The sequence below is a fragment of the Stenella coeruleoalba genome, assembly GCF_951394435.1.
Source record: "Stenella coeruleoalba genome assembly, chromosome: 19".
Classification (NCBI taxonomy): domain Eukaryota; kingdom Metazoa; phylum Chordata; class Mammalia; order Artiodactyla; family Delphinidae; genus Stenella; species Stenella coeruleoalba.
This window is the reverse complement of record NC_137165.1, coordinates 10,300,051-10,360,998: the sequence shown is the minus strand read 5'-3', so window position 1 is coordinate 10,360,998 and position 60,948 is coordinate 10,300,051. Positions and strand designations below refer to the sequence as shown.

Here is a 60,948-nt window from a genome sequence, read left to right as displayed (position 1 = left end):
CTGCTGCTGTCCAAACACTCTGGGTTGGTCTCTCCATACTATCTCCGCTTGGTGAGCTCCTACACATCCTTCAAGGCCCAGTTCGAATGCCCTCTCAGCCCTCCCATTTTGTGCTCCCATGGCACCAGTATTCATTGTTTTCAATAGTAATTAGTTACATGCCCTTCTGTCCTGAAGAACATGGGTTCCCCCAGGGACGACTTGCTCACCTCTGAGCAGAGACACGTGAGCATAGGGCCTGGCACAAAGCGAAGGGCATTGAACCTCGCCAGCATTATATTATGTTTCCACCTTCTTCCTACACCTTGAGAGGCTTCCCTGAGGACAGGCACTAGGTCTGATTATTCTCTCTGGCCCTCATACCACCCAGCACAGGACATGGCAAAGTAGGCCCTCAAGTTTGCTAGAATGAAGTTGCCTCCTTTGGAGTATGTAACTCACTTCTTTTCCCTGTAGACTACTTGGCTTCTTTTTTCAGTCGACACGTATTTATCAGGCATTTTCTGTTGTGCCCAGGACCGTGCTGGGTGCCCGGGTTGCGGAGCATAGTTGAGGAGGTGCCCTGTCCCAGCGGCGGAGAGCAGACAATAACAGAAGAGTGATTTATGGTACCATCTCTGAAGCACCTTCATGTTTATCAAACTCTTTTATTTTACAGATGAGGAAACTGAGGCTCAGGGAGGGGAGGGGTTCACATAGGAAGCTGTTGGCAGACTGAGTCTGGCATTTGGATCTCCTAACAGCCCCACTCGGACGTGCTGGGACAAGTGCATTGTGCGAAGCGGTAGGTTTATCAAGTTCACTGCATCACAGCTGAACACGGCCGTCCCGAAGCCTTAGCAAAATCGCTTATTGGATGAGTCAGTGAAACACAAACCAAGGAGTGACCACCTTGGTAGCAGAAGATGACTTGTACCCACAGAAGCATTTATGCACTTCTCAAAAGATCATTGACGATTTGCTCTTAGGTTTTTGAGCCGCTAAGCTTTGGATCGACCCTAATAAGAAAGAACCTAGCCTTTGCAAATGGACAAATCTGGGTTGAAGGTCCTTCCCGGGCTGTGCAGTGTTGATTCATGATGTAACCTCCCAGAGCCTCGATATTCTCACCTGTAAAATGGAGACAATAATCTTCCAGGTAAGTGAAGATGGGGTGAGATAAGGGCACCGGTTTCGAGCCCTAGTCCCCAGCAGCTGCTCCCTAATGGGATTTATCAGTTCTGTGGTGAGCAGCCAATTGTGTGCGTCCCCTCCCAATGCCAAGTCCAGCGACTCCTGTTGGTAGCTTGAAATCGGCCTCCGTGGGGATATTTACATCATGGAAATGAGCAAACACTACAAACCAGGAATCTTTCTGTCTCCCGAGAGCCTGTTGTTAAACGTTTACCAGACATCCCAGGGTATCATCATTATGGCTGAGAATAATCATAACTTGTTCACCCCGGGCAGACGCAATGCACGCCAGCTTGGCTCTTTTTACTGACGTGACCACTCATTTCAGTCAGCGCAGTCAAGTCCACCAAACGGTCGGTTGGCTTCCCCACCGCCGGCCCCCATTTCAGAGGTGGTGCTGTGGGAAGGCAACTGAGTCCAGGGGTCAACTGGACCCATTTCTTGATGCAGCCTGTCACACACCCTCAGAAACAGGAGGCTCCCCTCGCCTCCCTGAGCAGAAGCTGGGTCAGCAGTGCCAGGGCTCCCGGGGCTTGTGAGAGCTGTTTTCCTTGTGGGACGGCGTTGGTACACGTGAACTGGTTTCTCACCCAGGTCTGTCTCTGAGACTGGGTGGGAGTCAGGCTCCTTTAGCTTTTCTGGAGCTCCGGGCTGCTCAGGGCAGATACATCTGTGGGGACCCCCCCAACCCTAACCCCCTCCGCCCTGGGGCCTGATCCCTCCACCCCAGGACGGTCCGCCAGTGGGACTTACAGGAGCACAGGGGCAGCAAGAAGATTCTGGAAGGCCTCAGGAGTCAGCTTTCTTGGAAGAGGGATTGGTTGCCTGGTGACGGTGCCTGGGCCTCTCTCCGGTGGGCTGAGCAGAAAGGGGAAGTGTGGTCAGGCTGGCAGTCATGGCTCGGGTGGGTGGAAAGCCTGTGGGCGAGGAACCACTTCTCCCCAGCTGCGCTGGTCATGACTCAGAGCACTGCTGGTCCCTCAGCCGCTCACAGCTGGACCTCCTGCAACTTAGTAAGCACCTGGGCCTGAGTCAGTGTGAGTGACCACCTGGGCTTGGGCTGAGGGATTGTAGCCTAGGGCCTTGGTACGACCGCTGGGTGGGGCTGGAGAAACACTGGCCTTGAAGAGCCCACCCTGCTGGTGGCTGGCTGGGTGACCTGGGATCACTTCACCTCCTTGGGCCTCCATCTCCTTGTGTGTATGGTGGGGCCATGAAGAGGCCTACTTCTCAGGATGAAATGACATAATGACCGAGAGTGAGAGGTGTGTACTGCGAGAGGGCTGTTATCGTTCTCTGGATTCTGACGGCGAGTTGGGGTAACTGACCTGTGAGAGCACACTAATCGGTCTGTGCTGGAGGCGGGGTGGGAGTTGAGGCATTGACTATGTGAACTTTGGGCTACATCTTGGAACCCGTGGATGAACACCACCAGCCTTGGTGTCTTTGTCACTGTGTCTCTGGCATTCAGGGATTTATCTTTAAGGCATCTTGCCTTTCAGAGGCCTCAAGGTCAAGGTGTGTTGGGCTGGGGTCAGATCTCAATTGAGCAGTCTGTTCTTGACCCCTGGAAAAAATGACTGCGCAGGAGACCTGGGCTCGGCTTCGTCCTTTTCACTTCCACCTTCTCATGCATCAGTTGTCCCTACAGCCACTCCCTTTCCTGGTCCCTTTGCATGGGTGGACCTCTGAGGAAGCATCGAAAGTGGGGATTGTTGAGCCTGGAGAATTCAAAGCCTGGGAGCTTCTTTTTAATTTTTTTTTTTTTAGCATCTTTTTTTCCCTTTCTGAAAATGAGAAAACTGCCGAGCAATAGGGGAAACAATGACCCCAAATCCCACCACCTCACAATAATCACAGTAAAGAGTTTGCTGTCTTGCCTGCCAGTCTTTTTTCCCTCAGGTGTAGCTGTTTTGGAAAGTTATCTATGTTTTATTTTGATGTAAGTACATTCTAGACATAGACATACAGGCGTCGTCGCTGTCAGCAGGCACCAGCATCCCTGACCCCCTCCATCTACTTAACATGACACCAGCATTCCTGCCAAAGAGCCCCTAAGCGACCGGTTCAAGTTTCCCTCCGCATTCTTAGAGCCAAACAAATAAGAAAAAGTAAGCAACAGCAAGAGGCGATTTGGTTGGACCCAGGAAAGGACTCCTGGGTTGTAGAAATTCTGGGATAAACTTACTAAGAAGCCTGAATGATCTGCAGCTCTGGAAGGCTCACATCACCTAGAACATCTCAAAGATACTAGAATATCAACCTATTCGGGAGCAGGGAGCAGAAGCTCTTATAAAATGTGATACCTAAATTTTTGAAACTGTGTTTGCTTTATGCCTCACAGCAAGGCTGGGTGGCCGGGAAGGAAAGAAGGATCCTACTCTCACACACTAAACAATCAAAATTCGCTTTTCTGTGCTTTCTCCCAGCCGTCTCCAGCCACATCCTCCAGTAATGTTATAAGATGGAGGGAAGCCCATTTTCAAATGTATTACTATTTTCTTTCCAAAAAAATTTTAGAAATTCAATGTAGGGACTTCCCTGGTGGCGCAGTGGTTAAGAATCCGCCTGCCAATGCAGGGGACACAGGTTCGAGCCCTGGTCTGGGAAGATCCCACATGCCATGGAGCAACTGAGCCTGTGCACCACAAGTACTGAGCCTGCGCTCTAGAGCCTGCTCACCACAACTACTGAGCCCGTGTGCCACAACTACTGAAGCCCACGAGCCTAGCGCCCGTGCTCCACAGCAAGAGAAGCCACTGCAGTGAGAAGCCCACGCACTGCAACAAAGAGTAGCCCCTGCTCACCGCAACTAGAGAAAGCCCGCACACAGCAATGAAGACCCAAGGCAGACAAAAATTAAATAAATAAATTTATAAAAATCAATGTATAGGGCTTCCCTGGTGGCGCAGTGGTTAAGAATCCGCCTACCAATGCAGGGGACATGGGTTTGATCCCTGGTCCTGGAAGATCCCACATGCCACGGAGCACCTAAGCCCGTGTGCCACAACTACTGAGCCTGCGCTCTAGAGCCCGTGCTCCACAACAAGAGAAGCCACCGTAATGAGAAGCCCGTGCACTGCATCGAACAGTAGCCCCTGCTCTCCGCAATTAGAGAAAGCCTGCGCACAGCAACGAAGACCCAACGCAGCCAAAAATAAATTAATTAAATAAATAAATTTTTTTTTAAAAGAAATCAATGTATAGTACCACTGGCCCTGTGGGAGGGTCCGTTTCACTACAGCTTTGCCAGGATAGGATTTTGTGATTATCTTTCATTTTTTGCTAGCAAATAGATGTAGTTTCTAACTGTGGCCAGGGGAGCAATAAACTATGATGGGTGAATGTGTCAATAGTTCAGTGTGAAACAGAGTGAAGCCCTGTAATGAAATAAACCAGATGACAAGATTAATCTGAGAGCTGGTGTGATAAGCTGTCATACTGAAGGCCGCCTGTGCAAAAAAGGATGTTTGGCTTGCCTTCTCCTTCTTAGTTCTCTAGGCCTTATATTTAGCCTTTCACAGAGATGGAAGGATAGAGAGAGGGAGAAGAGAGGCTGAACTCCTTTTACTACACTGCCCTGCCCTTCCGCAGCCACAGTTGGATTTTAAGTGGCCATCAACTGACCACATGGCCATTTCTGGTGCTGACAACAGTGAAGTGGCCAGGGGGGAACTTGGCCTCACTGAGCCTGGGAACAAGAGGCGAATTCGGGCAAGCACTGCTCAAGCTGACGTGCAAGTGTAGCCTCAGTATTACCTACAATCTCCCAGACACTTGAGATCTAGGTGGAGAGCCGCTCAAACCCTCATTCCGTGCCCTGCGAAGTCCAAAGCCCTCCTACAGATTTCTGTGGGCTCCCCAGGAGGCCTCCACTTTCACATGGCCAGCCCGGCTCCGAGCCCCTGTGGGTGAGCCTCTGTTCCATACTGCACTGACCCAGGGATGAAACTCAGTTATTCCCTCACTCCCCACATCACCAAAACAAAACTGTGTACCAACGCATTGGCAGATGCAGCAGACTTTACTAAAGATTGGAGGGGGGCCATAGGGGACGTTTCTAATGCAGCAATGCAAACCACTGCAAACTGACATAATCCAGCCCTGTTAAAATGCCATTGACCCGGGCTTCCCTGGTGGCGCAGTGGTTGAGAGTCCGCCTGCCGATGCAGGGGACACGGGTTCGTGCCCCGGTCCGGGAAGATCCCACATGCCGCGGAGCGGCTGGGCCCGTGAGCCATGGCCGCTGACCCTGCACGTCCGGAGCCTGTGTTCCGCAACGGGAGAGGCTGCAACAGTGAGAGGCCCGCGTACTGCAAAAAAAAAAAAAAAATGCCATTGGCCCTTTGGCCACTCCATTCCTGATCATCTTCCACCAGATGCTTCTCCCACTTTCCAACCATCCAACTGGCTCCCCTTCCTCTCCTCCTCCCATTTTCCCCCAGAACTCCAGACCCCCACCTGCCCCAGTACCCAGAGGAATTCAACAGTCTCCATCCAGTTCCTACCAGCAAACTTCATTCCCTGCCCAGCCAGCTAAGTGCTTGAAAGGCAGCTCATTCTATTTTTTATTTTTTGATGATGTATAATTATCAATAAAGTGCCTAGGTCTTAAATGTACCGTTCGGTACATCTGACAATTTCATAACAAGATGTAAACATTTCCATCCCCTTGTGCCCTTTCCAACCAGATCCTTTCTGCCCCCATTGAAACCACTATTCTGATTTCTATCACAGTAGTTTAGTCTGTTCTTGAACTTCATACACAGAGACTCATACAGGTTGTACTCTTTCAAATGTGGCTTCTTTCACTTACTGTGATGTTGTCAGGATTCATCTATGCTGCTGTGTGTATCAGGAATTCATTTTTTTAAATTTCTGGGTAGCATTTCATTGTATGACTATACCAGCTTATTTATCCATTCTGCTGTGGAATTCCATTCTGTTTTTACACAGTGTTACAATGTTTGAGCTGACACCAGTAAGTATAGTAATGCCCAGATGGTAACCCTAAGAATTTGAGCGTGAGCAGGAGGGTTGAGTGGGAGATTTTCAACTGGGGGGAAAAATTAGAAAGGGGGGGAAGCTGAAATTAATTTTAATAATACATTTTGCTTAACCCACTATATCCAAAATATTATCATTTCAACATGTAATTGAGATAAGCATTTATTAATGAGATTTTAAAAATAATTTTATTTATTTTTTGATACAGCAGGTTCTTTATCAGTAAGATCTTTTATGTTCTTCTTTCTGTACCAAATATTTGAAATCCAGTGTGTATTTCTTTTATTTATTTATTTATTTTTATTATTATTTTTTTAATTTTTCTAAATTTAAAAAAAAAATTTTTATTTTCTTTATTTTTTTTATTGTTTTTTACCAGTGTGTATTTCACACTTATAGCACATCCCGGCCTCGACTAGCCATCTAGCCAGTGCTCAGTGGAATAGCCTCACAGGGCCAGTGGCTGCTGTCTTGGACAGTGCAGGCCTCGGGCAGAGGGATTTGTGTCCAAGTCCACGAAGCCCTTAATGGCAGGGAGTGAGGAGCTGGATTCATATTCAGGTCTCCCCATCTTCCTGCTAAGCTGTTTACAAGTCTGCCTCTTCCCACAGAGACTTCTTCCATCTCCAACTTTCTGAAATTCTAATTCACCCCCAACACATGCATTCTACCCACACCTTTTGGGACTCATGGCTATTTCAGATCATTTCTTTTTCATGAGAAAAACTCGAGTTTTTTAATACACAGGGCATGACCATTTTGAAATAAATTGAGGGGTTTACACTCAGGACTTTTTCTCATGAAATGGGCTAGTATAGGTGAGAAAATGTTAGTTGGAGTGCATTGCGTGTCCTAAAGACATTTTGCGAAACATGTTTTTGTTTTTTGGGGTTTTTTTTCTTTTTGGCTGTGTTGGGTCTTCGTTGCTGTGCGCAGGCTTTCTCTAGTTGTGGCGAGTGGGGGCTACTCTTCGTGGCAGTGCTCAGGCTTCTCATTGCGGTGGCTTCTCTTGTTGCGGAGAACAGGCCCTAGGCACACGGGCTTCAGTAGCTATGGCATGCAGCCTCAGTAGTTGTGGCACGTGGGCTCAGTAGTTGTGGTGCACGGGATTAGTTGCTCACAGCATGTGGGATCTTCCTGGTCAGGGATTGAACTCATGTGCCCTGCATTGGCAGGCGGATTCTTAACCACTGCGCCACCAGGGAAGCCCTTAAATGCGTTTTATTTATGTGAATATATGTGTAGCTGTCACGCTGTAAATTCTACATCTTAGAGGAAACTGGTTAAAGGAAAAAAAAAAAAAGCAGATTCCTGAATAAACCCAAAGTCTCCAGAATTCCCTGTGATGGACAGTGAATGTGATTTCTGTCACTGAGTCCCCGGAAATGCCTTTTGGGGAAGTGAGAGTCAGAGCAGGGGCGATGGTTTGCTTTTAGCCTGCTCTCCTACCCTGACACTACCCAGAATCGAGTGCCTTAGGCCACTGGAGTACAAGCAGAGACAAGAAAGAAGCTGCCACTCCACCCTGCAACGTCTGCCTGGCCTCTGCTTCCCAGCCAGCTGCTTGACGCCCACGGCCAAAGGCAGGAGGAGAGCAGGGAGCCTGCCCAAGGTCGCGTGTCCAGGTGAGGTGCTTTAGAATCAGGATGCCCAGTACTTGAATTTCAGACCCTGGATCCAAACCGCCTACTGCTCTGCATCATTAGAGGGGAAGTCTGCCAACGGTGGAGGAAAGAGGGGAAGAGGCCGGGGCATCAGTCATTCAGTCGTATAGAAGAGAGGCTGAACTCCTTTTCTCAGAGACGTATGGTGCGCCTACCGTGCTCCAGGTGATGTTCTAGGCACTAGAAAGAGTGGAAAAGGAAGCAGCCAGGCCCTTGCTCTCCTGGAGCTCACAGGCCAGTGTGGGAGACAGACAATGAACATCAAATAAGCCAACAGACAGCTGTTACAGTAAGAGTAGGCAGGCTCAGATGGAGGAAAAATGCATTTAGCATACTGATCATAACATATTGCGGGGAGGCAGGGATGTCTGCCCCTCCCCCAACCCGGCACCCCGCCTGTTGACTCTTCCTAATTCAGAGAGAATGGGAGCTTTCGGTATGAGCTCTCAGCTTCCTGCCCCCAACCCAGTCTGGTTCCCCTGAGCAGCACAGCCCTCTCTCCACCCTTGTTCCCTTTTAAAAGTGGATTCTTCCATCTGGGCCCCTGAAGGTAGCTCCTGCTCTCTCTTCTATCCCTGTATCTCATTTTGTCCTCTTTCCTGACACCATCACAGTATATAAACATGCTGACTCTGCATTTTAAACAAACAAGCTCACTTTCCTCCCTTCTTGAAATTCAGGCTTCCCTTTCCTTCTGGGCTTTCATCAGGCTGACGAGAGCTCCCTTTAAGCTGTTATCAGAGGAGGGAATGAGATGCAGAGTCTGTCCTGAGGACAGGATGATTGAAGAGAAAGCGGGGGGAGAGAGTGCAGGACACTAGCTCTGGAGCGGGGAGCATCTGTGAAGCAGGGAGGGGCCCGACAAGCAGGGAGGACTATGGCCAGACAACAGGGTCTTCCTGGGTCTTGTTAGTCCGGCAGGAACTTCATTCCTATGTCATATTCGGTTATGACTATCCTCTAAGGACTCTGGATAGGATTCTAGGATGCCCCTGCTCCTGCCAGCGCCCTGGGGAAATCCTGAGGCTCCACTGAAGTCATTCATACCCTAGTAAAAATCAGTTCCTCTTCCTCAGTGTCTGGCACACCCAGGCAAATGGGAAGTGGGGAGAGGAGGTAGTGTGGAACTTTGCTCTGAAGAGAGTGATTTAATGATGGAATTCCATCATCACTGTGACAAGCAAACAGGAGAGGTCTTTGGGTTCAAGGAGGTTTTTTTTTTTAATTTATTTATTTTATTTTTGGCTGCGTTGGGTCTTCATTTCTACCTGCGGGCTCTCCTCTGGTTGCGGCGAGCGGGGGCTACTCTTTGTTGTGGTGCATGGGCTTCTCATTGCGGTGGCTTCTCTTCTTGTGGAGCACGGGCTCTAGGCGCGTGGGCTTCAGTAGTTGTGGCATGCAGCCTCAGTAGTTGTGGCTCGCGGGCTGTAGAGCTCAGGCTCAGTAGTTGTGGCGCAGGGGCTTAGTTGCTCCGTGGCATGTGGGATCTTCCCAGACCAGGGATCGAACCCATGTCCCCTGCAGATTCTTAACCACTGCACCAACAGGGAAGCCCAAGGAGTCTTTTTCAGTGCTTTCATTCTACTCGACTGCTGTTGCTACTGCCTATGAATGTTGCAGGGAACAAGCCTCCAGCTTCCTCACCTGCCCCAGCTGGGGGCTTTGCAGGCTGGCTGGATGCTGTGTTCCTCCCCGAGGTCTGAGAACCAGTTGGAGTGTTTGCTAACAATGCTGATTCCCGAGTCCCACAACAGACCTACAAATCAGAACTGGGAGTAGATAGAGTAGGGACATAGGACTCTGGTACCTGCATTTTAATACATTTCCCAAAGGTCTGGCTTGGTGGTCACAATTTAGGGCCCTGGGTTTGGCTTCTGATTTTTCCACTTGCTAGATCTGCAACCTTAGGCGAGTTAATTGAGCTCTTCTAAGTTTCTATTCTCTTATCTGTAAAATGGGATTATAATTATGACCTGCCTTATAGAGTGGTTGAACTCATGGTAAAGTAGCACATAATGTACGTTACTTTTCTAAAATGCATTTTCATATTGAGGTTCTTATGATTTGGAACAAGTCACAGCTAAAAGCTGAGGTCTTGCCAATATTGGAATTTCTTGACCGAGGGTTCTGCTTTCAGTTCCGTTATGGTAAAATGGGAGTGATAAGAACACCCCCCAACACCAGGTTATAATAAGGATTAAATGATAACATGTATGTCACTGGTTCTCAACATTGGCCTCCCATTAGAATCATCTGGAGAACTTGACTAAAACAAACAAACAAAATCCCAATGGCCAGGCCGCAGGTTGGGAACTTCCGATATTCCTCAAGTTCTTGCCCCAGCCTTGGGGCCACACTGGATCCTACCCTCTTCTGGTCTATACTGTACCATGGGCCCCCACTCTGGCTCACAGGGCCCTGTCTTATCTCTGAGTCCAAGTCTACCCTTGAGAACCTTCATATGACCTCAGACTTTTTTTGGGGGGGGCGGTGTGGCCAGAGCTGGTCCAGCCCTGAACCATAGGTCAGCAGGTCCCAGGCCATGGGAGGGTGAGGACCTGAGTCCACAGTACAGGTGAGGTGTCCTGGCTGCCGGGAGGAGGTCAGGGAGCTTCAGGGCCTGACCTCAGTCTTGTCAACTGGGGGAGCATCTGGTGGACACCATAAATGGAAGAAGGAAGAGTAAGAGAACTATGGGAGCTGCTTTTAGTTATTAGCGATCGAGGGCCTTGGTGTGTCAGACCCCAGGGCAAGAGCTTGAGGAATATCTGAAGTTCCCAACCTGTGGCCTGGCCACTGGGGTTTTGTTTGTTTGTTTTAGTAAAGTTCTCCAGATGATTCTAATGGGAGGCCAATGTTGAGAACCAGTGATAACTTAAGGATTAAGTTATCACTTAATCCTTATTATAACCTGGTACTGCGGGTGTTCTTATTACCCCCATTTTACAGATAAAAAGAGAGAATTCAGAGAGATTAAGCAATTTGCTAATTGGCAAATTGCTAAAAGGCAACAGAGCTAGTTGCTAAAAGGCAACACAGCTAGTCTAAGACTAGATTTAACTAGTCTAGTTAACTAGACTAGTCTAAGTCTAGATTGACTAATCTAAGATTGTAGCTCAGCTCTGTCTGATGCCAAAGTTTGTGCTCTTTTTACTCTGCCAGGCTGACACCAAGCTGATAAATGTTTCTTTTCATAAGAGACCCCTGTCTGTCCCCAGCCTTGTTGCAGGTCTCCACTGCTTCTTCACTGGGTCAGCAACAACGGGCGCTCTGTGGTGGACTTCTGGTCAAAGATGGCAGAATTATCACTGACCTTTTTTCCTTCTGGAGACATCAGTAGAAGCAAAAAAAATGAAATTTTAAAATGTATAAACCCATGGAACAACTTTAACTAGAATCTTATTGCCGTATGAGGATGAAGTGGTTCATGTGGTGTCCCACTCACCCCAAGATGTCCACATCCCAATTCCTGCAACCTGTGAATATGTCAGATTACATAGCAAAAGGGAACTAAGGTTGTAGGTGCAATTGAGGTTGCTAATCAGCTGACCTGGAGATGGGGTGATGAGCCTGGGTTATCCAGGTGAGCCTAATGTAATCACAAGAGTTCTTGTAAGTGGGAGAAGGAGGCAAGGGGAGGTCACATGTGGCCAGGGGAGAACTGTTAGAGAGATGCAATATTGCTGACTTTGAATATGGAGGAAGGGGCCATAAGCCAAGGAACACAAGTGGCCTCCAGGAGCTGAAAAGAGCAAGGAAACGGCTTCTCTAGTGGAGCCTCCAGGAGGGACCCAACCCTGCCCATAGTTTGGTTTTAGCCCAGTGGCCTCATGCTGGCCTTCTGTCCTCCAGAGCTGTAAGATAATACTTTTGTGTTGTTTTAAGCCACTGCATCTGTGGTAATTTGTTGGAGCAGCCATAGCAAACAAATACACTTTGTTTCTAATGACCACTGCTGCCTGGGCTCCCGCCTCCCCCAGTGACATTTCAGTCCAATTCCAAAACTTTTAAGTTACTTTTGATTACTAAGCAGACTCATTTCAGTTTTAAAAATTTAGTCATGCTCATTTAAAATCTTCCGTCTTGGGACTTCCCGATGGTCCAGCGGTTAAGACTCCACGCTCCCAATGCAGGGGGCCCAGGTTCGATCCCTGGTCAGGGAACTAGATCCCACATGCTGCAGCTAAGTGCCCACGTGCCATAACTAGGACCCGGTGCAGCCAAATAAATAAAAACGAAAACTTCCCTCTTATCCTTGACTCAAATCTCCCCCCTTTGCCCAAGGAGGGGAGTAGAGAGAGGAGTGAGGGCTGTCTCAGCTCCTTAGCTTCCCCGCATCTACTTCTCTGGTATGAGATTGAGGAGGAAAGACAGGGACAGACAGTTTTCCCCAGGAAGTCTCCCCTCACTGGACCATTGCTGCCGATCAAGTTTGTGGTGTTGGGTGGAGACTCAACCACTGGCCCTTGAGAGGTCCCTTGTGGTCCCTTGAGAGACTCAGCTGCATCTTTGGGCTGGCTGCCAGCATCCTCTCATGCAAACACCTCTTTGCCCCATGCTTCAGTAGCGCTCAGGAGGTCTGCACCCCACAACCTTATCTACTCCAGGCCTGGCAACACAGGTGGGATTCAGCTTCCATACCTTTACAGGACCTGAACTTGACCATGCAGCTGTGACACACTCCCCACTGGCTGTACTCCCTGCCATCTCTCCCCAGAGCTCTTGTCCCCTCTCTGGGGACACCCTGGCTATTAAACTAGCCTGGTAGTCCAGAGAACATCTAACTGGGAACGGGATGTGGTTCTCGTGGGCCCCCTCTCTCAGCTGCATTCTTCCAAGAAGACAAGCTCTTCTTGGTTCTGTTGAAAAGGCCTCTGTCAGCAGTCCATGGGGAAGAGTGCTATTTCTCTGATCGTAGATTGTGGGGAACTTGGGTGTTTCATTCTCAGCTGTGGGCCCTGATCATTCATTCTAGGGAATCCCTTGGGCCCTCACCCCACCATATCACTACCACATCAGTGCTCCTTTCAAAGTAAGGTATCTTGACCCCCATTTGGCCTTTCCTTGATGATTTGGAGGCATCATGACTAACATCAACAGAGGAAGGCCCTGTGACACAGAGAGAAAGCGTTCCGCCCTCCCTCCTACCTGGGGCAGGTCATTTCACCTCTGTCTCAGGCCCCTGTCTAGAAAAGCCTATGGTGGTGAGGATGAAATGAGGTGAGCAACGAGAAAGCTCTTGCAGAATGCTTGGCGCACCGAACACTTGCGAAACACCTGATGGCAATTCAAATCCATTCGATTTGTAAGCAGAAAACTGCAGAATGCTTACCATTCTGCATAGTTCTGAAAAGTGACCCATTGTTTCACTTTCTGACACCATCCTACTTCCTCTTTCTTCCCCAAGAATCTGATGAGAATAACATTTCTTTGAACTTGAAATATGAACAATGGGAAGCTACGCTATATGGTTAACTGGCCCTTTTTTCAATGTTATCAAAGTAAATGCAAAAGTTAAAAAAATCAAGGAATTCAGAGGGTTTATAGTGAAAAGTCACAGCTGCCTGGTCTCCCGCTTCCCTCCTCCCGTCCAGTCATACTCTTCAGATGCACAGCTTTTAACTCTATGTCTGGTTTCTATAGCTCTAAAGAGTATGTTTATGTTTCTTGTTGGAGAAATCCTTCAAGAGTAAAAGAAAAAGATGAAGAGATAGAAAATATGAGGGAGTAAAAGAAAAAGATGAAGAGATAGAAAATATGAGGGGAAAATTAGACAAAGAACGAGGAGACATTTAAATAAGAGAAAAGAGAATGAGTGTCCATCAACAGATGAATGGATAAAGATGATGTGATATATATACACAATGGAATATTACTCAGCCATAAAAAGGAATGAAATATCACCATTTGCAGCAACATGAATGGACCTAGAGATTATCATACTGAGTGAAGGAAGTCATACAGAGAAAGACAAATATTATATGATATCACTTATATGCAGAATCTAAAAAAAAATACAAATGAACTTATTTACAAAACAGAAACAAACTCACAGACATAGAAAACAAACTTATGGCTACCAAAGGGGAAGGAGGAGAGGGATAAATTAGAAGTATGGGATTAACAGATGCATACTACTATATATAAAGTATATATAAAGTATATATAAAGTATATATATACTATATATAAACAACAAGGATTTACTGTATAGCACAGGGACCTATATTCAACATCTTCTAATAGCCTATAATGGAAAAGAATATGAAAAAGAATGTATGTATATATATATATATATATATATATATATATATATATATAAAAAACTGAATCACTTTGCTGTATACCTGAAACTAACACAGTATTGTAAATCAACTATAGTTCAATAAAAATAAATAAATAAGATAAGGAGAAAACGGAGGGAAGAAATTTCTGTCCATCTCTCTATCCATCCATCCATCCATCCATCCATCATTCCATGTATCTATGTATCTTTTTTTTTTGTGGTACGCGGGCCTCTCACTGCTGTGGCCTCTCCCGTTGCAGAGCACAGGCTCCGGACGCGCAGGCCCAGCAGCCATGGCTCACGGGCCCAGCCGCTCCACGGCACGTGGGATCTTCCCGGACCGGGGCACGAACCTGTGTCCCCTGCATTGGCAGGCGGACTCTCACCCACTGCGCCACCAGGGAAGCCCTCTATGTATCTATTTATCTAACTGGTTCCCTAGAGCTAAAGAAGGTGAGATTCCAATTTAGGTTTGAAGAACAAAGAGGCTGCCTTCTGATATGTGGCATCTTCTTAAGTCCAGTGCCGTTTAACCACACTGGGCTCTGCACAATCAAATTTCACAGGCCCGTGCTGAGAGCCAAGGTTCCATTCTCCATGGTCTTCCTTTTTCCCTTTGGTCTTCTTCCTCTCTTCCTTTCTTTTGTGCACCCTGAGAAGGTGATCTACAAGAAAACATCTGCTGAGTGCATGCTTTGTGGGGTAGATGACACTTCACTCCCTTAAGAGTGAATCCCCAGCACGTCTACCAACATCAATAAATGACAAAAACATAATGTTGAACAAAAAAGTAAGCTGCTGAATCATGTTTATAGAAGAGTACTAGTTACATGTGATTGGTGTGCCACATATAACTTTCTGAATAGCCAAAGAACATTATATTGATCAAACCAAACCTTCACAAAAGAAATGATGTTTGCAACTAAAAATCCAAATCGTTATATAGCAACTTAATAAATGAAAACACTATGCCAGGAATACAAACACATGTTTAAATAGTAAGCCAAGTCATCAGGTCTTTGTAGTAATAATGGCTCTAGCAGCAGCCTAATGTGGCCCCTGTTCCTTGGCCCCCTGCCTGGATCCCCACTGATGTTAATAATAGCTCAAAAGCATGAATCAGAAACGGCAGTACATGAACATGCATGGGTGAGTTTCCATTGGCTAAATGGTGACACAGGAAGGTGATTCTCATTTAACCAGGACACGTCTGGATATCTCCCAGGCCTCAAGAATCTTTTTTTTTTTTTTTGTCTGTGTTGGGTCTTCGTTGCTATGCGCGGGCTTCCTCTAGTTGCGGCGAGTGGGGGGCTGCTCTTTGTTGCGGTGCGCGGGCTTCTCATTGCAGTGGCTTCTCCTGTTGCGGGACACGGGCTCTAGGTGCCTGGGCTTCAGTAGTTGTGGCTCGTGGGCTCAGTAGTTGTGGCTCGCGGTCTCTAGAGCGCAGGCTCAGTAGTTGTGGCACACGAGCTTAGTTGTTCCGCGGCACGTGGGATCTTCCCGGACCAGGGCTCGAACCCACGTCCCCTGCATTGGCAGGCGGATTCTTAACCACTGCACCACCAGGGAAACCCCAAGAATCATTTTTATTTTAACATCCACATGAACTAGCAAAGTGTCCATTCCACAGATGAGCGGAGCCCAGCCCCGCCCCCAGCTCTCCCTGAATTCCTGGAGGTCCCTCCTAGGAGTCCATCCTGCAGCCTGCTCCCCACCGTCACTCGGAGCCTGGCAGCTGCTGTTCTACTTGCCCGTGTGTCACCCCTGGCTTGAAAAACCACTGCACATATGTCATTTCTCCCCAGGTTCTGTTCATACAAGCTTCTGTTGTCCAATTTTATTGAAGATTTGATGGGAAAAGACAATTACAGCACAGCATTTTACAGGCAACAATTGAAGACTGAATATTAGATGTAACTTTCCTACAAACGCATGGGTCATTTTCCACCAAGGGGACTTTCTACTGATGCTCCAACTTTCTGCTCTCTTCTTTTTTTTTCCCTAGCTTTATTGAGATGTAATTGACACATAACATTGCATAACTTAAAGGTGTACTACCTGTTGATTTGATACACTTACATGCTGTATAATGATTACCCCCATAGTGTTAGCTAACACCTCCAATTGACACATAACATTGCATAACTTGAAGGCGTACTACCTGTTGATTTGATACACTTACATATTGTATAATGATTACCCCCATAGTGTTATAGCCAACACCTCCATCACATCACACAATTACTCTTTCTTTCTTGTGGGGAGAACATTTAAGACCTACTCTCTTCGTGACCTCTCCCTCTGCTCTGACCCTCTTCCCAGTCTCTCCTCCTCTCTAGTCAGTCAGGCTTTAGCCCCCAAGTTCCTGTTACTAATTCAGTTTGCTTTGCATCTTTACCTTCTCCCTCTGACCGTACCTCACTCAAAGAGACCCATCAAGGTTATTTTTCTAACCCCCACCTCAAAAAACAAAAAAGCTCTCAAAATCCTATCTCCCCTGTTATGAATTAAGTCTATGTTGCCCCTTCAATATAAAAACAACTGCAGAGAGTTATTGCTTTAAATGGCATTTCCCTTCCTGCTGCATGTTTAACAGTATAAGAAAGAACAGTGAATATGTCTACAGTTTCTAGAGTAACTAATAAGTACATGTCTTACCTCTAATCTTTGTAAATTCCCTGCAAGGTAGTAGACAATATCACTCCCATATTTCAGATGAGGACACTGAAGCTTGGAGAAGGTTAAGTCACTTGCCTGAGGTCTCCCAGCTGCTAATCAGCAGGGTTTGACTGTGAACCAGCGCCTGCCTGGCCCCTAAGCAGATGCAGCTGCACAACATGGTAGATAACTGCCCCCACCACCCCAGGAAGCCTTTCACTCATGCCTCACTCCTCTCTCTCCATTCTTCTCAGGATCCCATGGCAATGGATTGGTGGAGGGACAATTTCTGGATCATCTTGGCTGTGGCCATCATCGTTGTCTGCGTGGGCCTGAGCGTCTTCCTGTTCTGTGTCTGTAGGTGTCTGTTTAGACAAGGTAATGACCATCTCATTTGGGCAGGTGGAGGTAGGGGAGGGGAGAGGTGGTTATCAGCGTATTAGGGCTTCTTCAGGGCAAAAGATTAGCTCTGGGCCTGCATAGGCTGAACTCTGGATTTAGCATCATGCATTCTGGGTTTGAGTCCTAGCCCTGCCACTAATTTGTGTCTCTGGGCCTCAGTTTCCCCCTCTGCATAGTGAAGGGAGGGAGGTTACCTAATCTCCAAGAACTCTTCCAGCTCCATCGGTTTGGGTGAAAGCAGAATCTGTTTCAGGGCACACTGTGCACTAATGCTATCTCTCTTCGGTGTGGCTGCCAATCACAGCATCCTACCTCTGGGACTTGAAAGGGAGTACAAGTCCATGGAATGTCAAAAACTGTCTTGATTCCAACCACGTCAAGTTGTATACATGTTGCATACATGAAATGCGTACAGCTTTTTGTATGGCAATCATTCCCCAATAAAGGGGTCTAAAAAATGTCTTGAGGCATGAAAAATGGACTCATTCCATGATCAACACGTTTGACCACTATGATTGCCTACTCTAAGACCACACTCTGAATTTTCTGGTATTACATCTGCCTCGGATAGAGGTTCTTAGCATTCTTGGACATAAATAAGCAGCTTATTGGAGGATAAATGTAACTTTAGATGATCTACAAGTGGGTTTCTACTTTACCATTCATCTCCAGAAACATGAAACCCTGGATTCAATGGTGTGTTTTCTTGAGATCCTATCCCTTTACGTAATGACCTAGGCCTGGAGTATACCTGGGGATGGTAAATACACTGAGAGGTACAGCCATCTTGCCCTGGGGCAACCTGGGCAGGCACCCCTCCATGATCAAGGCACTGTCCTCCCATTGCATCTGGGCACAGCCTCAGAATCCTGCGGAACCAGTGCTGCAAGGTCAGGGCTGTTCAAGAAGTGAAAACTTTTTGTCATTCTTCTCAATCTCTTTTTAGAGATAAGAAAATTAAGGTTCAGAGACAGGCAGAACCTTGGTTGAGGTCTCCTAGGAATTGGTAGCAGAGTTGGAACCAGAACGCAGGTTCACTGGGCTGCCTGTTCAATGTCCTTTCCCCTCCACCCCTTGATGGTAATCAGTCTTTTTTAATACAAAAAGTGTATTCTAGCCCCTATTGTTCTCTATACATTTTTTAAACATTTCATTTTTAGATATGGACAAAAATATGATCCTGAACAAAATCTTTACCTATTCTCTTTTAACTTGACCCACTCCTATTAACAAGCAGGTTATAATTAATAATAACTTACATGTCCAGCATATCACAGTTTACAAACTGCTTTTCCCATTCTTTATCTCATTTCCTCCCAACCATACTTTTGGCTATTCACTCGACCAGTATTTCTGAATGCCAGCTATGCGCTAGGTAGATATAGTACTAGGCAATGAGGAAACAGGCACAGCCCACAATGGATAGTACCTAGACTCTGTGGTCAGACGGCCTGGGTAAAATTCTGGCTCTAGGACTTCCCTGGTGGTCCAGTGGTTAAGAATCCACCTGCCATTTGCAGGGGACACAGGTTTGATCCCTGTTCCGGGAAGATCCCACATGCTGTGGGCAACTAAGCCCGCGAGCCACAACTACTGAGCCCGCATGCTGCAACTACTGAAGCCTGCGCGCCTAGAGCCTGCGCTCCGCCAAAAGAGAAGCCACCACGAAGAGAAGCCCACGCACTACAACAAAGAGTAGCTCCCCCTTGTCGCAACTAGAGAAAGCCCGCATGCAGCAACGAAGACCCAGCGCAGCCAAAATAAAATAAAATAAAACAAAATGTAACTACATCTATAAAAAAAAATTCTGGCTCTATCACTTATGAGCTCTGTGTCCCTAAGTCTGTTTCCTCTGGATGGTTCTTCTCCCACATGTCCTGAACCTGCCGGGTCTCTGATCTCTTCTAAACTCTAAAAACCACAACTTTTGATAATTCTTCCTAAATGAATATGCTTATTTGTTTCCTTAGGCAAGAAACTCGAAATTGCCAAGCCCTTGAAACAAAAGCAGAGAGATGAAGAAACGATGTATGAGTAAGTGGGGGGGAACACTTCTGCTTTTTAATTTCAAGAACCACCTGTTCACTTCCATTCTTGCGCCCGCGCTAAGAATGTGTGCCTTAAATTCCAGGGAAATATCGTGTCTGCCAACTCTCCCCACTGTAAGGGGAGAGACCTCAGGGCTTTGGGGGTGCAGGGCACCACCTGGCTCTCTCTGCTCTCCAAGTCCTCCCAAGTCTCGTCTAGTTTGATAGAGGTCACAGGTCCGGCGCTGTGTTCTGGCTAATTCAGTCTCCTGAGGCCAAACTGATACAGAAAGACCCAGGGCCCCTGGCAAACACAGCAGGCATTCACCATCAGTCACATTGTTAGCATAAACTATCTGGCTAGCCCAAGGCCCCTTAATACAAAGACACTCTTATCAGGCAGGATATTCCAAGGGTTTAGAGATTATCTCCCAGAAGCTGGTCAAGGGCCAGTCCTTTCTTTAAAACATAGGCATAGGGAATTCGATGGCGGTCCAGTGGTTGGGACTCTGCGCTTTCACTGCCGAGGGCCTGGATTCAATCTCTGGTCAGGGAACTAAGATCCTGCAAGCCACATGGTGTGGCCAAAAAAAATTTTAAGTAAAAATTAAAATAAATAAATAATGTTTCTTAAAAATACAAATAAATTAAAAAACAAAAATATAAAGTCATTCTAAAGTGACTTTCGTTGGGGCTCAAGGGATTCAGCAAATAACAGATCTCTTCCCCTCCAATTCTGATCCCCTTGAGGAGTCAGACAAATGTATCCTGCAGTTAGGTAACCAAAGTATTGCCTTTATTGAGGATAAAACTGACATTGCAGAATGTGGCTCTTCTCCATGGCCAAGATTGCTTCCTAATTCAAAACCAGGCAAACTTTCCTGCATGGTACATAGGCAGCCCTGGACAGCCTCAGGTCTCCCCTACAGGGCAGGGCCCTTTCTCTGAATGGCAAAGACTCAAGCAGAATATATACTTTAGGCAGTCAGGCCGGCTCTAGAGGAGAAAGTGGGAGAAGCTAGATTTTTCCCCAAGTCAGGTAAATGTCCCTCCTCTCCCAGGAAGAGCCACAGAGGGGCTGAGTGAGGTCACTGATGGAGTGAGGTCACTGATGGCACTCTAGCCACATGTCCCCTTCTCCACTCACCCCAGCAACGCTTCTGCATTCCAGGGGACTTAAGCACATACAGGAGGCCAAAACTCAGCTCAGAAGAATCTAGTACCAGTTTGGAAATCAGAGTACACAGAGGGGATGGGGGGTCTGGGTAAGGAAACTTTCTTGGAATCTATCTTTTTATTAAAACTTCTTACTGAAGTATAATATAAACAGAAAAGTACACATGGTAAGGGTACAACTCAGTGAATTTCCACAAACTGAACAGAGCCGGTAGGTGACACCCAGATCAAGAAACAAAATTACGAGCTCCTCAGCCCCATATATTCCCTTTCAGCCATTAAACCCCAAGGATAACCACTACCTGAAATAGTATAGGCTCGTTTTTCCTTGTTTTTTATGCTTCATATACATGGAATTAGACAGTATGTGTTATTGGTGTTTAGCTGCTTCTGCTCAGCCTTTTTTTGTGAGATTCATTGTGTGTAGTCGCAGATTGTTCCTTTTTTTTTTTTTTTTTTTTTTTGTGGTACGCAGGCCTCTCACTGCTGTGGCCTCTCCCGTCGCGGAGCACAGGCTCCGGACGCGCAGGCTCAGCGGCCATGGCTCACGGGCCCAGCCGTGCCACTGCATGTGGGATCTTCCCGGACCGGGGCACGAACCCGTGTCCCCTGCATCGGCAGGCGGACTCTCAACCACTGCGCCACCAGGGAAGCCCTAGATTGTTCATTCTTATTGCCATAGAGTATTCCACTGTGGGAGTGAACCATGATGAATTTATCCATTCTACTGCTGATGGGCATTTGGGTAGCGTGCAGTTTGGGGCTGTTATGAATAACGCTGCGATGAACATTCTATAACGTATCTTTTGGTGATCAGCAGGATATATACCCAGTATTGCTGTCACATGGTATGTGTACATTTAACGTTAGGAGTACATTTTTTTTTCAAATCAAAATACACCTGGTGCTTACCTCCCCCTTCTAATCCAGCTCAGATGAACACAGGAAGATGAGCTCTAAGTTATAGTACTTCAACTCCCTTCCCTCAAATCCAGCTGGTCCCTGGGCTAAAGGAAATGGTTTCTTTAGAGTGCCAGTTACAAATGGGATACAAGACCTAGAAAGGGAAGGAAATGCTTCCAGTTTTCAGGGACCAAGATTTGAATGTTCAACTCTATCCACTTTCCTTGACGTTTTCTTTTAAATCAGTAGGCGTGATCAAAACCAAACACTGACTCCTCTTCTTCCTCTCTTCCAGGAATGTTACCAATCAATTCTCAGTTCAATTACCCCCTCTGCCACCCAGGGGTGTGCTTTCTCCAGAAGTTGCCTGTGAGTGTATTTTGCTGATAACAGTCTCATTCAGGGTAGAATAATAAATTTATCTTGATGTTTAGTCAGCTTGGGCTGCCCATAAAACAATAACATGGACAATGTGGCTTAAACAACAGTAATTTTCTCACAGTTCTGGAGGCTAGAAGTCCAAGATCAAGGTGCCAGCCAATCTGGCTTCTGGTGAGGACTCTTCCAGGCTTGCAGATGGCTGCCTTCTCCCTGTGTCCTCACATGGAGGGGAGAGAGCTCTCTGGTGTCTCTTCTTATAAGGACACTAATACTATTGGATCAGGGCCACACCCTTATGACCTTATTTAACCTTAATTACTTCCTTAGAGGCCCCATCTCTAAATACAACCACACTGGTGGTTAGAGCTTCACCATATGAATTTTGTGGGGACACACACATTCAGTCTATAACACTGGAATTTGCAGATGGCAGCAACCTGTTTGAAAGAGATGAACTAAGTTTTAAGGGGGCAGAATAAGTACCAATGCTTCCAGTATTCAATGTGTGAGTTCATATTCAAATTCCAGCCTGCAGCATGGGTATAAAGGAACACTGGGCCTCTCAGATGTCCTATCAGAAAAACTCTGCCTGGTTCCCTTGACTGGAGTGTTCTTCCTTAAGCTGTATACAGAGCTGGCTTTACCACACCTTTCAGGTGTCAGTTCAAATGTCACCACCTCAGAGAGGCCATTCCTGACCACCCTATATAAAGAAATCCTGCTAATTCTCCTTATGAGGCTTATGGCAATAATCCTAAATGGGCTTATTTAGTTATCCTTCATTTGTTCATTATCTATCTCCTCCATTATAATATAAACTCTAGGAAATAGGTGCCTTTCTTGTCTTGTTCACCACTGTTTACCCACCACTAAGAACAGTGCCTGGAGCTTAGTAGATAATGGATGAAAATGTTTTAACTGAATGGATAAATAATAATATTAGCTAACATTTATTGATCAGGCACTGTGTGTCAGGTCCCATGCTGGCACTTTATAGGTACTATCTCATTTAATCCTCTCAACACCTCTATGAGGCAGGTACATTATTATGTCCCTCTGACAGAAGAGGACACTGAGACACAGAGAAGTTAAGTGACCTACTCATGGCCACACAGCTAGTGACTGCTGGACCCTGAAGATGAACTTGGATCTAACTGCAGAACTTTGTGTGAAATGAAATGGTGCTTGTTTTTCACGTTCTCTTAGGAAAAGATGAGATTGCGGTGAGGCAGTTCCAGGCCCCACCAAAGGTGGAGCTGAGCTGTTTCACTATCTTTTTCCTACCACTTTAGTCCATTTGCTATGTACCCATCCTCCACTAATTCCACCTTTTGAAAACACCACTGCCCACCTCCTTCTTAGCAGAGGGATTGTGGACATGAGCAATTATAGATAGTTAAGGAAAGCAGTGTAAGTCACTGTGAGGGATGTGCCCAAAAGGAAATACGGTTTGTATCACTTCTTTATGAGAATTAGTATCTATAAACACAACACTACTCATTTGGCTACTAGCTCTGGTCAGCTTCTTGTCTAAACTTGTTTCATGGTTCCTACTGCAGTGCAGTCAGGCAAAGAGACACAAAGAGTCAAGATGTCTGACCAATATTTGCCACTTACTCACTTGGGTGAGCCTGAGACTGTGTCATGTCTGGGCTTTAGTTTTCTCTGTAAAATGGGGATCTGGTCCACCAAGAAGTGGGAGGATCACCGAAACCCATGAAAATCATGCAGAGCCACTTGGTCAAAAATATATAAACACACAATAGCTTTGCATTTAATACCTTTTTGTGTATTCTAGCCCCACAGGAAACCCCAAGTCGGCCACCAGCTGCATACGCATCAGTACCTAAAGTTAGAAATAAGAAGACAATGGCCGTCCCAAGCTATATTGAGCCTGAAGATGACTATGATGATGTTGATAACCCTGCACATATGGAAAACCATCATCTTGAAACAACCGCTTCTTCTTTTTGACAAGCAGAAGAGGGTTCGTTCACACAGCTTATTTTAAACCGTCAAGAATGGTCGAACTTCAGTAGGTATCCGGGTCCGAAAGCCAGTGGTAATGGTACGAGCTCTGTAAGATAAGCACTTCCTGAATCGTAGATGAAGAAGCATCAGTGATCAGATAATCGCAGCCAGAGGAAAGACGCCCATGCTCAGCTCTGAGGAGTCAGTCCTTGAGCTTCTGCTGAGTGAGGTTCCAGGCGGGGGACCACTGGGTTCCGCCGTCCCCACCCGTGAGGAGACACTCAATTCCCGGCACTCTTCCCCTGTTTGTGTGGTTCTAAGTGATCTTAAAACTTGGTGTTTGATTGTACAGAGCCTCCCAGGCTCCTATCCCCAGCACAGCCCTCACCAAGCACATGTCTTGCCCCCCCACGCCCCATCTCCCACACTGAGCGGCTACGGGTGGTAGTTACAGCTAAGCGCTCTTGCGCGCAAGCCACCCGTCACGCCTTGTGTGTCCTTCAAGGGGGGAGTGTTTTTGTTCTTGTGGACCCTCACCACCTACACAATCCCAAACTCCAGGGCCTCTCTATGATGTCAGCCAAACTGACCACAGAGACCCAAGTTCCCAGCCAGGGTTTTTCCACTGCTTGCCAGCTGCACCATAACAATCAACAAAGAACAGAAGTCACCTTCCAGACCACAGGACAGAAGTTACCCATAGAGGTGTTCATTTTGTATATTGGGGGAGCTACAGGGAAAGTAGGTTTCCCCAGGAAAAATCATGGGGAACAGGAAAGAAAGGGGTGATTACGTGGCAGATTCAAGATGAGAGTTCAGGGGGCTGAATACCCTCCTCCGATATTTTCATTACTGTTTCCTCCCTTGTGTAGAGTTCAAGGCAAACAGCGTCAAGCCCCTCCCTGCCAGATCCCTGTCCCCAAGCGGCTGGGAGGCCGCAGCTGCAGCTAATGACATGCCTGGGGAGCTGGGCTGTTGTCCTGTTAAACAAGCGTCCTAAGGGGTCGCCAAGGCCCATGTCAGCTTTGGAGGCCCTGAACATCATCGGTCCCTTCAGGTTGATCTGCTAGAGCCCGAGGACTTGACACTTCTTTCTAACCAAACTCACAAGATGCTGACTTCTAAGCGACCCCTGGGAAATCCAGCTAACAGGCTTGCAGGGAGAGCACCATGAATGGTGAAAAGGTGACCCTTGGACTGAGCTCCTCCTCAAGAGATGGAAAGTATGTTCCTGAATATTTAAGCTTCCGCCCTCAACCACTGCAGGAGCAGTGGGGACGTGTCCTTCCTCCCCAGTTCTCTCTTTCTAGACTCCAAGGAAACTTCCAGCGTCTTATAATACCTCCTTTTAGGCCAGTGGTTCTCTAACTATGGCCTTAGGGAACTCTGGTATTCCGTGAACCAAAGAGAGGACTCGTTTCTTAAATTACAGAAAAAAAAAAAAAAAAGGCTAAAGGATAGAAGGGTTTCCCATGTATGCTTTCCCCTTGTAAATTGTCTGTAAACCATCCACATCTATGCCAAAAGTTAAAAGTAAATACCAGATACGTGTTAATTCCTTCTTGGTTTCTGGCCACCGCCATCACCTGGTTCTCCTCCTGCCTGACTGGCCTGTCTCCGCCTTATTTGCGAGCCTGCCTCCTCTGAAGCCTCTCTTCAATGCCACTCTTTCTCAGGGTCCTGTCCCCGTCCCCACCCTCATCTCGCTCCACACATTCATGAGTGACCTCACTGACACCCAGGGGCTCAGTTTCCCCTCTATTATGAAGACTTCTAGTCGCAGGCTCCAGCTGCGCTCTCTCCTCAGTTCCAGATCGAGTCGCCCCCAGGACATCTCCAGATGCCTCTCCCATAGGCCCCGCACGGTCAACATACGTTGAAAAGAACTGATTACCTATCCCCACTTCCAAACTTCTGGTGCTCTGCTATCTTCTTCATTGTTGAAGTCAGAAACTAGCATATGTCTGGAGTCCTTCTCTCCAGTGTTCCCCACTTTCTGTTGATTGTGTCTCTCAAGTAGCTCTCTGATCAGTCCATGTTCTCCTTGGATGTTCCTAGGTCATTGCCAGCATTTGCCAATGAACTTCAACAGCCTCCCAATTGGTCTCCTGCCCCTGGCGTCTCACCCTCCAATCCCCTTTCTACATGGCAGCCAGTGACTTTCTTAAGTGAACATCTGACCACTTCGTTCCCCTGCTTAAATCTCTTCTTTACACATTATCATCAGAAAAAGCCCAAACTCCTTAACTCTTGGGTTACCAGATTTGTCAGGCTCTGGTCACTGGTTATTTCCTGCTAACGCTCTCCTTTCCCACCACCTTGCAACTGCACTCCACCAGGTTTTTGCTCCATCCACTTAAAATGACTTTGTCCGTGGCCTCTCTTGCCCCTGTGACTATGCACAGTACTGTCCCTTTGGTCTGGAACATTCTTCCCCACCTTATGATCCTTCCCATCTCTGCTTAGAGCCTTACCTCACCACCCCGAATTTGGGTTTAGTGCCCTCTTAGAGGCTCCCTTCTCATAGCATTAGCTGTAGCTACCTGTTTACCTGTCTTTTCTCTCCACCAGACTGAAAGCAACATGAGGACAGGGGCTGTGTCTCTCTTTTCCCCACTGTTTCTCTGTTCCTAGCACAGTGCCCAGGAACATTGTAGATGCTCAATAAATATGCTGAAAGATGATCAACTGAATGAATGAATGAACTCCTCTGGGATCCCACTGCTCCCCCTGTACTTGGCCCTAAAGAAACACTTCTAGCTCTGCATTATAATTGCCTAGTTACTCTTCCATCCTCCTTTCTAATCTGGGGGTTCTTTGGGGTGGAAGCTATCTGGCTCACTGCTATATTCCCAGTGTCCATCTCAAACCCTGGTACATAGTAGGCACTTAATAAATATTTATTGAATGTTTATCATTAATGGAAAACCTACCAGGCTGACAAAAACAAATTATTTTTCTCTGGGTGTGTGTAACTTGGTTGCGATTTTTTACAGGGCCCCTGTAATAAAACCATGTTTTCTGCCAACAAAGTTGTTTCCAGTTTGGATGATATAATTAGATATATCAGGATTTCACAGGATCTTTCTTTTTTAATATTTATTTAGTTATTTATTTGGTTGCACCAGGTCTTAGTTGCATCACACAGGCTCCTTAGTTGCGGCTCCAGGGCTCCTTAGTTGTGGCTCACCGGCTCCTTAGTTGTGGCATGTTCTTAGTTGTGTCATGCATGTGGGATCTAGTTCCCTGACTAGGGATTGAACCCGTTTTTTTTTTTTTTTTAATAAATTTATTTATTTTTATTTTTGGCCACATTGGGTCTTTGTTGCTGTGCATGGGCTTTCTCTAGTTGCGGCGAGCAGGAGCTACTCTTCATCCCGGTGCGCAGGCTTCTAATTGTGGTGGCTTCTCTTGTTTCGGAGCATGGGCTCTAGGCACGTGGGCTTCAGTAGTTGTGGCACACGGGCTCAGTAGTTGTGGCTCGCAGGCTGTAGAGCATAGGCTCGGTAGTTACAGCACACGGGCTTAGTTGCTCCGTGGCATGTGGGATCTTCCCGAACCAGGGCTGCATTGGCAGGCGGATTCTTAACCACTGCGCCACCAGGGAAGACCCTGCCCAGGAGTTTTGGCTTTTGTTTAATGCCTTGCCATAATTATTAATAGCACCCCATTTCACTCTCAAAAGTGTCCTGGTTGGGGCTTCCCTGGTGGCGCAGTGGTTGGGAGTCCACCTGCCGATGCAGGGGACACGGGTTCGTGCCCGGTCCGGGAAGATCCCACATGCCGTGGAGCGGCTGGGCCCGTGAGCCATGGCCGCTGAGCCTGCGCGTCCAGAGCCTGTGCTCCACAACAGGAGAGGCCACAACAGTGAGAGGCCCGCGTACCGCAAAAAAAAAAAAAAAAAAAAAGGGTCCTGGCTTGGATGATAAATTATACGTTCACTCTACTTATTCATGATCAGGTCAGTGTCTGCCCTCAACAGAGTGAGTGTTAAAAAGACATCTTTCAAATGAATGTGCAACCCTCCCTAGGTCTCATTTTCTTCTATCAGAAAAATAGCTGAATTAGATGATTTCTAAGTTCTTTACTGCTTGCAGTCATTCAGATAAAGTCAGTAATCCAAAAGTCTAAAACCAGCAGATTTAGTTTATCTTCCCCTCGAAAGGACACGCCACATAGAATTACACCTTCAAACATATTCACACCTGGATCAACAACTCTAGAGACCATTACCTGCTGTGAGTCTGGCTATTGACACAAATAGATACAGCAGATCTTCTTCTCAGCTGAAGACACAGTACCCTCAGGTAGCCGCACTAGTAGCTGGATAATCTCCTAACAACAGACAAAAAACCAATTTCCATTTGCTCTTGTGATGTGCATTGCATCAACAGTATTATTACTGCTCAGACATGTCTCCTGAATTGTGCTTCAGTTTCTAACCTAGCCCATTCACCTTCTCTGTATGCTCTGTCATGGCCGTGTGGCAGAATGAAATCCCACCTAGGTTAACTCTTGGTTGCTGAAAACCTTCCACCATAAATAGACAGGTAGGTAGCAGCTGACTGTGGTCACAGTGCCTTTTACTAGAGTGGAGTGTACAATCACTACCTGCAAAACCATTGTAAGAAACAGCCAATTAATATTGTTGCATCTTGGTCCTTCAACTGTAAAAGTCAGTTTGTATATTTACCCACATCTCATTGCCAAAATTTAAGGCAGTTAAAGTATTAGATCAACTATGCTTGTACAATTTGAATATTCTACATCAAAAAGCACCCTGAATTGCTTAAAATAAACTCTCACAAAATGACCCATGAACTAACAGCTTTTGAATTATTACTTTTCTAATATTAGATGCCTCAGCATTTTTTTTTACAAATTGAGTGTCCGTGGAATATGGCTTAGGTTTTAACTAAAACTGCAGAAGGTAGTATTTAAGAAAATTGAAATTCCCCTGATGGTAAAAAAAAAAAAAAAGGTTTATTTGCATAACTTGTACACATCTACCTCCCATGAGGTGACAAACAAAAATAAATTTTCGATACTTTTAATGTTGGCGCTCTACAACACTAGTCTCAGTGGCCAAGAAAAGCTTCTTCCTCTAAGTACACTAAAAATAAAATTACCCTGAATCTCTCACTGTTGTTTAGAAAAAATATTCAATATTTCATATATCAAATCTCTATTGTATCATTAGCCTAGCTCAATAACAATTCTATAATTCTTTACAGTTTCATATTTGCCTGAAAACAAAAACAACAACTGTATACGGATTTTTTAAAAAGGTCAGCTTTAGCCACTTTGGAGAGCAATTTGGCAACATCTAGCAAAATTGAAATTGTGGACATCCTGTATGACCCAGCAACCCTACTTCAGAATACACACCCTAGAACGGTGGCTTTTGAACTTTTTGGTACCAGGTCTCCCTCATACTCTTAAAAATGACTGAGGGGGCTTCCCTGGTGGTGCAGTGGTTGAGAGTCCGCCTGCCGATGCAGGGGACACGGGATCGTGCCCCGGTCTGGGAAGATCCCACATGCCGCGGAGCGGCTGGGCCCGTGAGCCATGGCCGCTGGGCCTGTGTGTCCGGAGCCTGTGCTCCGCAACAGGAGAGGCCACAACAGTGAGAGGCCCGCGCAGAAATAAATAAATAAATAAATAAAATGACTGAGGACACCAAAGAGATTCCATTTATGCAGAAGATACCTATTGATATTTACCTTATTGGAAAGTAAAAGCGAGAAAGACTTCAGATACTTATAAATTCATTTAAAATAACAATTCTTTCATATTAATGTAAATAAAATTTAATTAAAATAATTACATTTTCCCAAACCAAAAAACAATTAGTGAGAAGAGTGGCACTGTGTTATGTTTTTTGTGAATCTCTTTAATGTCTGGCTGAATAAAAAATATCCAGATTCTCATATCTGATTCTTTAGTCAGTGTGTTGCAAATCAACATCATGTATCCTCTGGAAGGCTCCATGGTACATTCATGAGCCAGCAAGCATGAGTGAGGGCAAATAACATCTTAATATTATTTATAAAGATAGTTTCGCCTCTTGGGCTTCCCTGGTGGCGCAGTGGTTAAGAATCCACCTGCCAATGCCGGGAACACGGGTTTGAGCCCTGGCCCAGGAAGATCCCACATGCCGCGGAGCAACTAAGCCCGTGCGCCACAACTACTGAACCTGTGCTCTAGAGCCTGCGAGCTGCAACTACTGAAGCCCGTACACTTAGAGCCCGTGCTTCGCAGCAAGAGAAGCCACTGCAATGGGAAGCCCACGCACTGCAACGAAGAGTAGCCCCTGCTCACTGCAACTAGAGAAAGCCCGTATGCAGCAACGAAGACCCAACACAGCCAAAAATAAATTTAAGAAAAAAAAAAAGATAGTTTCGCTCTCATGGCTCAGACCACACTTTGAGAACCACTGCCCAAGAGAAACTCAAGAACATGTACAAAAATGTCCTTTCTAGTATTGTTTGTTGTAATATGAAAGTGGAACTTACATATCTGTCCATCTGCAGGGGACTACAAGGTCCATGGGGGCTGCACTATTGCTGCTTTACTCACCCCCATATTTCCAGTGACCCACATGGTGGGTGCTCAGTAAGTATTTGTGTAAGGAGTGAAGGAAGTGACAGAGATACTGAGGGAGAAAGTGCAAATATTATCTGTGCCCTCCTCAGTGAAAGCACTCAGTCCTAACCGTGGTACTTGCTTTAAAATTTAACTGTACTGTATTTCGTGGACATTTTTCACCGATGTGGACTTTTAGTTCACAGGGTAGGAATAGCCAAAAGCCATATGATTCTTGTAGGAGACTAGGAGGCTTTCTATTGTCTAAAAATAAAAGTGTATTTAAGGTGTTTTTATCTGTTAATAACCACGGGCTGCAAACTACTGCCACCTACTGGTGCATTAAGAAGTCCACACGTTATGGGCAAAATGACCTTTGCTGTTAAGAAAAAAATAACTGAATATTTTGCCCAGATTTTGTTTGGAGGTATTCTGTAATTCAGACAGAAAATTGAATTATTTACTTAAATATCTTTTTAGAAATGAGACAATTAATGTAGATCTCTTTGTTACCCCTGTAATTTGCATGTACATTGGAGGAATTTCTTAAGATAATTTAGATAAATTTGTTAACATTTCTCAGACCAAACAGCAAAATCAATGGTTAAAACAAATTAATAGATTATTGTCTTCACTTAAAGATATCTTCCTTTCTCTCCTTTTTTCTTGCTTTTACTTGGTCTCTGATTTACATAGTGAGAGATTCTTTTAAACTGCATGCAGAAAAAAAACAGCAGTCCATAGTAACGGCCCAATAAACGTTTGCTCATGATAAAGAAAACACAAACATCCATGGTCTTTTTTTCTTTTTAAAATAAATTTATTTATTTATTTTTGGCTGCGTTGGGTCTTCGTCACTGTGCAGGGGCTTTCTCTAGTTACGGCTAGTGGGGGCTACTCTTCCTTGTGCGCAGGCTTCTCATTGCGGTGGCTTCTCTTGTTGCAGAGCACGGGCTCTAGGCGTCCGGGCTTCAGTAGTTGTGGCTCATGGGCTCCAGAGTGCAGACTCAGTAGTTGTGGTGCATGGGCTTAGTTGCTCCATGGCATGTGGGATCTTCCCAGACCAGGGCTCGAACCCGTGTGCCCTGCACTGGCAGGCAGATTCTTAACCACCGTCCCACCAAGGAAGTCCCATGGCCTTTTTTCAATACCCGTTTTTGTTCACTTTCGTATCCTCAATGGCTAGCACATAAGGGATCTCAATAAATATTGTGGAAGGAAGGTGGGGAGGGAAGGAGAGAAGATGAAAGGGAGGAAGGAAGGTTGATTATGCTCAAAAAAAGAGATAGAAGGCTATAATCTCCAGAGTGTCTTCCATCTCTATGATTCTTGAACGTTAGTAACTATGTCAAAGAAGTCATGGTGAATTACGAAGATTTCAAAGGCAACCAAAAATCATTCTAATATAGGGATTCAGGGGTCCTTACCCTTCATCACCAACGAAACAGCCCTGCCCCAAAGATGATAACCAGGGAGTCCTAATTTTTCAAATACTCACTATCTAAATATTCACAGTTATGAATCTGGGTAGGGAAAATTCGTCAAAACAGGAAAATATTCACCCAACTTCCAGTTAGTCCCCTTGCAAACATCCCTCCTGACTTAATATCCATGTCTGTTCCCACCTATCTAGTTAACATCTTGTCCCTCAGGTGATGTAAACATTGTATAATAAAATTAAAATACTGTACAATGAAAATTTATTACAAAGTAAAATTACAAATCTTCCAACAAAAGAAGAAGCATTGGGCTTCCCTGGTGGCGCAGTGGTTGAGTCCGCCTGCCGATGCGGGGGACACGGGTTCGTGCCCTGGTCCTGGAGGATCCCACATGCCGCGGAGCGGCTGGGCCCGTGAACCATGGCCGCTGAGCATGCGCGTCCGGAGCCTGTGCGCCGCAACGGGAGAGGCCACAACAGTGAGAGGCCCGCACCGCAAAACCAAAACCAAAACAAAACAAACAAAAGAAGAAGTATTGCACAAAGTACATAAGAGTGATGGGGGAAATGACTTGAATCACAAGCAACACCACTGACGAATGAGAATATGGCAAAGAAAATTGATACAAAGAAAATTACATGATAGTGACAGATGCTTCACATTCTGGTTATCTATTGCTGCTTAACAAATCACGCCCAAATTCTGGCGTAAAACAACAACAACCTCTCATTCTCTCTCGCAGTTTCTATGGTCAGGAATTCATAAGGGGCTGGGCTGGGCTGGGTAGTTCCCGCTCCAGGTCTTTCATGCAGGTGCAGTGGGGTGGTGGCTCCCCCATCTCACACCCAGGTACCCTGCCCTGTTGAACCCCTAATAGGTCTCTGTTACCCTTAGGATAAAGCCAAGAAGCCTACATGTGGCTTTCCAGACACTCTGTGGCCCAGTCTTTCCAAGCTCATCTCATTCTCACCATCCACTCACTGGCCTCCAGCTTCTCAGACACTGCCACAGGGCCTTACAATAGATAGTTCCTGCTGCCTGTAATGCTCTCCCCTGCAGCCTCCCATAGTAGACATCTGCTACTTTGCCTGTCTTAAGAACTGCCTCATTTTTCTGGTAAAAACAAAAAGAAACCAAAAAACTGATTTTCTTTCCATCCCCCGATGGGTCTAGCAGTAACATGGCTCCCTTTCCCTATCCCAACGTGTAACCCAAGCTGATCCATCAAAGTACGTTATCTACTGGATACAGTGATTGATCCAGTGTTGGACATGTGATCCAAGAAGAACCTATCAGAGTCCTTTTTCTGTAATTTCTATAGATGCCCTTCTGCAATCCTGGGCACTGAAACCTATCTCCATGTGGGGGGAAATATCTATGAAGTTAACAGAGAGAAAAGTGAAATCAAGAAATAGAGAGAGAAAAGAGTCCTGATGACAGTGCTTAAATCCTTGAATTCTGGCCTTTGTGGAAGCCAGTCAACCCCCTAGACTTTCCTGCCACATATGGTTTTTTGTGTGTGTTTTTTTGTTTTTTCCTGTCACATATGTTTAAGTAGAGGTGGGTTTCTGTTACTTTCTTGTCCTTCATCTGCCTAACTCTTCAGGGAGAGCCTGATTCCAGGAAGCTTTTACAGACCTTCCTGTGTATGTCAAATCTTCTTTTATAAACACTTACAGCACTTTGTACTCTCCAGAATAGCACTCACTACAGTTAACATTTTATATTTATTCATGGAATTGTTTAAATATCTCCTCTTCATGACGTTAAGTTCCATGAGACAGCCTTGGGTTTGCTCAACATTCGTTGCATCACCAGCGTCTGGCAGAGAGCGAGCACGCCATACGTATTTGTAGAGCAAATGAATTACATAATGAATTCACACTGCTGACAGGCGCAGCATGTTAAACCCAGATGAGATCAGACAGTTTTTTGTTCTTTTTAAAAAATGACTAAAAAGCCAAAGCAAACCACCCTCAACGACTTTACATTTCACAACAAAAATGTAGCTACTGTTCTTCCCTCTCTCCTCCATTTTCATTCTTCTGGCTTAAGCAGATTTTGGTTCTTGAAACAAAACAAAAAAACAAAAACACCATTTTGTTCTTTTAAAAGTAATATAAGAAATACAAGAAAACATTCAGGGTTACAATTTTTTTCTGAAAAAAGAAGAGTAAATGAAGAGAGGACTACTCTTACCAGATTTTAAAACACATTTAAAAGCTCACAATAATTATAACAGTTTATTATCAAAGCAGAGAGAGAGAAACAGATAAGCAGACAGAAAGTACTTCAAATACATAACCAAGTACATGTGTGAATTTAGTTAATGATAAAAACAGCATTTAAAAATCAGTGAGGAGGGACCTCCTGGTGGCACGGTGGTTAAGAATCCGCCTTAGGGGACACAGGTTCGAGCCCTGGCCCGGGAAGATCCCACATGCCGCGGAGCAACTAAGCCCTTGTGCCACAACTACTGAGCCTGCGCTCTAGAGCCTGCGAGCCACAACTACTGAGCCTGTGTGCCTACAGCCCGTGCTCTGCAACAAGAGAAGCCACCGCAATGAGAAGCCAAAGCCACCTCAATGAGAAGCCCGTGCACCGCAAGGAAGAGTAGCTCCCGCTCCCAGCAACTAGAGAAAGCCCACAGCCAGCAACAAAGACACAGTGCAGCCAAAAATAGATAAAATTAAAATAAACAAAAATCAGTGAGGAAAAGTAGGATAATCCATTAAATTGGACTCAGAGAGGTTAGGTAATTTGCCCAAAGTCACACAGCCCATAAATGGTGGGTCAGCGATTTTGTCTGACTTTCTGAGTGTCTTGATGTTCTCACTTCAGAACTTGCCCTTTTAAACATTTCGCTATCCTTGTTCATCTCTGTACTACCAAGCCTTTGAGAGGGCACTGCAAACAGAAGGCATCAATGAATGAGACCACAAAAGCACGCAGGGAAAAAAAAAAAAATTAAAAATTAGAACAAAAGCGTGGTTATCTGACAGGGTCCCCCACCCAGGCCGACTGGCCAGAAGCCAGCCGTGGGCGAGTCTAGGACCCGCCGGAGGACTTGCGTCTCGGTGGTGGCCTCGCATACGTTACTTGGCGCCTGCAGGTGCACCAACCTGCGCGGCGCTGTACCCTCAGGACTCTGCTCGCGCGAGACCGAGAGAACGACGCCGAACCTGCGCAGGGAAGACCCTTGAGCGGGTGGGAGGAGGCTTGGGGGCGCGCCTGCGGATTGGCGGGCACAGCCGGGTCCGGCGTCGGGGCGGGGGACGGCCGCCTGGGGGAGCACGCCGGAAGTGGCCGGCCGCTGCGGGCACGATGTCCAGGGTGGTGGCGCCGCGCCCGAGGGAGGAGCTGGGGCTGAGCGCTGGCGGCCGTGCAGGGGGCCACGGTCGAGCGGGAGGCTAGGGGTGGCCTGGAGGTGAGACCCCGCTGCGATCGCAGAACTGGGGGCCCCAGCGCCTGGGTCCCTTGGGGAAGCCGGGTGGAGAACAGATCTTCGGAGGTGGGCGCTGACCCCTCATTTCTCCGAACGGGGAGAGGCTGCGGCCTCCGGGACTTAGGCGCCGGGTGCGCGCGGCCAGGCCTTCTATGCCCTTGGCCCTCTCCTGGTTCTCGGCGTACCCCGCCCATCTCCACACACACCACACACCCCTACCCCCAACCCCCCCGCGCCGCGTCCCCCTTTTCCAGTCTGTTCCAGTTCCCTCCTGTGAGTACTGCAAACCGCATCTCCCCCAGGCCCAGAATCAAACCCCGGGCATGAATTGACCCTGTTCCTTGCACAATGCCGTATCAGGCGCGTAGAACGCTCCAGGAGTAACTGACAGACCCTTTGGGAAGACTAGACTGAACCACAGGAATGAACTGTATGGTTCAGACATGTTGTAATACCTCATCTGAATGTTCGTACTGTTGGGAGTTCGGAGGAGGGAGGGATTTGGGCTGGTCTCTTCTTTGTAAACGTCTGCATATTCTTTTAGGGGTAGCTTCTAAAGTCATTTTCTTTGGGAAGCCTTCCAGGATTGCCACCTCCCTCCCTCCCTCTTTAAGCTTTTCATCTTTTTTTAGCTTGTTTGGCGTCTACTTCACAAACACTTACTACCTGGTTCCGTGTCTGTCTGTTTATCTAAGTCTTCCAGGCCCCTAGGCAGGGACTCCATCTTGTGTAGCATCAACTAATGCATGCACATGAATATGAATTAAAAGGATTGAAATAGTTAGAAGGTACTAACTAAGGTGAGCCTGGAACAGTGGGAGGAATTTGTGTAAGCCAGAGGTTGTAAAAGTATGGCCCCTGGGCCAGAGTAGACTGTAGACACTTTTTTTTTTTTTTTTTTTTGGCCGCTCCCTGCAGCTTCTGGGGATCTTAGTTCCCTAACCAGGGATTGAACCCCGCCACCGCAGTGAAAGCGCAGAGTCCTAACTAACCACTGGACTGCCAGGGAATTCCCTGTAGACACATTTTCCTGACTCATGCTGTTTGTTTTTACTTGAATTAGTGGCCATAAAAAATCATTCTGATTTAAATAAATTCTGATTTAAAATCAGAAAATTTCTTACACGTCCACTCACTCAAAAATCTGGATTTTCAGCATCTCTTGGACAATCAGAAGATATGGCCAAATAGGGCACACATGTCTGCATGGTGCAATTGGGAGGAACTGAGTAGCAGCTCCCTCCTTTAGACTCAGTACAAAATTTGCAGATTCCCAGTCCCCAGTAATCGTTGCCTCCCGGACACTGCAGCAAAGTATCAGTTGTCATTTATCACCTTGTTTGCTTCACCCATTCTGATTAACTGCCTGGCCTCTTGCTGCATTTGATATTGATGTAGATGAAGGAGAGTAGGAAGGACATCACAAGTAGGAGAGTCATGGGCAAAGGGACAGAATGGGAAGAAGCCTAGTATATGGGAATTTAGGGAGAATCCGAGAGCATAGGTTTGCTCTTTCGTGAATCATAGAATGGGGCTATTGTTATGGGTTGAATTTGTCCCCCAACAAGGATATGTTGAGGTCTTAGCCCCCAGTGCCTCAGAATGTGACCTTATTTAGAAATAGGGTCATTGCAGATGTAACTAGGTAAGATGAGGTCATACTGGAGTAGAATGGGCCCCTAATTCAATATGACTGGTGTCCTTATAAGAAGATGGCCAGGTGAAGAGGCAGAGACAGTGAGAATGCCATGTGAAGGTGGAGGCAGAGGCTGAAGTACTGCATCTACAAAGCAAGGAACACAAGGATTGCCAGATGTCACCAGAAGCTAGGAGAGAGGCATGGAACAGTTATCCCTAGGAGCCTGCAGAAGGAAGCCACCCAGCCAACACCTTCATTTCAGACTTCTAACCTCCAGAACTGTGAGAGAATAAATTCCTGTTGTTTTAAGTCACCCAGTTTGTGGTATTTTGTCATGGCAGCCCTAGGATATATTACAGTTCTGTGAGTCAAAAAGAAGCTATTATTTCCTTTAACGGGTGATAGAAAAGTCATGGTAGATTTTTTTTTTTTTTTTTGCGGTACGCTGGCCTCTCACTGTTGTGGCCTCTCCCATTGCGGAGCACAGGCTCCGGACGCGCAGGCTCAGCGGCCATGGCTCACGGGCCCAGCCGCTCTGAGGCATGTGGGATCTTCCCGGACCGGGGCATGAACCCGTGTCTCCTGCATCGGCAGGCGGACTCTCAACCACTGCACCACCAGGGAAGTCCCATGGTAGATTTTTGATCATTGGTGTCAGCGGTGCTTTAGAAAATTATTTCATCTGACAGTGTTATCAGCATTGATTGGAGCCAGAAAACGTTTAGAGATTTTACGAGAATCCAAGCATGGGGTGAGAAGGTTCTAGGTTATGATGGAGTTGGAACAGTTTTCAGAGTTAGTAGGTACGGATAGAAGGGATAGAGAGAGAGGAGTCCAAGATGACTTGCCTCCCAGAGCGGTGCTTCTCAGATTGTAGCAAGCTGAGAATCACCTGGAGCGTGAGCTGGGTAAGCACAGATTGCTGGGCCCCTCCCACGCAGACTGACTCAGTAGGTCTGGGTGGTGCTTGAGAATTTGCATTTCACCAGGCTCCTCGGTGAGGCTACTGTGGCCGGTGTGTGGATCACATTTTAGGTGGCAGTAACCAGAAAATGTAAGACTTATAAATGTATACACATCTAACAACAGAACTGCAAAGTATATGAAGCAAAAGTTGACAGAACTGAAAGGAGAAATAGATAATTCTACAATAGTATAGGCATACCTCAATTTATTGTGTTTTGCTTTATTGTGCTTCATGGATATTGCATTTTTTACAAATTGAAGGTTTGCGGCAAGCCTGCGTTGAGCATGTCTATCAGTGTCATTTTTCCAACACCACTTGCTCACTTCATGTTTGTGTCACATTTTGGCAATTCTTGCAATATTTCAAGCTATTTCATTATGATTATATTTGTTATGGTGACTGGTGATCTTTGATGTTACTGTTGAAAAAAGATAATGACTAACTAAAGACTCAGATGATGGTTAGAATTTTTTAGCAGTAAAGTATTTTAAATTAAAAACAAAACAAAACAAAACTACTGCATTTCTGGCTTAGAAAGCCCTAGAATACAAGCCCCATTAGGGGCTTCTTCACCAGAGTATCCCAGGGCCTAAAACAGTGCCTGGACACTATAGGCTCATGTTAAATATTTGTTCAATGAAAACTGATCATTTGGGCAGAAACAGATAGTAAGAAGGGAGAATACATTTAGAAGCAAAATGTTGAGTTCATTTTCATGCATTTGATCCTTCTTGACTGTCAATAAGACAGTGGACTGGAGATGCATTGTGAATATAGACTACAATGTAGGTGAGGAATAGGAGTTTTAAATTTATGGTTCATTCTGGACAAAGGTGATCACTGAAGCCAGAGGTGATATGGTCATTGAGATACTGAATATAAAAGGAGAGGACTAGAAGGAAGGAAAAGCTGAAAGGGTAAAGACAATAAAAAAAGTAGAGTGGGTGGAGTATCAAGCATTATGGAAGCCAAGGGAGAAAAGAATTTCAGGGATTAGTCAAGGGAAAGAGGGAAGAGAGTTAACCTACTATTCATTTATTCAATGATTTTTTTAAAAAAATAAACTTATTTATTTATTTACTTATGGCTGAGTTGGGTCTTTGTTGCTATGCGCAGGCTTTCGCTAGTTGCGGTGAGCAGGGGCTACTCTCTGTTGCGGTGCGCAGGCTTCTCATTGCGGTGGCTTCTCTTGTTGCGGAGCATGGGCTCTAGGCATGCGGGCTTCAGTAGTTGTGGCTCGTGGGCTCTAGAGCTCGGGCTCAGTAGTTGTGGCGCACAGGCTTAGTTGCTCCGCAGCATGTGGGATCTTCATGGACCAGGACTCGAACCCATGTCCCCTGCACTGGCAGGCGGATTCTTAACCACTGTGCCACCAGGAAAGCCCCTATTCAATGATTTTTAATTGAGCACCCACTATGGTCCAGGTACTGTTCCAACACTGTACAGAACAAAGACCCCCATCCCCACAGAGCTTACACTCTTGGGAGGCTTACACTGTAGAGGTGTGTGGCTTTATATACATTGGGGTGGGGTTTTTTTTGGGGGGGTTGTTTTTTGTTGTTGTTGTTTGTTTTTGCCGTGCCGCGTGGCTTTCGGATCTTAGCTCCCCAGCCCAGGCCACGGCAGTGGAAGTGCCGAGTGCTAACCACTGGACCACCAGGGAATTCCCGGGGTGGGTTTTTTAAAATGTGTACAATAACACTTTGGAATCAGTGGTATTTCTGCTTTACATTTGCAGAAATGATAGTTGGGGGAGATTAAGAAGCTGGGATTCTAATTTGGTTCTGCTTGCTTCCAAAGCCCTGTTGTGTTCAGAACTCTAAGCTGCCTCCGAGCTGTAATCGCCAGCTGTAATCGCCACTTTTCTGCTTTAGATACTATTTATATGCTGATGATTCCAAAATCTGTGTGTCCATTCTAGATTTTCCTCCTGGGTTCCTGACCCACTGATTCATTGGCTTCTCAGAAGTTTTCTCCTGGATGCCACACAGGTACGTCAAATATAACGTGTCTGAAGTGGAATTCACCACCTCCTCCCCCTCACCGCCACTCTTTCGGTCCCACTACCCGGCTTAGGCAGTTGTCCGAGCTAGAAACTTGGGTGTCATCCTTAATGCCTTCTGTTTTCCCTCACACCTTCCATTCAGGACAGCACCGATTCTCCCTGTTTTTGCTTCTTTAATATACTTTAAAATGTCTCCAGTCCCAGTAACTCACTGTCAGTGATGAGGCCCTCACTGTCTCCATCATAGATTCTGCTGTAGTCTCCTAAGCAATATCCCAGCTTTCAGCCTTGCACCCTTTAGTCTGTTCTCCATAAAGCTGTCAGAGCAGTCTTTTAAAAAGATAAAGCTAATTATGTCATTCTCCTGCTTTAACCCCTTCCGGGGTTCCCCACTGCCTTCAGGAGAAAGTCCAAGCTTCTTAGCCTGGGATACATGGCCCCCCGTGGTTTGACCACTGCTTCCCCAGCTTCATCGTTTACTGTCTGTATTCTGGGCTTCAGTCATACGGTGCATCCATGAACACATCGTAGCTTCTCTCACCTCCTGGCCTTTGCACATGCTTCAGCCTCAATCTGAAAAGCCCTTCCTTCTTCTTTTAGTCTAGTTATCTCAAATTGTCTTTCGGGCCTCACCTTAGAAGCTGCTTCCTTCAGGAAGTTTCCTTACCCATCCCACCCCCCTCAGGTTGTGCTCTTCTCATGAGGTCCCACGGCACCCACACTTACCCTTATTGTGTATTTAACACGTTTAATTGACACCACACACTAGTCAAGGGCAGGGACTCTGTCCTCATTATTATATTCTAACCACCTAGCGTGGTGCTTGGCCCATCATAGGGGCTCAGCTAAAGAGAAATAAATACTAGAGAATGGAAGAGACAAAATACAGTAAAGATGAGGAGTCATTGAAAAGAGAGAGGAACATGAGGTGATTTTTACCACATCGTCTCACATATTTTTAAAGCGAGGGGCAAGATTATCTACTGAGACCAAGGGAATGAAGGAAGTAGTAGAGATTTAAAAAGGAAAGGGAAGCTATGGAGTATCTGCTGCCAACTCCTTATTGGGTAGTTGCAGAACAGGAACTTCTGTTTCAGGAATTCAAGATGTTGCAGGATGTGGCTGTGAATGAATCGCAAAAGGATGCTGGGCCTCAGGTCCACACTCAGTGGAATCCCTGCATGGCAGATATACTAGAGGTCCAGACAGAGCTGGTCTCACCGAGTAGGGGCTCTGTCCTCTAACTTAGACTCTATACACCCCGAATTCTCTGAGTTTCGGTTGAAAAGCAAAAAACAAGAAAAGGTTTTAAAGAGCTCAGTGGAATTGGAGGATTAAGGATTCCCAATGGCTTTGACTCTTGGAGACAAGATAAGATGCTTCTGCTCTTTGTGGCGTCTAGCCTAATCTGTGGAGTTGACAACTCCTTGCCTCTCCCTGAGCTCGGTTCCTGTTAGAAACAAAGAGATGACAAAAAACTCAACTCATCTTCAGGTCTTTGGACCTAGTATCCCACCCTCCAAACCTACTCTTCCTTCTCTGACCCCTGTCTTCATAAACAGCACCATATCCCACCCATTGCCTAAGCCAGAAAACTGAAAGTCATTCTTGACTCCTTTCTTCCCCCACTTGCAGTTACCATGTTTCGTTGATTCAGGTTCTCCCATACTGGACAGTGCTCACCTTATTCCAGCACTGGCCACACTATCTTCTTGTCCATTTACACATATATCTCCCTTCATTGAACTGTAAGTTCCTTGAGGGCAGAGATGTTCACCTTTGTATTGCCAGTACCTAGTACAGTGTCTGGAATATGGTGGGTGCTTAGTTAACGTAAGTTAGGTGAACACATCAGTGAATGATATGAAATAACAATGCCCTTTTCCCAGAAGCTCTGAGTTCAGCTGGATTGGATTGTAGAGGAGGACTCATCTCTGATCAAGCCTATGTTTCAGATACTGTACCCTTCTTCAGACATCCTCTGAGGCAAAGAGTTCCTTAAATTATTCCCTATTCCTTTCACCTATGGAATTGGATGAAAATGTTGAGCAGAGAATGCCATTCATCTCTGCAGGGAATGCTGTGTGGGACTAAGGACTGGGTACTTTACCATACCTATGCTTGTGGTAAAGGTTGACCCTAATGACTCTTACAGAGAGGAGTCCTTTTAGCACTATTTCTAAACAAATTTTTGTTTCCTCTTTCTTAGCCCCCTTCCTATTCTTCTTGTATCATCTTCACTTTGTTCTAGATCTAAAATGAAATGATAATATGTATCTGTATTGGTCAGGATCCAGTCAGGAGACAAAAACTATACCAGTAGTTTAAACAAGGGACATTTAATATAAAGAATATTTAAAACCGGTAAAGGTAGCTAACTACTAAAAGGATCTAAAGAAAACACTAAGGAGTATGGAAATAGATAATGCAGGAAGCCGTCTTACCTCTAGGACTAAGGAGAAGTAAATAAGGAAGGAACCACAAATTTAGAAGAGGGCTCCCCCCCACCCCAAAGCAGAGATTCAGACTTTTTTGGATGGGGTGTGGTTGCCAAAGAAACACAGCCTGCTGGTGTAAAGAAATTTGTCAGAGGGCATGTCTGTCGGCACGGCCTGCCAAATGACAGAGAAATTCACTGAAGGGTGCAGGCAGGCTAGAGGTAATCCATAGGAAAGGCCCGCTGGGTAGTGGAAAAACTCACTGGAGGGTTGGGTAGGCCAGAGCTGGTTGGTCTACCCCATCAAGCCTCCCTTATGTTGATTTGGGGGCCCCACCAAAAGACAAAACAGCTCAAAAGTACCAAGAGAAACCCCTTTCTCTTTGTGTGGCTTACAGTGTTCCTCCAGCACCCTCTATTGACAAAGCCAGCCAACAAAAGGGAACTGTTTCCAGGGTCCAGCTCCAGTATCACAAGTAGGGCAAAGAGGACAATAAGGGCATGTATACTGTGATCCCATTTTTGTATCAGAAAAAAATTTATGCCCAGAAATAAGACTGGGAGAATATACAACAAAATATTGGGTATCTTTAGTTTCTTCTCTGTGCTCTTCTCTACTCTTGGTTTTTCCTATAATGAGCATGTAGTATTTTTATGATCAAAAATAGAAAAAGTGGGAACTCCCCTGGCAGTCCAGTGGTTGACTCTGCACTTCCAATGCAGGGGGCGCGGGTTGCAGGGGGCACAGGTTTGATCCCTGGTCGGAGAATTAGGATCCTGCATGCCACGAGGCACAGCCAGAAAAAAAAAGTGTTTCTCTGTTTTATTTTATTTTATTTTTGGCTGTGCTATGTGTGACATGTGGGATCTTAGTTCCCCGACCAGGGATCAAACCCGCACCCACCGCAGTGGAAGCGCAGAGTCTTAACCACTGCTAGAGTCTTAACCACGGGACCAGCAGGGAAGTCTGTTTCTCTGTAATTTTGAAATATTATTCCTTTAAAATTATGGGGGAAAACTGATCATGAAACATATTAAGGTTTGGATCTTCTTTTAAAATTATGTATTTCTACTTGAGATGCTATCTCTTGATCCCTGTCATGACAGACAAGCAAATTAGCACAATTTATACTTAACGCCCACTACCTCTCCTCCTCTATTCTACAAAAATAATTTCCAATTGTTTAATGTCAGTTCCATATTTAAATTTATTCAACACTCCTCATCCATTGTTTTACAATGTGCTCTGAGGTCCTGAGTGTTTATTCTCACTCACTTCTTCACTGGCTATATCTCATTGCCCAGCAGTTCTTTTCAAAAAGGGCTGCCTGTCATACTCCCTGAGTTTCTACCTACTTGAGAACATTTGCCTGTTTTAATATGAGGGAACAGCTTGCCAGGTAAAAAATGATCAAGTCACACTTTGTGTCTCTTCAGAACTTTACAGGCATTACTGTACTCTGGCATGAGTGTAACATGGAGGAGTATAAACTCAGCCTGAAATTCCCTCTTGCCCATCACTTGCTCCTCTGCCTCAGATCTTCATATGTTCATTTATTCCTGAAATTTAGTTACTTCACCAGGCTATGCCTTGGTGTGGACTGTTCTATATCAACTTTCTATGGACTACACTGTATCCTTCCAATAGATTCAAGTCTTTATTTCAGCCACATTTCCTTCTGTTATGTTTGAATGGTTTTTTTTTTCCTTCTGTTTGTTCTTTTCTCTTCTTTAGGAACACTAATTATATATATATTTGAATATCTTTCTGTAGCAACTTGTTTTCTCTATAATCATATTTATATCCACTGCATTCTGTGTCATCTCTCCAGGCCTCATCATGTCCCTGTATTGATTATTTTTCTTTTTTCTTTGATGAGTTTCATCTACGTAATGCATTTAGTTTTCCCTTCCACTTTTTTCCTTCAGCTCTGCCAGATTACTTCTCACTTCTTTTTATTCTTTTATAATCTACACTCTATTTTGAGCTCTTATATGTCTTCTTTGAGTTTTCATTTAAACAGTGGTTTTGTCTATAATTTCTTTGAGATAGTGGAGAGCTCTGCTGGATGCGTCCTATTAATTCTTTTGCTGTTCCTCTTGGGTGTTGCTCCTAATCCCTCTGTTACTCATGTTGCTTTCTTTCCTAAAGCAACAACCCCCTGTTTTCAAGCACACATCCCACAAAGTTACCTGAATGATTACTACTCAACAGTGCATGAAGCAGGTTCTCTATGAAAGAGGGAAGAGGCAGAGGGAATTGAGCAAGGGCACCTCAAAGCCTTCATACAGATCTGCTGCCACAAACACCTTCTTATCAAATCTACAGGCATTATCTCCCTTCAGCTTTTGGTTTCCAGGAGATCAACATGGCACAGAAAAAGCCCTGTAGATCACTGGACTTTCGTAGCACAGTCTGACAGTCACACTCATCTCCTTTCTTCATCTTGCTCCACGGCTGCCAGTGTTCCTCAGCCAGGTACCAGGTGGAAGACAACCTAAATGATCTGCCGGCACCGTTTCTTCTTTAGCATCTTCCCCTGCCACTCTGATATGTCAGACTAGATCTCTATGGGACAGTCCCTGCTTCTGTCACCTGCCTTCTCGCCATGGCTCTAGATCTCTTCACTCTAATTAGAAGATCACTGACCATGCCTTTCAGGATATGAGACTTTGGGAGACATCTGTATATGACCCTTTTTTTGAAGATGGAGTTTACCTCATTTGTCATTCTTTTAACTGTTTTCAGTGGGTTTTGAGAAATGCCTTTTCCATCTTTTAAACTGTTTCTAAATTTTGAACACTATATATCAAACAAACCCCCCAAAAAATCACTTTAAGAGAAAATTATGACAAAGCCAATTCTTTCGAGTATTTTATTTGAATGTTAAATAAATAAAATCCAGCCTAGATATGGAGGTTTGTGCTAAGGACATATTACTTAATGATAATTCTTGGGCATAAAGGGTAATGATTAATGATAATAGTAGTAATAGTAACAGCAGCTGACACTTACATAGTGCTTTCTATATGCCAAGCATGGTTCTAAATGTTTTACATATATTTAATTCTCATAACAACTCTATGAGGTAAATACTATTATTATCTCCATTTTAGAGATGAGGAAACAGGCACAGAGAGTTGCAGCAACTTGCCTAACGTCACACAGTCAGTAAGTGATGGAGATAGGATTCAAACCCGGGCATTTTGTCCGACAGTCAGTTAAGAATCCACACTCTTAATCTCTATGCTGTGTTTCCTCTTATTCATTGCAAAAAGATTACTGACTAGAGCATTCCAATCCCCTGGGCCAAGGTGAAATGGCTCTCTCAAGGAGCTCAGAAATGTGTTTTTGTGACTGGGCAAGGTCAGGGATTTGATGATATGAACACTCAAAAGCAATAAACTCATCTGTCTTCCAGTTACAGGAGGATACAAAATTGCCATACAAAGGAGGCAGTTCCACCAGAATACCAGAAAGAAAAATGCCAGGTCTGAGAAAGGGAGAATTGATTTCTATTAAAATGGCAGCCAAGCATTTTTATTCTGAGGCACAGTTTCATATTTGTTTAACTGTCATGATATATTGGGAGGAATGGTTAGTGGATCAGTTATCAATTTATCATATCTCAACTCCAAATCTACCCTTCTTTGCTTTGCTTAAGTTACTGGATCTGGACGATTTCTCCTTTGCCAGCTGGTACAACATTTAGATTTTGTCAATAGAGGATGCTGGAGGGAAATACAAGGCCATAGGAAAAGGAAGGAACTTCTTTTCCTGGTGCTGGTGTGCTATTTTATCTTATTTATTGGTGTGGCTGCCAGCAGATCAACTTGTGGGAGGCCTGGTGGCAATCACCCTAGTGAGTTGCTTCCTGTGAACCCATTCTGGCCTGGCCTCAGGGCCCAGCAGGTTCCTACCCCATCAAACAGGCCACTTCCAGCTCCAGACTGCCCACCTCCAGTGAATTCTTCCACCACCCTGCAGGCCACCCACACACACCAGCTCCAGCCTGCACCCTGGCAAGTTTCTTCTCCACCAATAGGGTGTGTGTTCCTGTGGTAGCCATAATCCCTCTGAAAAACGTCTGAATCTCAGCTCCAGAAGGGAAGAGTCTTCTTCCAAGTTCCTTGTTCCTCCCACTGAGACTTCCCAGTGTAGGAAAGAGGTGAAAATTTGTATTTTAGGAATTATAGAATGTTCTACTTATTATTTCAGATTCTGAGACCAAAAATAAGATGAAAGACTGGAAGACAAAGATGGAAATTTCTGAAGAAAAAGATTCAGCAAGGGCTGTATCAGAAAGACTCCAAAAACAGATCTCCCAGGAATGGGGGTTAGTTGAAACTGGTGATCCTGAGGACAGATTATTGAGGTATTGGGTAAGCCCCTTAGAGGATGCAGTGGGATATCCCCCTTCCCAAGAGAGAGGTATCAGGGAAGTGAATTTGATCCCCAAGAAAGCCATTGCAGGAGAGAGAGTCCATGGATGTAAGGAAAGAGAAAAAATACTTTCTGCAGGAGAAAAACCCCACAGATATGAAGTCTGTGGCCAGAGCTTCAAACAGAAGTCAGAAGTAACTCAACATCAGAAAACTGGTAATATAAAGAAAACCTATGAATGTAAGGAATGTGGAAAAACTTTCAATCGGAGCTCAAACCTGATTGTACATCAGAGAATTCATACAGGGAAGAAACCATATGTATGTAGTGAATGTGGAAAAGACTTTAATCAAAGTTCAAATCTTATTATACATCAGAGAATTCATACAGGAAAGAAACCTTATATATGTCATGAATGTGGAAAAGACTTCAATCAGAGCTCTAACCTGGCCCGACATAAGAGAATACATAACGACGAGAATCCCTATGAATGTAAAGACTGTGGAAAGGCCTTCAAGGGAAGCTCGAACCTTGTCCTGCACCAGAGAATTCACAGTGGAGGGAAGCCATATGTATGTAATGAGTGCGGGAAGGCCTTCAATCAAAGTTCAGATCTTATTATCCATCACAGAATTCACACTGGAGAGAAACCCTATGAATGTTATGAATGTGGACAAACCTTCAGTCAGAGTTCACACCTTGTCACACATCAGAGAATTCACACTGGAGAGAAACCCTTCAAGTGCAACACCTGTGAAAAGGCCTTCAGGCAGCGTTCACGCCTCACAGAACACCAGAGACTCCACAGTGGGGAGAGACCCCACGAATGTCACAAATGTGGGAAATCCTTCAGTGGGCGCACAGCCTTTCTTAAACATCAGAGACTACATACTGTAAAGGAACTTGAATGTGAAAAAGCCTGCACTTCTGACTTAGCTCTTATCCAACAACAGAGAATTCACAGGGGAGAAAAACCTTATGAATGTACTGAGTGTGGAAAAACTTTCCGGGGAAGTTCAGATCTAATTCGGCATTGGATAACTCACACTGGAGAGAAACCCTATGAATGTAATGAATGTGGGAAAGCCTTTAGCCAGAGGTCACACCTTGTTACACATCAGAAAATTCACACTGGAGAGAAACCCTATCAGTGCAATGAATGTGGGAAAGCCTTCCGGCAGCGTTCACTCCTTGTCCAGCATCACAGAATCCACAGTGGTGAGAAACCCTATGAATGTAAGGAATGCGGAAAAGCCTTCATCTGGCGCACGGCTTTTCTCAAACATCAAAGACTTCATACTGGAGAGAAACTTGTGGAAGGTGAGAAAACATTTAGCAAGGAAGAGTTGCTTAGAGAAGAGTGGAGAATTCGCCAAGAAGTGAAAGCTTATCAGTGCAATCAGTGTGGTAGAACTTTCCGAGGCAGCTCAGACCTCATCCAACATCAGGTAACTCATTCAGGAGAGAAACCCTATGAATGTAAAGAATGTGGGAAAACTTTCAATCAGAGCTCAGACCTTATGAGACATCACAGAATTCATAGTGGAGAAAAACCTTATATGTGCAATAAATGTGGGAAATCTTTCAGGGGCAGCTCAGATCTCATTAAACACCACCGTGTTCATACTGGAAAGAAACCCTATGAATGCCCTGAATGTGGGAAGGCCTTCAGTCAGAACTCACACCTTGTTAGTCACCAGAGAATTCACACTGGAGAGAAAACCTTTGAATGTAGCAACTGTGGGAAGGCCTTCAGTGGGCGCACAGCTTTTCTTAAACATCAGAAACTTCATACTGGAAAGGAGCTTGGGGAACACAAGAGAGTCCACAAACAGGACTTATTCTAATAGGTAACAGAGACCTAATGAACGTAGGAAAAGCCTGATGGAGACCACATCATATTGCACAATAGAAGGCTTTTATTGCTGAAAACTCTTTGAAGGTAGGAAAACATTAGAAGAGCCTACTGGATGGAAAACATATAAGTGTAATGTGGGAAAGCTCTTGGACATAATCACCTTTTTTCTGCCTCAGAGTTGACACTGGAGTATGGTCCCCAGGATAAAATTAATTGAGAATGTTTTAGGGGACTTCCATTGTTAATAAAATCATTAGAAATCACTTTGTCACCAACCCCCAAACTAAATTCTTCATGGAAGGAGCCATTTCAATCTCGACTACCTAGTCCAGTGACAAGTATAAATCTGTTTTAGGTACTTTAGAGTGATTAAATCTTTGTCTGGGATGAGTTCTTCCCGTTAGATATATATTTTATACATATTCCCCTTTTATCTCCTTATAAAAATATGCTTATGCATATGTGATAATACTAATTAGAATGATCCATTAATTCAGGGGTCTCCAACCTCCAGGCAATGGACGGGTACTGGGCTGAGGCCTGTAAGGAACCAGACTGCACAGCAGGAGGTGAGCATCGGGCGAGCAATCAAAGCTTCATCTGCTGCTCCCCATCACTCGCATTACCTCCTGAACCATCCTCCTCCCCCTCCACCCCTGATCCATGGATAAACTGTTTTCCACAAAACCGGTCCCTGGTGCCAAGAAGGTTGGGGACCACCGCATTAATTTAGAGGAAACAAAAAAATAATAGAAATGACTTGACAACAGGAGAGCTGAAGGCCAGGACACAAGAGCCAAGTGAGGTATTCCCCAGAAAAAGAATGGTGATGATTAGGAGTATCAGGAAATGAAAGAGCAAAGAAAGGACAGTGGGTGTTGGGAATAGGATTAGACTGAGCACCAGGGAAGAGCATTTAGGTGACCTGAGTTGCTGGGAATTAGAAGAAAGCAACAACTGTGAAAGGTCAGGTGATTAGAGGAGAGTAGTTTTATCTTGAACCAGAGCTTTGTAATTATTTGAGAACTGGAGAGCCTAAGTAGAACTCTGAAAGAGATCAGTGGGGGTTGCCTTCAAGATGGCAGAGAAGTAAGACGTGGAGATCACCTTCCTCCCCACAAATACATCAAAACTACATCTACATGTGGAACAACTCCTACAGAACATCTACTGAATGCTGGCAGAAGACCTCAGACTTCCCAAACGACGCCCTCAGGTGACCTGAACACAGGGGTGGGGCCAAATCCAAAGCTGAACCCCAGGAGTTGTGCGAACAAAGAATAGAAAGGGAAATCCCTCCCAGCAGCTTCAGGAGCAGCAGATTAAATCTCCACAATCAAATTGATGTACCCTGCATCTCTGGAATATCTGAATAGACAACAAATCATCCCAAAATTGAGGTGGTAGACTTTGGGAGCAACTGTAGACTTGGGGTTTGCTTTCTGCATCTAATTTGTTTCTGGTTTTATGTTAATCTTAGTTTAGTATTTAGAGCTTATTATTATTGGTACATTTGTTTATTGATTTGGTTGCCCTCTTCCTTTTTTATTTTACATATATATATATATTTTTTCCTTTTTCTCTTTTTGTGAGTGTGTATATGTGTGCTTCTTTGTGTGATTTTGTCTGTATAGCTTTGCTTTTGCCATTTGTCCTAGGGTCTTAGAGTTCTGACTGTCTGGGTTTTCTTATTTTGTTTTGTTTCTTTTGTATAGTTTTTAGCACTTTTTATCATTGGTGGATTTGTTTTTTGGTTTGGTTGTTCTCCTCTTTCCTTCTCTTTTTTTTTATTACTTTTTAAATTTTTTATTTTTAATAATTTTTTCTATTTTAATAACTTTATTTTATCCTTCCTTCCTTCCTTCCTTCTTTCCTCCCTCCCTTCCTCCCCTTCCTCCCTCCCTCCCTTCCTTCCTTCCTTTCTTTCTTTTTCTCCCTTTTCTTCTGAGCTATGTGGCTGACAGGGTCTTGGTGCTCTGGCCAGGTGTCAGGCTTGAGCCTCAGAGGTGGGAGAGCCAAGTTCAGGACATTGGTCCACCAGAGACCTCCAGCCCCTACATAATAGCAAATGGCAAAAGCTCTCCCAGAGATCTCCATCTCAACGCTAAGACCCAGCTCCACTCAACGACCAGCAAGCTACAGTGCTGGACACCCTATGCCAAACAACTAGCAAGACAGGAACACAGCCCCACTCATTAGCAGTGAGGCTGCCTAAAATCATAATAAGTTCACAGACACCCCAAAACACATGACCGGACGTGGTCCTGCCCACAAGAAAGACAAGATCCAGCCACATCCACCAGAACACAGGCACCAGTCCCCTCCACCAGGAAGACTACACAACCCACTGAACCAACCTTACCCACTGGGAGCAGAAACCAAAAACAATGGGAACTACGAACCTGCAGCCTGTGAAACGGAGACCCCAAACACAGTAAGTTAAGCAAAATGAGAAGAGAGAGAAATACACAGCAGATGAAGGAGCAAGGTAAAAACCCACCAGACCAAACAAATGAAGAGGAAATAGGCAGTCTACCTGAAAAAGAATTCAGAGTAATGATAGTAAAGATGATCCAAAATCTTGGAAATAGAATGGAGAAAATACAAGAAACGTTTAACAAGGACCTAGAAGAACTAAAGAGGAAACAAACAATGATGAACAACACAATAAATGAAATTTAAAATTCTCTAGAAGGAATCAATAGGAGAATAACTGAGGCAGAAGAACGGATAAGTGACCTGGAAGATAAACTAGTGGAAATAACGAATGCAGAGCAGAATAGAGAAAAATGAATGAAAAGAAATGAGGACGATCTCAAAGACCTCTGGGACAACATAAAACTCACCAACATTTGATTTAGAGAGGTCCCAGAAGAAGAAGATAAAAAAAAAGGGACTGAGAAAATATTTGAAGAGATTATAGTTGAAAACTTCCCTACTATGGGTAAGGAAATAGTCAATCAAGTCCAGGAAGCACAGAGAGTACCATACAGGATAAATCCAAGGAGAAACACGCCAAGACACATATTAATCAAACTATCAAAAATTAAATACAGGGCTTCCCTGGTGGCGCAGTGGTTGGGAGTCCGCCTGCCGATGCAGGGGACACGGGTTCGTGCCCCAGTCCGGGAAGATCCCACATGCCATGGAGTGCCTAGGCCTGTGAGCCATGGCCGCTGAGCCTGCGTGTCCGGAGCCTGTGCTCCGCAACGGGAGAGGCCACAACAGTGAGAGGCCCACATACCGCAAAAAAAAAAAAAAAATTAAATACAAAGAAAAAATATTAAAAACAGCAAGGGAAAAGCAACAATTAACATACAAAGTAATCCCCATAAGGTTAACAGCTGATCTTTCAGCAGAAACTCTGCAAGCCAGAAGGGAGTGGCAGGACATATTTAAAGTGATGAAAGGGAAAAACCTACAACCAAGATTACTCTACCCAGCAGGGATCTCATTCACATTCAATGGAGAAATTAAAACCTTTACAGACAAGCAAAAGCTAAGAGAATTCAGCACCACCAAACCAGCTTTACAACAAATGCTAAAGGAACCTCTCTGGCAGGAAACACGAGAGAAGGAAAAGACCTACAATAACAAACCCAAAACAATTAAGAAAATGGTAACAGGAACATACATATCAATAACTACCTTAAATATAAATGGATTAAATGCTCCAACCAAAGACACAGACTGGATGAATGGATACAAAAACAAGACCCGTATATATGCTGTCTACAAGAGACCCACTGCAGACCTACGGACACATACAGACTGAAAGTGAGGGGATGGAAAAAGTTATTCCATGCAAATGGAAATCAAAAGAAAGCTGGAGTAGCAATTCTCATATCAGACAAAACAGACTTTAAAATAAAGACTATTACAAGAGACAAAGAAGGACACTACATAATGATCAAGGGAATCCAAGAAGAAGATATAACAATTGTAAATATTTATGCACCCAACATAGGAGCACCTCAATACATAAGGCAAATGCTAACAGCTATAAAAGAGGAAACTGACAGTAACACAATCATAGTAGGGGACTTTAACACCCCACTTTCACCAAGGACAGATCATCCAAAATGAAAATAAATAAGGAAACACAAGCTTTAAATGATACATTAAACAAGATGGACTTAATTGATATTTATAGGACATTCCATCCAAAACCAGCAGATTATACTTTCTTCTCAAGTACGCAAGGAACATTCTCCTGGATAGATCATATCTTGGGTCACAAATCAAACCTTGGTAAATTTAAGAAAACTGAAATCGTATCAAGTATCTTTTCTGACCACAATGCTATGAGACTAGATATCAATTACAGGGAAAAGTCTGTAAAAAATACAAGCACATGGAGGCTAAAAAATACACTACTAAATAACCAAGAGATCACTGAAGAAACCAAAGAGGAAATTAAAACTACCCAGAAACAAATGACAATGAAAACACAACGACCCAAAACCTATGGGATGCAGCAAAAGCAGTTCTAAGAGGGAAGTTTATAGCAATACAGTCCTACCTCAAGAAACAAGAAACATCTCAAACAACCTAACCTTACACCTAAAGGAACTAGAGAAAGAATTAAAAAAACCCAAAGTTAGCAGAAGGAAAGAAATCATAAAGATCAGATCAGAAATAAATGAAAAAGAAATGAAGGAAACGATAGCAAAGATCAATAAAACTAAAAGATGGTTCTTTGAGAAGATAAACAAAATTGATAAACCATTAGCCAGACTCATCAGGAAAAAAAGGGAGAAGACTCAAATCAATAGAATTAGAAATGAAAAAAGAGAAGTAACAACTGACACTGCAGAAATATGAAAGATCATGAGAGATTACTACAAGCAACTCTATGCCAATAAAATGGACAACCTGGAAGAAATGGACAAATTCTTAGAAAGGCACAACCTTCTGAGACTGAACCAGGAAGAAATAGAAAATATAAACAGACCAATCACAAGCACTGAAATTGAAACTGTGATTAAAAATCTTCCAACAGGGGCTTCCCTGGTGGCGCAGTGGTTGAGAGTCCGCCTGCCGATGCAGGGGACACGGGTTCGTGCCCCGGTCTGGGAGGATCCCACATGCCGCGGAGCGGCTGGGCCCGTGAGCCGTGGCCACTGAGCCTGCGCGTCCGGAGCCTGTGCTCCACAGCGGGAGGGGCCCCAGCAGTGAGAGGCCCGCATACCGCCAAAAAAGAAAGAGAGAGAAAAAAATCTTCCAACAAACAAAAGCCCAGGACCACATGGCTTCACAGGCAAATTCTATCAAACACTTAGAGAAGAGCTAACACCTATCCTTCTCAAACTCTTCCAAAATATAGCAGAGTGAGGAACACTCCCAAACTCATTCTATGAGGCCACCATCAATCACCCTGATACCAAAACCAGACAAAGATGCCACAATAAAAGAAAACTACAGGCCAATATCACTGATGAACATAGATGCAAAAATCCTCAACAAAATACTAGCAAAAAGAATCCAACAGCACTTTAAAAGGATCATACACCATGATCAAGTGGGGTTTATCCCAGGAATGCAAGGATTCTTCAGTATACGCAAATCAATGTGGTAAACCATATTAACAAATTGAAGGAGAAAAACCATGTGATCATCTCAACAGATGCAGAAAAAGCTTTTGACGAAGTTCAACACCTATTTATGATAAAAAAAACTCTCCAGAAAGTAGGCATAGAGGGAACTTACCTCAGCATAATAAAGGCCATATATGACAAACCCACAGCCAACATCATTCTCAATGGTGAAAAACTGAAACCATTTCCACTAAGATCAGGAACAAGATAAGGTTGCCACTATTACCACTAAGGTTGCCACTCTCACCACTATTATTCAACATAGTTTTGGAAGTTTTAGCCACAGCAATCAGAGAAAAAAAAGAAATAAAAGGAATCCAAATCGGAAAAGAAGAAGTAAAACTGTCACTGTTTGCAGATGACATGATACTATACATAGAGAATCTTAAAGATGCTACCAGAAAACTACTAGAGGTAATCAATGAATTTGGTAAAGTTGCAGGATACAAAATTAATCTTTTTTTTTTTTTTGCGGTATGCGGGCCTCTCACTGTTGTGGCCTCCCCTGTTGCAGAGCACAGGCTCCAGACACGCAGGCTCAGCAGCCATGGCTTACGGGCCTAGCCACTCCACAGCATGTGGGATCTTCCCGGACCGGGGCACAAACCCGCATCCCCTGCATTGGCAGGCAGACTCTCAACCACTGCGCCACCAGGGAAGCTCGCACAGAAATCTCTTGCATTCCTATACACTAATGATGAAAACTGTGAAAGAGAAATTAAGGAAACATTCCCATTTACCATTGCAACAAAAAGAATAAAATACCTAGGAATAAACCTACCTAAGGAGACAAAAGACCTGTATGCAGAAAACCATGAGACACTGTTGAAAAAAATTAAAGATGATACAAACAGATGGAGAGATACACCATGTTCTTGGATTGGAAGAATCAACATTGTGAAAATGACTATACTGCCCAAAGCAATCTACAGATTCAGTGCAATCCCTATCAAACTACCAATGGCATTGTTCACAGAACTAGAACAAAAAATTTCACAATTTGTATGGAAACACAAAAGACCCTGACTAGCCAAAGCAATCTTGAGAAACTAAAACGGAGCTGGAGGAATCAGGCTCCCTGACTTCAGACTATACTACAAATCAAGACAGTATGGTACTGGCACAAAAACAGAAATATAGATCAATGGAACAGGATGGAAAGCCCAGAGATAAACCCACCACATATGGTCACCTTATCTTTGATAAAGGAGGCAAGAATATACAATGGACAAAAGACAGCCTCTTCAATAAGTGGTGCTGGGAAAACTGGACAGCTACATGTAAAAGAATGAAATTAGAACACCCCCTAACACCATACACAAAAATAAACTCAAAATGGATTAAAGACCTAAATGTAAGGCCAGACACTAAAACTCTTAGAGGAAAACATAGGCAGAACATTCCATGACATAAATCACAGCCATATCCTTTTTGACCCATCTCCTAGAGAAATGGAAATAAAAACAAAAATAAACAAATGGGACCTAATGAAACTTAAAAGCTTTTGCACAGCAAAGGAAACCATAAACAAGATGAAAAGACAACCCTCAGAATGGGAGAAAGTATTTTCAAACGAAGCAACTGACAAAGGATTAATCTCCAAAATATACAAGCAGCTCATGCAGCTCAATATCAAAAAAACAAAAAACCCAATCCATAAATGGGCAGAAGACCTAAATAGACATTTCTCCAAAGAAGATATACAGATTGCCAACAAACACATGAAAGGATGCTCAACATCACTAATCATTAGAGAAATGCAAATCAAAACTACAGTGAGATATCATCTCACACCAGTCAGAATAGCCATCATCAAAAAATCTACAAACAATAAATGCTGGAGAGGGTGTGGAGAAAAGGAAACCCTCTTGCACTGTTGGTGGGAATGTAAATTGATACAGCCACTATGGAGAACAGTATGGAGGTTCCTTAAAAAACTAAAAATAGAACTACCATATGACCCAGCAATCCCACTACTGGGCATATACCCTGAGAAAACCATAATTCAAAAATAGTCACATACCACAATGTTCATTGCAGCTCTATTTACAATCGCCAGGACATGGAAGCAACCTACGTGTCCATCAACAGATGAATGGATAAAGAAGATGTGGCACATATATACAATGGAATATTACTCAGCCATATAAAGAAACGAAACTGAGTTATTTGTAGTGAGGTGGATAGACCTAGAGACTGTCATACAGAGGGAAGTCAGAAAGAGAAAAACAAATACTGTATGCTAACACATATATATGGAATCTAAAAAAAAAAAAATGGTTCTGAAGAACCTAGGGGCAGGACAGGAATAAAGACGCAGACATAGAGAATGGACTTGAGGACACGGGGAGGGGAAAGTGTAAGCTGGGACGAACTGAGAGAGTGGCATGGACGTATATACACTACCAAATGTAAAATAGATAGCTAGTGGGAAGCAGCCACATAGCACAGGGAGATAAGCTTGGTGCTTTGTGACCACCTAGAGGGGTGGGGTAGGGAGGGTGGGAGGGAGACGCAAGAGGGAGGAGATATGGGGATATATCTATATTTATAGCTGATTCACTTTGTTATAAAGCAGAAACACACCATTGTAAAGCAATTATACACCAATGAAGATGTTAAAAAATATCTATCGAGAACTAAAAAAATTTAAATAAAAAATAAATTAAAAAAATAAAAAGCTTGTGAAAATGTAAAAAGAAAAAAGAGATGAGTCATCTTTAACCTGATAACTGATATTGGTAATTAGGCTCTGCATTTATATCTGTGCATTGCATATCTGTGCTATCAAACTCAATCGTCAAATATTTCTTGTACCCTGAGCTACTGGTAGATTGTATATGAACTTACACAAATCAGCAGATAAGAAAGTTACTGAATGGGACAGTGTAAGGCAAGAATTTCGAGCTCATATCTTTCCTCAGTGGGAGTGGCTTGTGAGATGCACAGAGGGGATCAGTGGTTCTCAGCGGGGGTGATTTTGCCTCCGAGAGGACATTTGGCAATGTCCAGAGACATTTTGGTTGTCGCAACTGAGAAGAAAATATTGGCATCTAAAGACCAGGAATGTTGCTAAATATCTTACAATACATAGGTCCTCCCCAACAAAGAATTATCTGGCCCTAAGCGTCAATAGTGCCATGGTTGAGAAACCATGCCCTTGGATATTTAGAACACGTCACCTGGGGCCACTTAAGCAAGCACTTCAGTGTGATGTGGGTGGTGGCAGTGCATCCCAAGGGGAACCCAGAGTCTGATAGAAAACTGTAGTTTGATGAACTGTTTCAGGAGAAGCACGGTGGTGTAGTGAAGGGAGCACAGATGTGGGTTTGAATCCCAGTATGACATATTGGCTTCAGGACCTGGAACAAATTATGTAACCCTGATCCTTATTTTCCTAATAAAATGGTGATAAAATTATCTACCTCATGGTGTAATTGTGAGGTTTAAATGAGAAAACTGAAATTACTGTTGACACATAGAAGGACATCTAGAGCTTCAATCATGTTAAAATAGAAGATGAAGTATTTACAAGCAAAATATATAATGTGTAAGATACAGTGGAGTCCCATGGCTGGTGTAAAGAATATGACCCCCTGGGACTTCCCTGGTGGCACAGTGGTTAAGAATCCGCCTGCCAATGCAGGGGACATGGATTCGAGTCCTGGTCCGGGAATATCCCACATGCCGTGGAGCAACTAAGCCTGTGCACCACAACTACTGAACCTGAGCTCTAGAGCCCAAGAGCCACAATCACTGAGCCCACGTGCCACAACTACTGAAGCCTGTGCACCTAGAAGCTGTGCTCCGCAACAAGAGAAGCCACCGCAATGAGAAGCCTACGCACCACAACGAAGAGTAGCCCCCGCTCGCCACAACTAGAGAAAGCCCGCGCGCAGCAACAAAGACCCAACGCAGCCTAAAATAAATGAATAAATAATTAAATTTATTTTAAAAAAAAAAGAATATGACCCCTTAAAGTTCAAAGCACTGGGGGCTATGGCTTCCCCAGAGGGGCATCCTGAACAGTAGTGGGATGTCTTGAAGTGGAGAAGCCCATCCACATCATCCCTGAAAGCTGGCTCCTGGGGAATTCCCTGGCAGTCCAGTGGTTAAGACTCAGTGCTTTCACTGCCCTGGGCCCAGGTTCGATTCCTGATTGGGGAACTAAGATCTCCGCAGGCCGTGTGGTGCAGCCAAAATAAAAAGAAAGAAAGAAAGCTGGCTGCCTGCCTGTGGATGATGTGTGGCACGAGGGGTCCAGGAGCCTGCCTGCCCCCATCACCTGCCTCAAAGGTTTAAGCTCTTTAGCAACTTCACATAAATTACTGAATGGTCTTTTTATATCAGAATATCTTTAAATATATTTGAGATGCAAAAGGAATTCAAAATAGCTATCCTCAGTGATACACTTGGATTAAAAATTAAAGATACTTAAATTTTTTGAGTTATCCCAGACTCTATTCAAAACCTTTAGCTAACCAGAACATATTTGCATTCTATTTTTATAAAAGAAAGGAATTGGAAATTAATTCTGAAAAGACTTTCCCCGTCTCCTTTACCTGTATTTATAGTGCTGTACAGTGAGAGTGATGTTTTTTAGGATAAGCAGGATATTGAAAATGGACTTGAAGGTAATTTAATGCAGTGGTTTCTGACTTTTAAACACCAAAGCCCTCTTTTTTACTCCCTTGTGCCCTGTGTTTCAAAAGCTTTTGTTTGCCAAACTGCATTTATTAAAGAATAATTCTTTTATTTTTTGCTATTCAAATTCATGTATAACCACTAATCATACTTCTGATTGGTATGACATAACCAGACTTAAGTATTAAAATTCCTGTCCAATTTGTAAACCTGAGTGCCACAGAATAAGATCTACCTGTTAGGGAGTAGCCTACACTGGAACTTTGGGAAAAGAGCCTGAAGGATGAAAATTTACCTTCATGAGACCTTAAAAAGCTAAAGAACTAAACTCAGGACCAAAGCTGAGAGAGCATCAAATCTCTTTGAGGAACAGGGGTGATTGGAACGTGGGTTAAGCGTTGGCTCCATGTAAAGATTTCATAGGAAACAAGATTGCTACAACCTGGGGAGAGAGAGTGTGTGAATATAGTAGAGGAAGGGAATGTTACCCAATAATGTGCCAATTTAGTCCACTTTTCTTAATTTTTGATGCCCTTACTTAAAGAAGCCACCATCTTCATCTCGTGTTATTACCACAGCCTCCCTGCTTCCATTTCTGTACAGAGCAGCCTGAATGGTCGTTCTTTAGAATAAATCTGATAGTGCCACCCCTCTCCGGACTTCTGCAGTGGTTTCCCACTAACCTAAGCCTGAAGCCCAGCCCTTAGCGGGGACACATGTCCTGATCTGGCCCCATTCACCCACTCCTTCGATAAATATTTATTGAGCTTCTAATATACCACAAGCACTGGGGGGTATGAAGAGCAGAAGCAGACAACAGTCTCTGTCCTGGAGCTTATTTATAATAGCAGAGGAGAGATTAATTAGAATCTTTTTTTTTTTTTTTTTTTGCGGTATGCGGGCCTCTCACCGTTGTGGCCTCTCCCGTTGGGGAGAGCACAGGCTCCGGACGCGCAGGCTCAGCTGCCATGGCTCACGGGCCTAGCCGCTCCGCGGCATGTGGGATCTTCCCGGACCGGGGCACGAACCCGTGTCCCCTGCATCGGCAGGCGGGCTCTCCACCACTGCGCCACCAGGGAAGCCCTAATTAGAATCTTAAGTTAAATTACAACCACTGGAACTGGCACAAAGGAGAGGCATGATACTGCAGTGGGGACCTTTCTGCAAAGTGCTCACCTTTCTAAACCCAACATTTACCCCTGAACTATCTGCAGTTCCCCAAGCACCTAGGCACTACCCTCTTGCCTTTCCACGAGCTGTTCCCTCTGCTAGGAGGGCTCTCTCCCTCCTTACCTAGCTCCACTATTTTTTTAGTACTTCCCACGTGTTGGGTACTGTGACAAGGACTTACCACCAATTTCCTCTTGCATTCTTTGGCTCAGTCTTAATTGGTGGGTACTACTGTTATCCCCGTTTTCTACACAGGAAATTAAGGTCAAGAAGGCGACGTAATTTGCCCAGAGACCCGAAACTAGTAAGTGAAGAAACTGGGATTCAAGCCCAGGACTGCCTGACTCCAAAGCCCATTTTCTTAGGCACTGAAGTACTGTGTCTCCCAACTCCTTCACGTTCACCTCATTCTCGCCTTCCCTGACACACACCCAGTCGGAGTTGAGCGCTTCCACCCTGTTCCCACTGGCCACAGCCACCACAACACAGTAATTTTAACTTTCTAGTCACCACACTAGACGGAGCACACCCTAGACAAAGACCGGATCTGCATCTTTGCAAGCTCAGTGACTGGGGAGGAGACTGCAGCTCACGTGGGTGGAAGTGCGGCATCCCCACTCCTCGGGCTTGTCTAGGAAGACCGGAGGACTGGACTTGGTGGCCATCCGGTTCTTGCGCCCTGGGGGTGCGGGGCGAGGGGCGGGCTGGCCTGACCCCGAGCCTCCCCTGGCTGGGCGCGGCTCCACCCGTGACAAGTTGCTGGTGGGGGTGGGGGGGACACAATGGCCGAAGCGGCAGAGGTAGCATTAAGTGATGGGGACACTGAGGGTGGCCCGGCGGCGAGGCCCCGTAGTGGCGGTGCGTGCGGCGCTGGGCTCCTGGGCTCAGGTCTCTGGCTCCGACGGTCTGGCCCAGCCGCCAGGGCCCCAGTCAGTCACGGTCTCATCCCGTGGTCTCCCGCTTGCAGCCCCAGCCCGCAGCTTTGAGGTCCTCCGGGCGGCCCACCCAGCCCAGGTAGGCAGGATGGCCCTTCCTGGCTCAGTGCCTCCAGGGCTGTTATCTACGGGAGCAGAGACCGTACGGGATGCGGCCAGGCCGGGTGCGCTGCCAGTCCACGCACAAGGCGGTCTC

General features: G+C 44.9%; 1 protein-coding gene across 1 annotated transcript; it reads left to right on the top strand.

Moving 5' to 3' along the window:
• Positions 1 to 17,047: 17,047 nt before the first annotated feature.
• Positions 17,048 to 23,650, top strand: SCIMP (SLP adaptor and CSK interacting membrane protein; the record flags this gene model as incomplete). Its single annotated transcript, XM_079904991.1, has 4 exons — positions 17,048 to 17,165; positions 19,160 to 19,223; positions 21,591 to 21,664; positions 23,475 to 23,650. The coding sequence occupies 4 exons, from the start codon at positions 17,048 to 17,050 to the stop codon at positions 23,648 to 23,650; spliced, it is 432 nt and encodes a 143-aa protein (XP_079761117.1).
• Between the last annotated feature and the right edge of the window lie 37,298 nt (positions 23,651 to 60,948).